This window comes from Clupea harengus, chromosome 22 (assembly GCF_900700415.2).
Source record: "Clupea harengus chromosome 22, Ch_v2.0.2, whole genome shotgun sequence".
NCBI lineage: Eukaryota > Metazoa > Chordata > Actinopteri > Clupeiformes > Clupeidae > Clupea > Clupea harengus.
The window spans coordinates 17515399-17584420 of record NC_045173.1 but is presented as its reverse complement, the minus strand read 5'-3'; the positions used below and the strand labels follow the sequence as shown (position 1 = coordinate 17584420).

The following is a 69022-nucleotide window of genomic DNA, read 5'->3' as shown; positions in this document are numbered from 1 at the left end:
TTCCTCCTCCTTCCTCCTGCTGCTGCTCTTACTGCTGCTTGTTTTGTGAGTCAAAGTGGACTCCCCCTGGCATGCACTCCTCCTGCACCTCCGACGACAATGCCGCAGTGCTGGGATCAGGATCTGGCTGCGTGCTCCACCACCCTGCTGCTGCTACTCAGCACTACGGTCACCTCTGCGCCCACGATGGGCCCTCGCCCGCCAACGGTGCCCCTGTGCCCGAGGGCCGCTACGGGCCCCGCTCACGGGCCTTGCCGGAGGAAGAGGAGGGAGGTGCAGTGCTGGAGGGGCCCCGAGCCAGACGGCCATTCACCTCGCTGATGAGAAGGGGAAGTGGGGAGGAAGAACTAGAGAGAAACGGCGGCGGCGGCGGCGGCGGCGGCGGCCATGTTATGCCCAGGAACACGCAAAGGAGGGTGGATTTTTACTTAGGGCCGAACCACTGCGCTGTGTTGGGGGACTGCACACCACGCTTCCCGCAGGAGTGGGATCCATGTTACATCCCCCCTCCGAGATGGAACTGGCCGGCAGTGGAGCCCTGCTGGGAGCACTGTGCGTGCAGTAGGGATGTCCGGCCAGAGCGGGAGAGGACGCCTCCTCTGCCACCGCTGCCACCGCTGCCACCGCTGCCATCACCTCCGTGCTGCTACTCGCCCGAGAGACGACCTCTCAGTGCCAGCCATGCACCACACCAGCCTCCCCCAGAGTTCAGGGGTCATCCGAGACGCAGGGAGGTCGTCCACAGTGGCATGAAGGAACCCTGCTGGGAGTGTGTGCGAGCCCACTATTGGAGGGACAGACATAGGCCTGACCTCATAGCTGTAGACCCTGTTTGTGGATACAACGGCCAGTACCAACAAGCGCTCAGTCCTGTGCTCTCATATGGCCATGAACATACTTACGAGCACCAAAGACTTAGCAGGCAGACGAGCCCTGAGCATGGGACTTGTAATGGGCCAACACTGGGCCAAAGAACGTTCTTCCCCACAGAGGTTCCCCCGGCAAAGTTACGAGGCCCTGAGGAGTCCGGTTTCTGTCGGCCCAAGAGTGTGCGCGGACTGCGGAGGAGGGAACACGAGTCGGAGGGACAGAAGGAGAAGGAAAGTAAGTCTGGAGCAGTGAATCAACAGAAGAGTCAGGGTTCCGTGAGAGAACAGATCCGGAGGGTGATGGGTGACCTGGAGGAGGTTCTTGGAGGCCTGAAGCAGGTTCACCTGGAGATGAAGGAGGTGAGAAGGAGGTGGTGGACTTAATACGTGAATGAACAGTAACAGTGTTTGAATACATAGATTTTCCCATTCAAAAACTTGCAGCATTGCCATAACTTAACAAAAGTAAATGCTGTTTCATGAAATTTGATTCCGATTGTTGTTGGTAATGACATGTCTATGCACCTTTGTCTCCAAGTGCTTAGTTTCTAAACTCACTAAATACTGTATTCTCATACTACTCAGGTTTGTAAGTGTGATTATGGACCCAGGATTAGCCTAATTCTCTGTTTTGGTATTAAACCAGAGGTTGATCAAGCAGGTTTTTTTCTTTCTGGAGGTCATCCAAGGCTCACATCATCATTTTTTTTCGTGATGAAATAGGGAAAAATGCACATAACAGTCAGGTATTGGATTGACATTGACTGCAAGCATATTTTCGCCCCGGGTTAGCTCTCAGCAGGAGCAGTGATGTAATCCCCTAAAAACTGCAACTTTCATCTTCAGGGAAGAAGTGTTATACAATATGCCAAACACAGAAACGGCGCTTTGTTTATCAACACACACTCTGAAAAACACAAAACATAAAGACGTATTTGCATCTCTCTTTCTCTTTCTGCTCAGGTTGTGCAACAAATTGACGTCTTGACCACTAACATTGACCTTGGCGGAGACGAGTTGAGCAGTCGGACTTCCCATGAACCTCTGCTTCAACAACAGGCTCTCTGCCACGAGGTCAAGGCACTCGTCCACATGCCAGCCGACACTCACCCCCCCCAGGAGCCGCAGCCACAGCAGCAGCCACACGGCATCAATGGTCACCCCACCCCCAAACTCTCCACCTGTCACCCCTCCATAACACGGCGAGGGCACACTCCCACCGGCGACTCACACCGGGTCAGGGCCCTAATCTCGGGCCATGAGGCCACGAAGAACAGGAGCAAAATGAACGGCAACTGCGTGGCTCCTCGCCCGCCTCGGGACCGGGTCAAAGACGCCCAGAGACGAAGGATAGAGCTTGCCTCTCTGCCCAGCTCGCTCCCCGCCAATGGCAGCACCACGTCCGTCAAGAACCACAAGCCTCAATCCTACCCCAACCACAACGGGCGGGCGGAGCTCCTCCATAAGGACTTGGATGCGTCCGTGAGTGCCGTGCGGACTGCTGCCCACCAGGGGAAGGGCGGGCAGCTCTCCACGGCCGTGTGAGGTGAGGGGTGGGTGGGGCTCGGTGGAGGGAACACTCCGAATGGAGACAGAGTCTCCCACCTTGTTGCCATGGACATGGCTGTGCGGCTTACCTGGAGAGGAACGACTCTGGAGGTCCTGTGTCTGGGTTACTCAGGGTGAGTAGAGGGGAGGGAGAGTGGCTCGTTAAAGGCAATGTGTTGATTGGATGGAATTGTATATGGCTCAGTGCGAGCCACGATGTTTGTTTCCTATTTACAGAGCCAGGGCCTTGTATATATATCAGAGTTCTTTTGTGTGCAATTAGCTGAATTTGGCAAAAAGCGTATTGGATTAGAATCGCGGACTGCACCTTTAAAAGAATAGAAGGTCATATTACGCCTTTGTGCTAGAAGAATAGGATATTGTATTCACATTACTCTCAGGCCTCTTCAAATCCTCTTACGTACCTCTACACTGAGAATAGAGGAATGTTGCAATCTTACTTCTAATGAGCTTTTTAAATACATGTTGTGACACATGGAAATGACTTTCAAGTGGTTTCACTTGTGCAATTGTACTTTCCGGTTGAGAAAAAAAAAACACTCAAGTCATTACCTTAAAGAAGTTCAAAAAAGTGTTTTTGTCCAACTTGGTATGGAGCTTCTCAGTGGAGATATTCAAAACACATTTTATTTCAGGACTTTTTCAGTCACACTTCATTTGTCAGATGTGCTCTGCATTGATGTGCCAGTCAACTCGTGGTGAGTTAGTCATGGGGCACCGAGACCCTGGGGTTTCCCCTCTCCCCAGCTCCAGAGAGAGAGCCTGTCTCTGGGACACATATGGCCCTGATCGGGAATCCACAGGACCAGCACCAGGCCTGGGCCCTTACTCCCTTGCCAGAGTGCTTGTCTGCTCCCTGGGAAGAGCTGCAGATTTGGCTGAAGCCGGAGATCAGGAGCATCTGATGAGCTCTAATCAGATTAGGCCTGGAATGAGAGCCTGTGGGAGACTGGATATCTAGCAGGAGGGACTGGGTACCTCTACAATGCCTCTTATTGACTAGTCCGGCCGGAGGGGAGGATGGGAAGCCCTCAGTGTGATCACACGTGTTCTGTGCATCTTATGAGACAAATTAACCGCGAAGTGGCTGCGCTCTAGGTTGTGTCACACCTGATAGCAGGAGACTTTGATATGGACTTAAACTTGACCAGACCTTGAGCCTGGAGTCATGCTCCGGTCTGATCCTTTATCCTGCTCATAAGTGGAGTCTGACTCCACGCTAGTTGGCTTTTGCATCACACCATGATGCTGTCTCTAAAGTGTCATTATGGCCGTGCTAGTGAAGTGTAATTAAATGTCTGTGTGCTGATGCAAACACTTGCGGCACAGTTTATGTATCTTATCATTCAGCGACAGGCACCCATGTAAATACCCATTCGCCCTATGCCAAAGTCTCATTTGGTTTGCATAACAGAACACTGGTTAGATTAGAAAACTCCTGAAGGCAAATTCACGAACGTGTGTATCACTGTAATGGAGTTGTTGTAGCAGTGGTATGCGTAGGGGCAGATCAGGGTGGCTAGATTTGATTGAGGTTTGTGTGGGTGTGAGGGTATGTGTTTGGGTTGAAAGGGAGGGAACAACCACATATGTTACAATAACAGGTCCTGTTTTGAAACACCAAAACACAACATTGCTGCTCGCTGCTAATTCTGGGAAATTGTGAAGAGGGGTGGGGATGAATCATGTTTCGGGAAATGAGAAAATGTGAGACTGCACTCCGGCCAAAGGTATTGTGCTCTAACACAGGGACTCCTTCAGCAGCACTTGCCCTGGATAGGAGCATTCTCAAGAACAAGTCCCATGACTCACTCTCTTAGTCACCCGCAAGATGTTAGGAGCCCGCCGTGTTCATATCTCAACTGTGTCAATCTGTGATTATTTTCTCATTATAGATATGTTTTGCTGAATGACAACAACAGACATAATAACTTGATTTGTTTGAACAAAAACAACACAAACGGCAAGAACAATCGTCACAGCACAACTGGTGTAACAATAGCCACCTCTTCCTTCTGTAGTGGAGGTTCATATTGAGAGAGTTGGTTGAATGGCCCTCTGGTGGAGACTATTTGGAAGTGCGGTCTATTTTTCTTCCCGGGGCCAAGTGCTCAGTATGGTTTTAATTATAAACTTCTCGGCGGAATGCCAGACTGAACAAGGCCAGCTCATATTGTATTTGTAATGGTCGCTTAAAAACATAAGCACTCGCGCTGATTATTTCAAGAGCAGAGAAAGGCAAACGGCATCAACCTGATTCAAGAAGAGAAACCACAGTGAGAGAGAGATAGAGATGGAAGGACAAGTGATTCCAGAATGATTCTAACTACACCAACATGTGTGCAAAAAAATTGTCTTTATCAGCCTTACAGCCAAAGAGTGTTTGGATGATGGCCATGTTTACACATTAATCTCCTGTGTTAGAGATGGGAAGGGTGCTGTGATTGCTGTGATGGCTACGATGGCCATGATGGCGGCCGAGGCCTGTTCGTGTGGTGGCTGGCATCCACGGTGACGCCTTAATTATTATGCTTGTGCCACTCGTTTGGCAGGTGCCAGCCAGATTCATTGAGAGTTCCCACACAATGACACCCATGTCTGTCACAGGGCTGTGCAAAGCTAAAGACAGATGAAAGAAAAGAAGGAAGGAAGGAAGGAAGGAAGGAAGAAGGGAAGGAGGGAGTCAGAGGAAGCGTTCAGAGAATTTAGAGGGGCGTGTTAGGGTGCCTGTGACATTTTTGGATTTTGGAATGAGCATTGTTCAGATATTTGAACATTGTTGCTTCCTTGCAGTTTGGGCTGTTCTGTATATATTCGGAATGTTATTGTTCTTCAGTGTGCTCAGAATATGAGGTTGAGTGTGTTTATAGTGTGTTATTAAGGGGCGTAGCCACTTGAGGGGGTGGACGGGGTCATCCCCCTATTCCCCCCCCCCCCCCCATCCCCCCCAGTCTGTGGATTCTTTCCCCAAACTGCCAAAAGCTCTCCATCTCCCTGTGCATAACATAAAAGTCCCCTTTTGGGAAATAATGCCCCATCCCCCCTAGTAGGCTGTCTCTGTTTTTGCAATCTGAAGCCTACCGCAAGGTTAGCAGTGCATTAGGGGTAAGGGGCAGTGTGTGTGTGTGTGTGTGTGTGCTGGGGTGTGTGTGGGGTCAAGGGTTCATCCAAGAGTGCCATTCTTCCCCTGCATGGAGCTTCAGATAGGATTCAGGTCAGGGCCGAATGCATTCCAACTCAGCTGCTGTAGCTAATCTGAACATCTTCTGTCTGAAAGCACATGATGAAGCTAGTGCTATCTGCCCAAGAACCACAGGATATGACTGCTGAGCCTTTTGTCAGCCTCACTTAAGATGAGTCCTCTGTAGCCAACCCAGGTGCACCAATAAAATCTCCAGCCTCTCCCTCTCTGAGAGATGTCTGCAAGATTGAAGTTTTCCCCTCTGAACAAACAACCTCATTCAACCCAAATGCAGAGGTGTAGGTTTATTTTTTACTGATTTTACAGGTTTTTTATAAAAACATTTTACAGGAGGGTGAAGATGTACTTACAGGAGTATGTAAGTGTGAATGTAAGTGAAAATCCAATTCCCTCTCTGGATCTGAAGTATGAAGTTTGACTGCGCACCAGAGGAGTTTCCCTGCCACAGCTGATTCATCTTCATAAAATGCTTTTTTAACCATGTGCGTCTATCATGGAGCCATTTTGGATTGGGGTCCTCTGTATTTGTGATTGTACTCTTATTTGTGAACCCTGTTACACTTGAAAAGCATATATTACAAGTATCACTGGTGTTAGTAACACTGGGAAAAATGAATATTATTGAATAATATATTACAGCTGTACACACAATTATTAATGTGAATGCTTCTTCAAAGGCAGAGTTATGCTCACAAAGTCATTACTGGAAAATGTCTGTTTTGTAACAGGTACTGAAGCCAAAGAGGGGCAGAGAGTGGGAGACGTGAAGAGAGACAGAGGCAGAGGGAGTGTTGGCTTCTGGGAGGAGGCTCGCTGCCTGAAGGGGGAGGCATTTCCAAAGGAAAGGAAAGCTCTGGATCATCCTGTCACGCTCTGGCAGACTCCAGCTCTCCCCAGCATTCATTCAGTCAAGCTCAACTACCTTCCTCAAGGGGACACTTACTGAACACAGGCGCTTGTCCTGTTTTGTATGTGTGTACGTGAACGTATACATGTACGTGTACGTGTATGTGTACGTGTACATGTGTATGTGTGTGTGTGTGTGTGTGTGTGTGTGTGTGTTTGTGTGTGTGTGTGTGTGTGCACGTGTGTATTTGTGCGTGTGCGCATTTGTGTGTGTGTGTGTGTTTTTAGTTACCTCAGACTGAGGATGGACATGCAAATATTACCAAAGATACATCTGAGAACTCTCTGAGTTTCGTGATAAAAAAAAAAACTCTGTTAGGCACAAAGTAATCCTCTAATGGTGAAAAAGTGTCTGTATTTTTGCTGCTCTAATATTTTGAAATAAGCTCTGCTATGCTTGGCCAGTGTCTCCCTGGCTATTGTCACCCTATCTGGTGTGAGTGCACGCCTCGTACTCTTTTGAGGGGATTTGTAAACTGTGAGGATTGGCTATACCCTCCCCACTTTTGGAGTAGTGTTTTCATATGAAAGCTATTGCACAAATTATGTGTTGGAACCGTAGCCAAAGCACCTAATCCTGCGATAAAGGAGTTGTAACTGGTCTTCCTGTTATTTCAATGTCTCATTAATTTCTGCATTGCCACCACAAGAGGGCAGTGTTGTATCCACCAGAGCCAAATGTAGTAATCCTGGACAAATGGATGTCTGAAGACTTTTATTGTTTTTGGGGGAGAGAGCGAGAGAAGAAATGTGGAACAGTTAGGATAAGATTAAGTTGTCTGAGTAGAGTAATTTGATGCTGAGAACAAATAAATGAATCAACTTTGATCAGTTACTCTCAGATTCAGCATACACTAAAAAAAGCATAAAGTATAAAGACTGTTAGTCTGATCTAAGACAAAGAATTCATTCAAGGGAAAAAAGGATGGTGTTTTCTTGGAAGTTATTCTCCTAATAGCTTCAAGATGAGGACAGGATGCAGTCCGCCTTGATACATTTCTGAAGCTACCACAACACATAAAATCAAATCAACCGCTCTTCGTGATTTCAATAAAACTTCTTTGCTAGCTTTGCAAAAATGTATAAAGATAACATTTACTAAATTAGTGCATTATTGCTGTTATTAAACCGTCTAATTTGTCTACACATTCACTTGTCATTTAATGCAGTCAAATGAGAACACTTAACTGTACTGAATGGCAAGTGAGTTCACAGATAGAGTTTGGTCGCCAAGGTGGTGTGTGTCTCTCTCCCTCCCATACAGTCACGTTTGTTCATATGTATCCCAGAACCCCCCCCCCTTCCTCATCGCCCCCTGCCCTGCTGTGACCCATCATGCCTCTGGCCCCACTGCGTGCAGTGTCTGCGTCTCTGTTTATTTAAGTCTTGTCTGAGATATTCCCCACTGCTCTCTCAGCAGCCCCCTAGCCCGCTCCCCCCACCACACACACACACATGCAAATCCCACACACATACACACACATGCACAAATTGCATACACACACACAAATTCCATCACGTCCCATCATGCACCTCTCTATCCAGTCGCCCTCTCTCTCTCTCTCTCTCTCTCTCTCTCTCTCTTCTCTCTCTCTCTCTCTCTCTCTCTCTCTCTCTCTCCACGGCCCAGCAGTAGTGTGATTCCAGTGGCCATATAACGGTCTGGGGGAACTCAGGTTCTGGATGCTGATCCAGGTTGTGGGGTGGTTTTACACTGTAAGTGGAATACCTAAGGTAAGCTGTCTTAACCACATGATACTTGTATTTCCCATTTGGAAATATCCTTCAGGTGATAATGTTGATGGGGCAGTATAATATGTTAATTAGAGCTTTTGTACAGGACAGAGGGACAGGCACCTACAGTGATGAAGTCTTGTGTTGCATAACCTCCTCCTTGCAGTTCATAAAACTTGCAAACTAGGCTTGCAAATTCTAACTAAATATTACCAGCTAGCCTAGCAGTAGCCTGAAGACCTTGGTCACACTGCTCCAGGTCATGTTCAGGGACTGAAAAACGAGGTGGGGATCAGTTTATAGCAGGTTATAAGCAACTGCTCAGCATCTTAGCCCAGGTCCGGTCTGAAGCTGACCTCTGACCTTTAAGAAGACGTAATGTCCCAGTTATGAGCCAACACACTCACGCAGCACTGAGAGTGATGTTACAAATAAAAGATGTGTGGAGTGTGTCCAGTGCAGCATGATACTCTAACCAAGTCCAGAAGGGTGTTGCACATATTTGCCTGACACGACTGACTTCTCATTGCCAAGAAGTTACAGTGTTATAAAACCAGCACAATCATTAACACATATCAATTTACAGAAATTGCCGTTGAGTTATACACTGAAAGAGTTATTATCCAATGGCCAACGTCAATGTTATGTCAAGGCAATTTAAGTCTACTGTCGGTATTTAAACTTAAACAAATACTTTAATTAACAGGTATGTCTGCACAGCAGAACTCTATTTAGTTATATTTATCAGGTTAATGACTTCACCGAACTGGAACTCTGGCTGGCCCTCAGGTCGAGCACGTCTGAAAAGCATTAGCCAAAGAGTGACTCATATGTTACAGTAAGCGGCCAAATGACAAAAACACTTGATTTAGTTATGGCAGACGGTATGGTTTACAGTGCTGTTGTGGTAACAGACACTAAGGGCTCTTGTGTTACCATAGTGTTCCGAGCTTTCTTCCTAAAGGACCAAGATGCTAATGATGCCAAGGTAAAGGGTTTGATACCCAGGGAACACACATACCAATAAGAAAGCACACCCTCCCTGTTCTGTAAGTCAGTCTGAACTGTCAGGTGTGCTAAAATGCAGAACACTGTGTATACACACGTCACCTTGTCTACCTAATGACTAAATGTAAACGTCAATGTTGGCACTGGGTGTGTGTTTCTGCAGCTCAACTGATGTATGTTTTAGAGCCAGAGGGCACACAGATTGTTCAAAATGTATGCCTGTACAACATCGCACCGTCTCTTGGATAAAAGCATCTGCTTTCAAGGGACTTACTCTGCACTGTGGGGAATAAGGGAATGAGCCGGTGCTGGATACAGGTTTGACGGATATACAGTATATTTCTTTTGCACCAAATAATATAAAATAATATGATTAGGTGCAAACTAATAATATTATATTATTTATATGAATAATATAAAATAAAGTAATATGAACGTTTATTTCATAGAATGGTGGAATTTTCAAAGGCATTTTCACTCACACTTTCTTTCTGTCTCTTTCTTTCTCTCTTTTTGTCCATCTCTTTCTCATCCCTCTCTGTATGTTTTCCTGTGTCTAGACCGACAGATTGCTCTCCTCTTGCCTGCCCCACCCTTAGTAAAGGCAAGAACGGGTGGTGATGGTATGTCAGACAGAAACAGAACCAAAAACAACAGGACACTTTTATTTTAACACGTACAACGTCCCTCCCACCCCACCCTGCTCTGTGTGTGTGTGAGTGTGTGTGTCGTCCTTCCAATGCACAGAAAGAGCAGGATTTTACCTTTTTTTCTACTATCTTTCTCGCTCTCTCTCTCTCTCTCCCTCTCTTCCCTCACTTGTTCCGTGCCATTACCTTTCCACATTTTGGCTAAGAATAGGTGCGTGTCTATTATCCTAGAAGAGAGGATGTGGGTAGACTGCTGTGCTGTTTGTGATGGAGGGAGGGCGGGGAGAGAATGAAGGATGAAGGAGGGGTGGAGGGGAAAAGTACAGAGCTCCAAGTATTGACTGCCCCTCCAAACCCCCCTGCCCTGCCAACATCCCACCCCTGACCGCTCCCTTGTTGAATGACAAGGGTGTGTTAAGAGTTACACAGCCAGCCTATGCTGAAGCCTCCCTGAACATGGGGCTTCAAGGATCAATCCACAAAGAGACCCAGACAGCCTCTTTTTCCCTCCCCCTCACCTCCTACCCCCCCCCCCCCCCCCCCCCCCCCATCCCCCCATCCCCATACCACCACCACCAAACCAAAGCACAGGGCTGTACAAGTTGTTTATGTGTTTTAATGTGCCGTTGACTTTAGCCGGAAAAATACTCACTGGGATTCACCCGGTGTTCTCACCAGGAATTTACCCCAAATAAACAAAATAAACACCCACAAACCACAAGGGCGGGCATGCACACAAACACATGCACACATAGCCACAAATGCACACACTCACAAAAAACTCCAATTGAGCTGATGGATGTGCTGTGGTCCCTTGACACAAATAGCTACTATGACACACAGCCATGGCCCCAGTGATCCAGTTGTGTCTTTGCGCCACAGAAGGAGAAGGCAATGGCATATTTGTTTTCTCCAGCTGATGTCATTCTCACTCGCACTAAATATTTTCACTCTGTCATGCGAGTGACAGGGGAAGGCAGGTAAACATCCTCCCCGGGCTGGGGCTGTGATGGCCGCCCAGCGCCCTGCCAAACCTCGCCATCCCCCGACGGCGGGCCACAGCGCGTCAGTGGCCACATCAGAGCGGCGGCCACGCATACCATCCAGGGTGCTGCACGGCACGATTTACGACACTGGGAAGAGAGTGAGAGTGAGGCATGCATAGTTGTCTGCCTTGTGCAAAGCACAGGGTTTATGGACTGGAGGAAGCACAGGACGTCAGGAGCTGAAATGATGATCAGTCAGTTCTTTTTCTTTCACTGACATAACAAATGCAATTCAGGATAAGAAAAAAGGCTGGTTGCATGAAGACTTATCTGTATGATGAACTTCAAGCAGTCTACAGAGAACTTTAAGCAATCATTACAAGATGTAGTTACATTAGTGAGGCTATGGATTGGAGGGAGCACAGAAAGTCAGTAGTTGAATTGATAACAAGTCAGTTCTTCTTCTTTCCCTGGCAATGCAATTGGAAAATGGAAGCGGGTTTAAGATTTAGAAGAAAAGGTTGTTTGCATGAGCAATCCTTTAATAAGACTGACAGTTATCTGTACAATTAACTTCAAGTAATCTACAGAGAACTTGTTCAAGCATATGTAAATCATTATGTAGATACAGTTACATTACTTAGTTATCAATGTGTGACCGTGTGTACTTATACTAGGCGTACACTGCAAAAACCTTAATCAATGGATAACGTGACATTGTAACTGAGGACATTTCAAATAAGGTGGTTGATTCTTCATCTTCATTTTGATCAAAACATAACAAAATGATAAAGAATCTTGCATGTAAATGTAACTTTTTATCTGCTCAGAGTGTAATGTGTTTCTCAGTGTTTATAGCCACTGTGACTCTTCATAATCATTCGGACCTACATATTTCAGGGCATGAAGTTGATGCCCATTTTACTGTAAGCAAAGTTAGCTTACACAGCAACGCTAACCATGAAGCAATGCATGGACCATTTCCAGGAAGAGCATAGGACATGGCCATGGATTGTGCTGTTTATATACATTCAGTAGATTTGATTTCTCCCACGGGGGCAGTGTTTATACTGTGCTGTATGTTAGCAGAGGTGTCTGTGTTTTTTTTTACAAATCTATTTTTCAGCAGAGGTGTCTGAAAGTGTTTATGCTGGCCATTATATGACAGTCCATGTGGGGTGTCTGTGAGTGTTTAAGCTGGACTGTATATTAGCAGATGTGTCTGCAGTGGGGTCGGGGTAGGGGGTGGCTGGCATACTGTCTGTGTGCTTTAGTTCTCTTTTACTGTCTATGGCTATAGCTGAACCCAGTGCCTCTCTTAATTCCTGCGCTGTGACACAACGCCTGTGGAATTTCTCCGGTCCCTGCCTAAATCGACCAGCCAAGTGCAGCCCTTGGCTCCACTGCACGTTTTTAGCCGTGCAGCGAGCGTCTCTTAAACAAATGAAAGCTCTCTCCAACAGGCCTCCTGTAACCTCACTGCTTCATGGCACACACACACATACACACACACACACATACACACACACACACACACACACACACACACACACACACACACACACACACACACACATACACACACACACATATGTATACAGGCACTCACACACACACACACACACACACACACACACACACACACACACACACACACACACACACACACACACACACACACACACACACACACACACATACACACACACACATATGTATGCAGGCACTCACACACACACACACACACACACACACACACACACACACACACACACACACACACACACACACACACACACACACACACACACGCACACACGCATACACACACACTCATGAAGCTAAACTGTCCAAAGAAACTGGGTGAATGGTCCAAACAGGTCACTTTGCACTGGAGCTCTGTGCTGCCAGGACACTCTTTTCCGTGCCACGTGAAAGTGAAAGCTCCAGTTGTAGGAGTCAAAGCATCCAGGCTGAGTGGCTCAGTCCAACTGTGGCTAGACATGACAGCTCTGTTACTCTTGTTGTCCTGGATTCAGACATATAAATCATATAGACTGAAGTCTAGAGTAGGATTCAGACATCCCTGAATGCCATAGACAATGTAACTGATGTTAATGTAAGTGATGTAAGTGATGTTATGATGTAAGTGCTGTAAGTGTACACAGCACATGCATCACTTGTGGTCAGTCTCCATCAATCACACTGGTGTGCTTGCTGCTTACTGTAATCACAATGACTGAGGCTGTGATGGATGTTATAAATTGTCTAAAGTGATTAGTGTAATTCACTGCCTGGTGCATGGGTGTTCTCTGTCCCTTTGTGACTTCTCAAAGACAGTAACAAGCCAGATCCCTAAGACAGACTTGATTTACATTCTCCCCAGCTGAACAAACAGTGACCTCTCTCCAACGTGTGACGTTTGGTGCGTGCCTGTGTGTGTGTGTGTGTGTGTGTGTGTGTGTGTGTGTGTGTGTGTGTGTGTGACAGCACTGTCCAAAAAGGCAAAGCATTCCCCCCCTCCCCCCCCACCCACCCTTTTCTGCCTTTAAGAAAAATGTCCTGGGCTTGTGCTGGTCAGGCCAAAGTCATGTAATGTCATTGGGCATTTCTAGGAAGATTGTGTCTGTTGACCCCCCCTGCCTGCCGGGGAGACAGTGAATTAGCTCTTGGCTGCGGAGGGACACATTTCCCATAAACACCTCAGAGGGAGAAGGACCTTCTGCTGGGACCGTCACCGGGGTAAATATTAGAGCGAAATTCCGAGACAGACAAGAATGAAGCTGAGTGGAGTGGAGAGGAGAGGAAGGGGATTTTCCAGACACTTTCAACAACACGCTGAATCTACTCTGGCATGGGCACACCTTCACAGAGTCCAGTATAAACTGTTTGGATTTACGTTTGACACTCATTTTCACCTCTCATCAACTGCTTGGCTGCCCCCCCCCCCCCCCCCCCCCCCCCTGGTTTCGACTTCTTCTCTTCTCTTTGGGTAGGTTGGCCAGCCAACAGAGTCAAATACTTAACATGTTAATCATGAGGAACAACAATGTTATTCTGTATCCACTGTTTTCGAAAAGGGGGTTCAGATTGACGTCGAGCCCAAAAATACAGGGTCAGAACTTCATGAGCTACTTGTAAAGTTGTACGGGCAAATATTTAGCAAAGATGAAGAATTGTCCCACTTTTTTTTCAGTTTTTTATTCGGTGGATGAAACAATGCAGCCCAGTTATACAGGTGCATAAAAGGCCCTCTCTTCTTCTTCTCTCTCTCTCTCTGTCTATTTGTCTGTCCCTGAACAGGCGGATGTGTTTCCTGCTAACTAAACCACAGAGAGAGAAGGGGAGAGAGAGAGAGAAGGGGAGAGAGAAAGAGCGAAAGAGAGGGCCAAAAAGGAAGAAAGAGAGAGGGAATGAGAGAGAGGGAGAGGGACTGTGAAAGACAGAGAAATAGAGAGAGAAAAGAGAGAGCGGGAGAGAGAGAGAGAGAGAGAGAGAGAAATAGAAAGAGAAGGAGCTTATTCATGTGCCCCCGCGGCTGGCTGGCTCCAAGGCAGACACACACACACACACACACACACACACACACACACACACACACACACACACACACATACACACACACAGTGCAGGGAGGCTCATTGAGAGTCCCTAGTGCTCTCCTCTTCACAGGGCCGTGTCAGCAAACACGTCGGCTGCGCTGCTGCTCCTTTATGTGCCGTGACTGAAAGGAAGCCTCAGGAGCCCAGACAGTGGCTCCTCCTCACAGCCTCCTCCTAGCTCAGCTCACTGGCCACAGGACGCAAACGCTCAGTACATGCTGAATGTATGGAATGGGATGTTTGGGATTATAGCCATGATTGTGTTTGTCTCTCTCTCTCTCTGTGTGTGTAGTCTGTGTGTTTGTGTATGTCTGTGTTTGTGTGTGTGTGTGTGTGCGTGTGTGTCTGTGTGTGTCTCTGTGTGTGTGTGTGTGTGTGTGTGTGTGTGTGTGTGTGTGTGTGTGTGTGTGTGTGTATGTGTGTGCTTGTGTGTGTGTATCTGCATGTGCGTGTGTGTGTGTGCTTGTGTTGAGTTCGTTTCTGATGTATTTATGACTAGCTGCAAATTCACTGCCATGTCTTTATCATATAGTTAAACACTCATTGACTGTTCTGTAATGTCAATTGTATTGCTTTCTCGTTGCCCGGTGCAATGTATAGGTCTTTTAGCTAATGATAGATTACTGTCTAGACTCTAGAGCCTCCTGTCTTGGATAATTGAGAAAAGGCAGATTAACATTGCTCTCTAACGTGCCCACTTGTGTAATGATTAGAACGGAACTATTACACAATGAAAGGATTCAAATCTCTCCTCTCAGTTGCAGTTGGGTGCAGTCAAGCTGAACTGACCCTGATTTTACAAGACAAGTGAGCACCACATCTGAGGACAACTTTGGCATCTTTGGCTGCACTGCGCCTGCTCTGTGTCCATTTGCACTCGACTCATTCTACTGAGCAGGCACCTCTAGGAGCACAGCAAAGCTGTGGATCCTGGAGAGGTACAGCGATAGAAAAGTCTGGAAAAATATAGTGTTACAAAATGACATATGAGATTTCTTGTAATAATGTAACCCTCATATAGTGTTTATTGTTTGCAAGCAAAACAAGATATAACATAAGACAAATTATCCAGTGAGAATCCAGAGCCTCAGAACATTACAGTACATAGACAATCTCAAAATGCATTATTACATTTGTTTTATATAATTACATGATATGGGACTATGGTAATGAATGGAACATATTGTGTGTGTTTATGTGTTTATTATCAGCAAGTGGTTTATAGGGAAATATGAAACTGACTTAATATTAACTCGGTTCATACCAAATGAAACATTTGAGACTGTCATTATATTATCTCATATATAAATTAAAAAAGTATTCGTTCTGTATTACAAAATACGTGACAAGAGAAATAAATACATTTTCAAGCAATTACTGGCAATTAACAAATAACAAACAAGCTTATTAGCTAACACATAACATTTGCACCTTCATCTAAGGACATCCTTGTTATAAAAGCAAATCATATTTAATCATTTTATTTCTTTCTTTGTCAGGAAAATGACAGAATATATGCTGCACTGCAGTTACCAATGGTACAAAAAATGATTTAAGGGAAAAGTTTTGTTCATAGTCATAATTCAGGTTGAGAGCACTCCTATTAAAAACACTAAGACAAATGGTGGTGCCTCAAAATTGGCAGCGAGTCCTTTGGAAAAAATCAAAACAGGAACTAAATCAATATATATACCTCACCAGCAAAGCCTTAAGGAACTGTTTGGTTCCCAGTAGCTGATATCAGCTCACTTCTCCAGACTGTCTAGTTCCTGTGAGAGGGACAGAAGTTAAATAAGTCATGATGAGGAGGAGACTGCTGTTTCCTCATAGTCAGCATGTTCAGTAATGTCAGTGCTGGTCTTACCTGGTAATTCGGCAGTTCCGTGTCTGTACGTGAGAGCCGGAATATATAATATCACACCTCACCACGTTGTTGGAAAAATCTAACTCCTGCACTAGAAAATTGGGGTTGACTGTGACCTACAAACAAAGAATATGTGTGTGATATATACTATTGAGCCCACATGCAGAAGAAAAAGACATTGGAAATATGCCCAGAGCACATGTTAAGCATTCATGTTCTTTTAAAAAAAAATCACTGCCATTCACAACCCTACAAATACAAAGCCTGATGTTCCATCATGTAAGTGTACATTATCTCTATCAACATCTACATCTTCTGACAATGGACACAGAACACAGATGATTGTGTTACCTTGAGAATGTAGCTCCCCGGTGGAACGTCAGTGATATCAATCCACTGGCAGTCAATGTTAGCAGCGTAGGTGTCATAGCAGCCTGGACTTAAGCCCTATGCCAGACAGAACAAACAGCCTGAGTCATTTGGCGTTTGGTTCTCAAAGCATTTATCAGCGTTTCGTTTTCCTGTAGCTCAAATGGTAGAGCAAAGTGGCAACACACCAGGAGGTTCTGATCTCCAGGGAGCACACAGATAAGTTGTGAACGTTGCTTTGGATCACAGATCACATCTGATAAATGAAAAACTGTAAGATGAAATAAATGAAATAAATGAATCAGTCTCATTAAGTTTTATCTGGATGAGGGTATCCAGATCGAGTGGCTATCCACATCTTTCTTTCAGACAGCAGCTATTGTATCTGTGTATGATTGTTTGAGTGTGTGTGTGTGTTACCTGTGTGTGTGTCGTACAGGCGAACCGCCGGCGGAAGCCAGTGTCACAGCCCGTATCCTCCAGACAGAAGCTGGCTTTGTGTCCCTCAGCCACTTTCCTGCCCTGCGCATCCAAGAGGTCATAGTTACTGAAGGCATCCATGCTATGATAGTGTCTGGAGAGAGAGAGAGAGAGAGAGTGTGTGATTAGAATGGGTTAGTGTGCAATTGTGTGTGTGTGTGTGAGAGAGACAGTGATTAGAATTGGTTAGTGTGCAATTGTGTGTGTGTGTGTGTGTGTGTGTGTGTGTGTGTGTGTGTGTGTGTGTGTGAGAGAGAGAGAGAGAGAGAGAGAGAGAGAGAGAAAGGTGGGTGGGATGAGAAAGGGTTCAGAGAGACAGAGAGAAAGAACAGACACCCATACACTCAGACAGAAAGACAAAATTAGTTTTTAAACTTGTTTGTTTCTCATAGGTCAACACATGTATTGCTCACTTTATACGATGAAAATAGGATTGTTTCATTATTATTAATTCTCACTCTTTTCAACGTCAACTACATACATCAGTCTCAGTATTAATGTCGTCCGCTCAGCATCTGTGTGCACTACCTCAGTGTTGGTTAAGTGGTGATTTGAGGAAACCCACAGAGGAAGCTGTTATTACTCACTGATGGCAGCTGTGCCATTCCCACTGGTGTCTGGGCTTCACCGGCAGGAAATCTGCTGTTCCCTGGTTTCTCACTCGCTGTGGGAAGCGCAGCAGCACCCTGTAGTCTATGTCCCTCACGCTCGGTCTATATGCTGACCTGGAGAGGGGGCATCACAGACACTTTTAGTCTTAAAGGTAATCACCATCATCATCATTAACATCACCATCATCATCATCATCATCATCACCACCACCATTGTCATCATCAGCACCACCACCACAATCATCACATCAAACTATTCAATAGATTACAGTACAGAGACTCAAAAAAGAAGAACAAACATATATGATTTTGACTTTTCATGCGTAAAAGTCAGCGCGTTTGTTTAGAAGTGTGTCGGGAAATGTTGGATGAAGTCCAAGTAAATGTTAGTTAGAAAGAAAACGTTAGTTGAATGTAGGCTGTTGGTTAAAAAAAAACTAAGTTAAAGTTAAAGAAAAACTCTTACCGTGACAAGCAGCTCTCCTCTGCGGCGCAGCGCAGCGCATACATCTGTACACGTTGAATATATGTACCTGCCTGGATGGAGTACGGGTCAGGAACTAGGTCCGGAAGACCTAAGGATATAACACATTAACTTGCCATAGGTTATACCATATCGTCTATGTACTTGATCACGCATACAATATATATCATATTGGAAAGGGGTTGGGTGTTCAAGCGCAGGCCTACCGTTGTGGAAATATCTGGTGCCGTACCCCGTCCCAGGAGGAGGACGACGCGTTCGGGGGTTTGATCTGGAAGGGTAGGCATTGTAGAAAACATTATTTCTATGGTTTTTCTGAGGGTTCCGGGGGTCATCATTAGCCATTTGATCGATGATAGTCGTGTCATCGACGGGCACATCCTCCCTGTTCGCATTGGGCCCCGGGCCGCCTACAGCAGTGGATTGACTTGGTAATCTCTGGGGGCCAGAGTCTGGGATTGTGAAAGAGTTTGGATCCTCCAAGGCAACAGGCGCAGATTCTGCGGGAAGGAATGCATTGCCCTGATTATAGACACCGGCTGAATGAGGTGTCCCTCTCGCACTGTTGTCTTCGACGGCGGGGTTGCCTCCTCGTCTGGGCACCCCGCTACCTGAAAATTCAGGCAGTGTCCCATGGGTGCTGAAATTTGTCCTGTGCGTGTATTCTGGCACGTAACGGCGCGCTCCCGGAGGACCCGTGAGCGCCTGACGTTGAGACGGCACCGTCTGAATTCTGGCTCCTGGTACACGGCTGTTCGCTGCAACAATGTTTTGCCTGTTTTCTCTCCCCAGAACATTAGCTCCTTGGCTGGACTCATAGTTCGCCTGTTCTCTAGTTTGTCGCCCAGCGCTTGATGCTCCTGTGGCTATCTGTGCCCTCCCTGACGAAGCATCGGTACGGGAGCTCAGGAACACCCTGGACTGCGCCCTTGATTGCACAGGTGGTTGGTACTCGGAACCGGTGCTAAATAAACTATATAACTGCCCATTGTTCTGCCACCGAATCCTCTGCCTCCACTGACCTGGTCTATCCCGCGACTGCTGCTGTTGTGCAACGATACACTGAACCAAACCGTGCAGAATGTACAAAAGCAACGTTGCGAACTTTGCCATCTTGGAGAGAACTGATAAAAGAAAAAGTAATATTAACTATGAGACTATATTACGATCATTCTGTAGAATAAAACCTTCTGTCAGGGAGAGATTGCGACGTACTCTATCAGTCTGCTTCCTTGCTTAGGCAGCATAACCCCCTGTAACTCTGACAACGTGAAAGGAGGGAGAGCCGTCCCGTGCGTAAATTTATCAAAATGAGCCAGTTTACTTACGCATGCACAGAACGAGGCTAAACTCATTGGTCATTTCAGCCTTACACAAGGTGTTACAAAACGTAAAATTGGTTTGAATTATATAATAGAAACTTTCGAGCAGTCTAACAAAACGAAAGACATTTAAAAGTTTTTCCTGACGGTTTAGTTATTCAGCAACTAAATGTAAACCGTGCATGGGTTAAATGATCAGTAAAAGCTACCACACACATTGGTGTTCAACAGATTAACTGTTGAATAGGTACACAATGTTATCTGAAGCTGTTTACAGAAATGTAAAACACTGAAAACACTGCTTAATGTCATTCTGTTTTATAGGGAGTGTAAAGATGAAAACTACCTGCAGTTTTGGAAATTGTCTGTGATGTTTTTTCAACTTTTAGTATTCTAAGATTGCATGAGGGGACAGACTCTGTTGCAGCTGTGAGATGATGTGAGTTGTAATATGTAAAGAGGAATGAAAAGCTATCAAGAAGAAACCACCAACAATTACCACAGTCAGTCATCTGCTAAACCATTATTGTCATCCCATGCGTTCAGACAGGTATTTTGTCAGATCTGATGGGGCTATTCAAGTCAATTGCTTTAATCAGATATTCCCAGATCAGATTTAGTTTAGATGAATGTAGTGAAACACAGAAATTGTCTGTACATATTATCTGTATGCCTATCAGGGCTCAAGATATGTATTTATGCGTTTATTTGAAAAGGGACAGTGTACATTGATAAACATTTCCAATTTTTCGGAATTAGCTAGGTTAGCTAGTTTTCATCCGTTGTCCCGTGGCAGGACATGACAGAGAGAGAGACAGAAATAAAAGAAAGAAATAATAATACAAAATGATATAATTAAAAGAAATAATAATAAAAAAGAAAAGTTAAGCAACAGTTTGACAAAACAGTGCAGTTAAGATAACAAATTGTAAAAACCAGACAGACATACATGGTAAACAACAGTGTGACAAAACAGTGCAGTTAAAATAACAAATTGTATAAACCAGACAGACAGACATACAAGGTGTTAGACATAAAAATAAGTTATCTCTTCAGAATATCAGAATGTGGTGACATTTTGGCACTAACAAAGGAGAAACATCTTTAGCTGACCTCAATGTAACTCATAAAAAGTTCCCTAAAATGTATGAGATGCCGTGTGTTCACAATGGAAACAAGAACTACTTTCTTCTTCCAGCTCTCAGACTGTAAGGCTTCCAAGAGTTTATTTCTCAGCTGGTCCAGTTTTTCAAAAGAGGATTTGGTGAACTGTGTCTGTTTGTTTAGCTTGATGGAAATGAGGGTCCCTCAGTCTGCTGAGATGTCGGGATAACCATCAAAACAAGAACTCTCACAAACTGATCTGGGTCTTCCAAGCACACATTGATGTTACATGAGAAGCACGTCTCACACTGCGACTCTCAGGGTGAACTGGAACAGACTGGAAGAGGGGAGTATCCTCTTGAGAGAGTCTCTGTTTCACCGTCTGACACATCACCTTATGTGATCAGACAGAGTGCAGCATGTTTCCTTCATTGTTGAAGGGGGATGTGGAGGATGCTCTTCCAATTGGACACTGTTATTGTCTATGCTAACATTTTTCTCTTGTTCATCAGATTGACTTTCTATCTTGTGGTGGGCCAACATGAAAGAGCCACAAGAGGTGGAGCGGATGGAAGAGCCGGATGGCAGGAAAACAGCTCCTCAGGTTTACCTTTGCGGTCTTCCACCAAGCATTTCTGGTTCGTCTGACAACCTTTGAGAGGCACCAGCGACTGGGTGCTCGGGCCCTGACCCAGGAGGGGGAGCCGTGAGCCAAACCTCAAGGAAGTAGAGGTTTGCTTGTGCTGGCAACAGGGGGGGGGACTTGCTTTAAATCAGACTGAAGACTGATATAGACAGGCTGTGCCAGGGAATCCAGTAGAGGGAACTGTTCCCTCACTCTTGAAAAATTCCTTTTGAGTGAGAGAGGTTTCCTTTTGCCTGATCGCCAGACACAGTTTTAAAAGAGTCAGTTTCCTGTTGTAACATACTTTGCATAGTTTTTAAGAGGTAGTGACTGACCTTTAGCAAAGTTCAAGAGGTCAACATAGATTTGCCTCAGTGCACTCACATACAGTTGCGGTTCTCAGTTGGTGTCATGGGCAAACATGTATACGGCATCCCTTCAGTAAACAAATGCTTTCTCAGTGTGTGTGTGTGTATGTGTGTGTGTGTGTGTATGGACAGGGGTCTCCCATACGTTACACATCTTTGTGCCACTATACACGTTGGCAATTGCCTCTGTTGTCTACAACAGAACTGGCCAAGGTTAAAGTAACTTATTTAACCTAGCCATCTGACCTTCCAAATGAAGAAAAAGTGAGTCTTAATGTCGGTCTCAAACTTGAACACCGAAAAACTGATGTTGATGTTGCTCCTGTCTCTGCTCCTTTCCCCTAAAAAGTATAATTCTTTACCTCCTGCCTAACAGGATTATGCCTTTAGTCAGCCAGAAGGTGGCACTGTCCAGCCATTCTGCTTTTACATATAGACTTTTCAATGCGTTGATTTAATTATGGATATCAAAATGTTGGCAATCAGTAAAAGATATAATTGAAATAAATGGTGGATAAATGTGGAGGAAACTGTACATTTTCATACCTCTGCAAACCATAGTTCAGTTTGGTAAGGCTCTCTGAGGTTTTGTCCACTGTATGTCAGTGCTCTATGATTTAATAAGCACCTTAGTGGTTTGCAGGTGGGAGATATGTTTTCAGACTGAGCTGAGTCATGACCTGGACAGACATTTGAGAATGTTAACAACTTACAGTGTAGGAGTTATAATCTCCTACAGTGTAGGAGAATAAATTCCCAGCACAGTCAGACATTCAGCATTTTGGTCCATCGATAATCCCTCAACCCTCACTGCTTCATCTTTTTGTCTGTTCAACACAACTGCTTTCATTCAAAATCTCTATCTGTCCCACTCCAAGCCCCCACACTCACTTGATTTAACACTAATGTTTCAGAATTATCCCCCCAGCCAAAATCATTGTGCCATCATATCACAGCCAAATTTAGCCAATCAAGAATAACGAATGCCTGCTCCTTGTTTTAATACAACAGTTTATTAATTATTTGCGAGTGTAAGTCGTCAGCAAGCAGCTTCGACGTGGATCAAATGTGTCACGGGATACAGAACACCTGACCGCGAGCTCGGTTAAGCATTTCTCACTCACTCAAGTCCAGCGCGTCGCGTCTGAGAAATGTCTGGACGAACATGCAAGCCAAATAGGGCAAGACCACAGTCACTGACAGCAACTATTATTATCCAGAAACTCGAGTCTCTCCGAGATTAGCAATAGCCACGCCCCTTTGACTAGTCTCTATAAAAGCGAAGAAAACCCTGAGACGTGTTTGGCACAAGACACTACCCCTGAGCAGGATACTAAGACACAAAGTTTAGTCAACAGTAAGTATGAATGTTGCATTGAGTATTTACTTGTGTGTCTGAAGTATAAATACATCAGTAAAAACACAACCAAAAGTGTTGCCACAAAGTTTGAACGTACAATAGGTATAAATGCTTTATGTCGGTTATTTGGGAAATTGCTTGAAATAAAAATCACATTTGCTTGACACTCCTGGATGTTTCGGAAAAAGGTTGATGAATAAAATCTTCCCCTTGTTTTGCTCCCGACATCAAACTAATGTTTCTACCGCTCTGAATATTCATTTCATAAATCTAGGTATCCCAGGCTGCACTGATCTTTGCCTCTTGTGTGATAAAACGAAGATCGTCTTTATTGGTTTTACTACAAGAAACCACAACCGGAATATACCTTCCTCTCTCTTGTTACTACCGAAGCCAAGTACACTTTACCCTACAAAGGAATACCCAACCTTATGATATGTCCCGAGGTCTGAAGGTCACCTTACAACCACATAACTACTGATCATGGGGGAACAATTTGCCAGGTGAGAAATGAACACTGTTAAAATGATCACCACACTCTTTGAAAGTCTGCCATAAGGAACTGTATGGAGATGTAACTCAAGCAGGTGGAAAAGAACGAAAGGGTCGGTTTCTTTCTGTGAATGAATAGCCCATTAGAACCTTAGGGGGCATTACAGATCAAATCGAGACTTGCACTCGTGATTTTTGGAAACACGTTTTGGCAAGACGCGTCTGCTGTAAGTGAGCATAGATGTGTTACATAAAGTGCCTTGGGGTAAAATGTAGGCTATTTGCCATGTGTGTCGTCTGTCTGTTTGCCTACCCGCGACAGACTACCATTTTAACCAAATTAAGTTTCGTTTAAATGTTGCCTAATCTATTTTCACTAACACGAAAAAATGGCTACCCTGTTAATGTGTCACTGGCTCTGTATTAACTCTGTCATTCAGCAGTTCAATTTCAACCACAGCTCTGACATTCATTTAGTAGATTGTCAGGTTTTATGATTGCCGTGCTGATATCAGAAGCACACGTGTCGACCTTCCAAGTGTCCAACACTAAATGTGACCTATACACTGTATTTAATGAGCGTTTAATGCATTACGCTTGGCCTGAATCTGTCACCCATTTAATTAAAGACACTTCACCTATCACGTCCTTAAAAGAGTAAACAGAAATCTATTGATACAGCTTCAGATGACCTCAAATGTATCATCATGGTAGACAACAGACACTGTTTTTTTGTCGGCTTTGTGTGGGGAAAAGTAAATTGACTGACTATTGAGCTGATGCTGAGTCTTCATATTCTGGTACATTGCAACTGTTCAGAGCGGCATCTGTTAATCAAAAGTGTAATACAAATGAAACCTATGAAACATAGCATATGGCAAAAGTAAGGTGAATAATAATTAAAAACTATATTTTATCAGTTTAGATTAGTTAATTTGGGAGCATGATCTTTCATAACTCTACTGTGAATGGAAAGCCCCCAGTACCCCAGCTGCCATCCAACAAATGTTAAATAGATTTGAAACATTTACAGCTGTCCATGGCAACATACTGCCTGGCTGTGAACCAATCTGAGTTATGAGTGTCAGTGACAAGCTGCCTCTGTATTAAGTTGCTTTGCACATGAGGATCGCTGTATAGAACTCAGGAGGGGAAGCACTGCCGTCTACACAGCACAGTTATTAAATAAACTGCCCCAGTGGATGACCCCGTCACATTCCTTTCAGGTGCAGTGATTTACTGAGATCATGTGGTTGAATGACTGGTCACTTAAAAATGGCCATACGTTTTTGAAGAATGGCTTTATTCAGACATATGAAGATGTTGCTTCATTACGCATGATAAAGATGTGTTTATCCGTTTCATTTTTTTATTATATATGTTTTGCATGATTTATTTTAGCAGTTTGAACACTGCCATCATGTACTTAAGGTCTGTATATTTGGCATTGCAGTATTAGCTGAAGGCTGAGGTCCAGACTATTATAGGTAGCCAAGTCCAGCTGTACCATCCCCTAGTACGTTACCTCTATTTTTAAAAAAATGCACATGGTTAGAGACGTCTCCTCTATCCAGGCTTCCTTATGACCAAACATGGGAGAAACATGATTACATATGGTGACTTTTCCACTGCCACTCAGCTATGACGTGGCACATGCCAGGCAGCCTCTCACCTTTCCCCCTGGCGAGGCACTTGTAAATGGTGGCAATTGGCCTCTGAGTCCATGGTGAGAGTGGGCACTAGTCAGGACACGTCAAGATCAGAAACATCCCCCTCTATTTAGAGCCCCCACTTTACCCTCTTGACACCGTAGGCATCTGGCCTATATATAATCCACCCACTCCAACACCCAGCAGCCGGCCAAGAGTGGGCATTCTGTGCCTCCCAACAATGTATCACAAGATACTGCCGTGGTGACCATTACTTTCTGTATGCATAACATTACTGTGAAAAGTTTGCTTTTTACATTTACACACCTTGTGCTTTGATGTCTTACTAGAGAGCTTATGTGACTCTTGACACAATAACCCAAACTTTTATATCCTGTTACCAAAGCTGAGAATGCCAGCCTAATGCAAATGATGGTCAAGCAGTAACATTTGAGTATTAATGTTAATAACTTACAAGTGTATACTACTACGGGACTATATTGAGGTAAAGATTATGACTTTAGTGTTTCCCTCCATTTGGGTACATGTTTTATAGCACTTGACATTCTAGTGAAATAAATTAAAGAGAATGTATTTAATTTATGGGGCTAGTCATTCATTTTAAGAAAGACAATAAATTGCATCACAGCATACCAGGTATTTAATGGATTATTTTTTTTATCAGAAGTAGTTTGCTGGACTGTTTAAATTAGATGATGTCTCTCTGTTTTGATAGTGATTTTTCATTGAGAATGACTGCTCTTTCACCCATGTTGTGACTAATCAGTTTTTACATTTGAAAAAAAAAAAGATTATACTTTGCATGATTCAACTGTATGATTTCTAATCATGTTGTGGTGTTGTTGAAATAAAAACCAGAACAGCAAATCGATTCAAATGTCTCTTTGTATGAGGACAGTAATACTTCAAGCAAAGGTTAACATTTGGGTGAAAACAAAAGTCAGCCTTTGTGCCAGCTGCAGTACAGCATTTGGCAAAGCCTGAGGTAATTCAAATAAAAAAGGTTCACAATATGTAACAATACAAAATCCCTAGCTTCTGTCTTTAGTTACAGTGAATAAGTTAGCTTTCATTGTATAATGTACAGTACAGAGGTTCAATTAGATGTAGACATTTTGTTTTGTTAACTGAAGTAAGATATTTACAATTCTATACACAAAGTCTTCGGCCCACTGGTCCCACTGCAAACAGAAAGAAAGACAACAAGAACTTAGAAATCTTGATAGGTAAAAATGTGGATAAAGGTAAGATTGTTATGTCAAGATGTGGCATTTACCTATTAGCTATTCAACAAGGTATTTTGAATGTCTCCAAACACCAAGCTGTAGATCTCATCTTTTGATTTCAAGCCATCCATATATACTAGAGGAAAAAAATGAATGTGATTTATTATTATTATTATTTAATTAGCAGTAGTAATAGTATTCACAATTAATATCAATGATCAATGAACAGCTAAAACAATGATAATTTGCTTCCTTACCAATAGCATTACAGTTGTTGTCCATCTCTTTTCGGTGTTTCAAGTACATGGGCCAAACATGGGCGTCAAACAGACCAGGTGGGTCGGGGACTGTGTACGTCCTTGAGCTATAGCAAGAGGAGATCAAATGTGTTTGTAAACATACAAACAGAAAATGCTCCTGTACACACAAAGTTCCACCTCATTGCTCTGCTGAGACAGTGGCTGACTATGAAACACTTCCGGCTCTGACCAGAGGCAGATTTGCACCAGATCAGGACAGGACTTGTTGTGTGTAAATGTACTGTATGTTTACAAATGTGTCTACTGTAAACTAAAGTGACACCTCACCTTCTTCTCCTCTTGCACTCCTCGTATGGAATGGTGATGTAGTAGGACTTGTCATAGATTTCAACCAAAGGCCTGGGATAGAGCACAATTACACAGTTACCGTCATAATATAGAGAAAAGTATGTATGAGGAATACTCGAGTGACATGAATGTGGACTAGGTGGTGACTGGGAATCCAGAGTTTTCAGATGGACCTACTTGTAGTTGTAGATTAGGAATCCCTCGACGATGAGTATGTGCGTGTCCCTCTCGGGGTCCTCGGCAAAAGGTGACACAGTCACACCGTGAGAGCGGGCAAACTTCACCGGGTTCTCCAGCCAGCCCTTCACTGTGTTAACCATTGCCTCCATGTCCAAGGAGGTGATGACTGAAGAGAAAAGAGAGCGAAAACCGACATGCTTTAGATGCATGGACCTCAAAGACATGGAATATACATCTTTTTTTGGTTTTGTTTGTTTGTTTTTCTCTAGGTAATGACATAGTTATGTCAAATTTAAGAGAAAAATGCTGTACGTTACTGTTTCTCTACAGCGAAATCCAATCTTACCATCCCATTGCCTAAAGCCGTCTTCCCCGACCTCTATATGATCTTGGGTCTGAAATTACAGTGACCAATAAAACATTGCTGCATCGTGTATCAGACAGTGCTGATCACACCTGGACATGGATAGCCAAGCACCACCAAACACCTGGCAAGGCCATTGGCTCAAAAGGAGCCAAGGCCTCCATAACAGCATGTATGCTGTTATATAGTACTGTATTCTTGACTGGCTTGAGTTGATATCAGTGGTGTCATAGCTGACATTGTCAACACAAGGTGACTGTTGAGCGCTTGAGGGTATTTATTTGAAGCATTGACACCATTAAAATAATTAGAGAATATACTCAAAACATATATCATTGAGAGGATTGAGAGTAAAAAAAAACTTGAAGCTCATTACAAAATCATAGTTCTTGACTCTGGATTTGTCCAATGTTGAGTCTGGAGTTGTCCAATAAAGTTTATGTTTACATTTGTGTTTGGCTGTCCAGGAATTAATCAGCATATTGGTTTAGTTACTGCATGCCAAATACAGAATGATCACTATAAACATGAACAAAGTCCTTCTCAAAGCTGTTGTTAAGTAAGGACATGTTTCTTTAATGAAGTATCCCCCTTCAAATAATGTACTTTTCAACCAATTAGGTGATAAATATGAAAGAAGCCTAAGTGAAGATCTGAAACAGAAATAATTAAAAAATGGCTGTCACATTTAATGAACAAACCTTGAACTTCATCCTCTGACTAATATACCTTCATACAGGAACAATACATTTCAGAGAAAAAAAAACAGTGTTTACCTTGAAAAAGTCGTCTTGATGTATTACACAGCAATTAGGCAATGTTTTCAGCAATCCATTCGTCAACGTGGTTTTGCCACCGTTGGTCACGCTAGAAAATTGAAACACATCGTTAATTTAAGTTAATCAAAGACCAAAATAACAGGTAAATGTCATAACTGTAAAGTGCAGTAAGTTGTACTTACCCGCCGATACCAATGATGTATTTCATTTTGAAATTATGATTTGTCTTGGTCTATGAAGTGCGGATAAAGCCGACGAGGTCTTAGAGAGCCTAACGCACGCTAACACTTCAGAAGGCTTAGGAATGCTTTTCTCCTTTCTTTCTATTCCTCCAGAATCTCCTTACTACTTCATTGATAGAATAGAGTTCCCTCTTCAATATATAGCCTATGTGTCCTTGCGTCACGGAGAGCTAACGAGTCACGAACTTCGCACTCCAATGGGTCTGTTGCCATGCAGCCAATCAGAAAATCCAGCCTACTACTGTAGTCCAATCAACGACTGCAAAGTCTGTGCTGAATTTGCATGACGACCACGTTCCAACTTTGCACCTGTTGCATTTTGTCCTTCATCAAATACAGATGGGTACTAGACCGTCAATCATAGACAGCTCCAATACCATGGTTGAGGTTCTCAAATAATGTAACAGATAACCATTCCATAGAATCTCTGAATCTTTGACATTTATTGTTAGCTTGCTGTAACTTAAGTAGAGTGAAAATTATGACTTAATTTAAACAATTTTAGAAAACATCTGTTGCCAACTCATTATCACAACATGAACTGATCATGAAGGAGTATGCTATGAACATGAAACCTACCAATACATTTAAAGATTTAAAGCTCTCCTTTAAAGATACATATTGTTATCATATCACATTGCTACGTGTGATTACAATCTAATCATTATACCAATCTCCTTCAGTAATGAGTAGAGTTATGAAAACGTTGAAAGCTATCCCTTGGGTTTGGAAGTCTAGATGCCTAATGCACGACACATAATAGTAGGTAAATGCAAATGCTATACCTGTTCAGTCCATGCATATATATATATATATATATATATATATGGGAATATTCAAATGATTATATTTAAATGTAAATGAAACATTTACACACACACACACATACATAACTTGTACATTTAATTATATATGATCAGTTTCATGATCAGTTTTAAGCTATATGATCAGAGTACAATGCTAACCTACTAAGTTCTCTCCAGATTTGGCAGAGACCAATTTAGTTCACAATAATTCTATGTTTCACAGGGATAATTCAAAATTATAACATAAAGCCAATATTCAGTTCTGCCTCTGGTGGATGCGATACAGGCACGACATGAAATGCAGGCAGCTGGTTATATAATAGTTGGCCATGTGAGAGCTTGGAATTTCAGTGAAGGACTTTTGTATGTCTAGCCCTCTCTTAAGCAGCCATATCTTTGACAACAAGGGAGGAATTCCGGCCAAAGAACCTGAGAAATTTGACTACTTCCCAGGCTGAGACTCTGCTCCTTCATTAAACGTTCACTGTTTACGTGGCCTCAGCAAATGAACATTTTCCTAGAAGCTAAACAAGAATGTCCACACTTCAACCTTCTCTCTAGATGAGAGGAACAATGCTATATTTAGCACAGTGAGCGTGTATGAGCGTGGCTGATCACAGCGTCACACGTCCGCCTGATGCAACCGGTAGGAATACTAGCCTGCCTTCCGGAACCTGTGACCATATCAGTCAGGTCAACAGGCAGTCAGAAGCGGAAATTATAAGTTTCAACATTATGACCACAGGAAAAACTGAATCATCGTTAACTTTGTGTGGGTATGTATATGAGGGTCTATCTATGTGTGCCTATGTATGTCTGTGCACATGTATGCCTGTGTGTTTTCCCTCCAAAGCCCTAGGCTGTTGACCATGCACACGAGATGACTATATTCAAAGCTCTTTCGGTAGCTTTGTTGCTCTGACTCAGAGAGATTTATTTGCCTTTATACACACCGCTGCTCACACTATCCTCATCCGCCTGCTATTTATAATCAGTCATAGTGAGATTTTAGGAGATGAACTTTGGAACCTGATAAGAAGAGCAAGTCTTGTGCTTCTCATCTAACTGTGTGTCCAAGTGAAGGTGCCCATGTGTCCTGTGAATTGACTAAAAAAAAAATGTCGTATGCATGTTTTAGACATCTGCAGCCAGCACAATATGATCTGATTTGGCCCACAGCCCAGGGAGGGGGAAAAGATAGGTGACATCAAATGTGTTTAAATTACTTTTATGGCTACTGCAACTAAATCTTGTTAACCTTGATATATTTAATTTCCTTATGGGGTAAGGGGATTTCACTTTCACCACCGCATTGCCATCTTTTGGAAGATTGCAGGAATGAAATCAGATGAAAAATTGAATAGACATGACATACATGGGAGGGTTGCTAGAAGGAAGCCTCTGCTCTCAAGAAAGAACAAAGCTGCCTGTTTCAACTTTTTCCAGAGAGCACTTGGACAAACCAGAGGCCTTCTGGAAGTCCATTCTCTGGACAGATGAGTCCAAGATACCCCAGATGCTGCCAGAGAGGTACGCAACTCTTTAGAGGTGATGTGTGGGGTGGCCTTTACCTGATTTATTATTCTTCAGGTGCTTCTTGGTGATGGTCTTGATGGACGTCCACTTCTAGGCAGAGTTGCGATCATGTTGAATGCCCTCCATTTGTAAATTATTTGTCTTACAGTGGATGGATGGAGCTATAAACTTTTGTAGATGGTCTTATAGCTTTACTCAGACTGATGGGCTGTCAGCTCCTTCTTCCTGATGTCCTCACATATCTCCTTTCCTCTCTGCATTGTTGATCTGTGTGGGTGCACTACAGTAGTTTGGTTGGTTTCCTCTCTCTTTTAATTTGTGTTGCCCAACCCTTTTCCTAAGATGTCTCATTTGATTGGTTTGCTTAATTGACTAATTAAGCACCCAAATGTGTTTCACCGAATCTGTTACCTACTTGACTTCACTTTACCAATGCAGCTGGGGGTTCACTTACTTTTGCACATACACTAATTCCATGTTTCATGTAGTTTTTTGACTTCTCACACAATTCCCTCTAAACAAGTACATGCAATTGATAAACATAAACCTGACATTTCATATATGGAAAACTGGTGATGATAAAATAGGAAAGTCATGGTAAAACAACAGATAACTCTAAACTGCTCAAGGGGTTCACATACTTTCAAGCAGCACTGTATATATATTTTTAATTTTGAGATCGTCAAATTCACACCTAACAACCTATTCAGTGAACTTATTTTGTTTAATTTTTAGTTAGAAATAAAATAGTCTCGAGTAGCACAGGAACCCCACCTGTTTGAGACTGGTGGCAAGCGCATGGCTCTGTTTGGTCGTGAGTGAGTGAGTGAGCCTCACGAGCGTGCAGACAGACAGACGGTGATAACGTCTAGTAAACAGACTTGGAGCGACTGTCCGACCCACCTGGTGAAAGCTGCCATAATCAGCTGCTGGATATAAAGGTATAGCACATAAAGTTTAAAATAGTAAAAGAAACGACATGGGTAAATCACGAGTTAATTATAGATGTGGTGGCTCTTATTTATCATGCCGGTTCATTGGTCCTGTGGGTATGCTACCCTACTCAGTAGCTCCGCCAGCTATAACTAGCTAGTGAACTCTAGCCTACAACGTTAACCTACTCACTTGAGCTGCAAATCCCTACCATGCTACCATGCTTAAGCACCTATCTCAGCAGATGTCTTCAATATGTTTATTGTTGTGCTATATTTTAAATCTAAATTTGTTAATTTCTCTTCCTAAAACCCACTTAGTTAATACTAATTAGTAGACTTTCTAGCTGGAGCAGAAGCCAACCATTTAAACAAGAATTTGTTACCCAGGGAATGGATACAATTGTTAATGATCCTAATAGAAGCAGACAGCAGAGTGAAATACAGCAGATAACATACATTTTTATGTCTGTTATTTTCATTTAATGGTTTTAAAAGGCCACTTCACGTGGTCAAAGCATTTGTTAAAATAATAAAAAATAATTAAGAAGTTAATTTTCACATGGCAATGGTCTTAAAGTTTACATACACTGTATATACAGAACCGCATGTCACAGAACACCCACCTCGCCCCACACCCTCCATTAAGCCAGAATACATATTTTGTTATTATTCAACCACAGAACAAGTTAAGTTAACTTATAAATGAACCGCATCATTACAGACACTGAGCCACAACTCTGTTGTTAGTTTGGGTATGTAATATTCCCTTGATGCTGCCTGCACAGGCCTTCTGGTCACTCTCTCCTCATGAAGTGGATCAGTCATTGGATTCTGCAGTGTATAAGACACCACGGACTTCAGAGTCATGCAGCAACATGACAATGAACAGAATTAATTTTTCATTCCATTAATTTTCACCACGAATGTTACATTATGGACATGTATAGCACTGTACACTATGTTACAACAACTTTAACATTGATCCCAGCTGTCTCATAGAAACGTCTTAACACAACCAGTTGGGAACATAATCCGGCAAGATCTAAAACAGACGCACAAAAATGAACTGAACTCTGAAATCTCCCACTCGGTTTGGAACAGGATGTTCAGTTCTACAGTCTGGAAAGTTGTGTCTTGGCAGTCTGTGGCCATGTGCCTTCCTTGTGCTCTTAATGTGTGTGCATTTGACATTCACTGCTGGTAACTGCTCAGAGAACTTGAAGACATTGAGAAGAGGAGAAGTTTGTAGAAGAAGAAGGACATTTCGAAAGTCATTGTCCTCCACTGGGGATTGATCTGGATCTGCTCCTGAAGACCGTGTGCTACGGAAAATGCCATAGTCAGTGTCAGTGTCTTGCTAGGTCAGTGTGACACATAACTGCAGAAAAGCGCTGGTATGGGAGAGGCTGTCTAGGCCACGTGGGTCTTTTGGCAGTGAAGAGAAGAATGATGATAGATTTATATTGTCCCTCTCCATTCCATTGTACATACCCCTGTGTTAAGAAAAGAAAAAAGCATAGAAAATGGATCGGATTAACAAAGCAACAACTCAATGTGTGTTTATATCAATGAGTAAAACAGTAGTGTTCATTAATATGATGCAAATCATGAGGTGCTGTCCACTCATTACAGGAGCCCTTATTTCTATTGGCACTGATAACGAGCCTCACGTGCAATCCAAGATGGCTCTCCATTTCTTTCCTTCTCTCTCCATACAGTGATTAATTATCCAGTCAAGAAGCATGTATTGGCCAGAGCCAGGGCCCAATGGCCCTTACATGCAGGACTATTTATGTGGGGTAGTATTATGTCTGGAACATGGACCTCCACTATTACCATGACTCTAGCTAAATGTGATATCAAAGGGCGAAGGGGTAAATTATACAGGGTAGGGGGTATCTAGAAGTGTTCAGTAGCAAAATGCATGGGTCAATATTGTATTATAACATTGTTGCATAATTTAAAATGTAATGTTACCAGGTTAGTGAATTCTCAGTTATCTCGTAATGTTTATCAATTTCCAACCAGGGAAGACATGCTGAGTATATATGCTGAGAAAGAGGCTGAATGTTTACCCAGTACAAAACTTACATTTGAGCAGGGCAGCCAGTCAAGCTTTGAAAGAAAGAGCGGAGAGTGCTGAGAACTGACATACTGAACATCTCAATAGAGTTCATTTATATCATCATATTATAAATTCTATATACTGTATACATATGTACATACTAAGTACTAATGTTTATGTACATCAAGTTTTAAATATACACTTTTAGAAGCAGATACTTGCTACTGGATGTTAATGGACTGACATTTTTAACCTCATCTCCCTACTTAACCTCATAATTTAACAGATTATTCCAAAGCGCACATGGACACCACCTGAGAAATATCTGACATTTTGGCCCTCTCTGGCATGGATTTGAGATCAAAGAAAAGTGGGAATGGACCCCCCCAGGAGGGGAACATTGTACACGTTGTGCAAGTCCCATGAGCACAAGGGCTAAGTGACACCCCCGTGATGTATGACCCCACGTCCTACAAGAACAGTGCGTGACAGCATGGTATGGCATTCTAAAATAAATCTCCCCATCCCTGGTGTGTGTGTGTGCGTCTGTGTGTGACAGAGAGGGTGCTAGTGCATCACCAGGTCCCATAAAAATAGAATTGATCAGCAGTGGAGCGGGAGGTTGTGTTGATGGTGGGGTTTGTGTGTGTGTGTGTGCGTGTGTGTGTGTGTGTGTGTGGGGGGGGGGGGGGGGGTACAACCTCTCAGTGCTAAATAGCCCAGCAGATGTAAGTTTATGTAACAGGGCTGAGAAAGAGAGGGGTGAGAGAGAGAGAGAGCTCTAAAAAAAAAGATAAAATAGATTCCGTGTCATGAGGGAGGTGAGCTGCCCAGCCCTCGCTCATTTCAGGCAGGAACATTCCTAATATGGCAAACCGCTCCAGGGGTGGCCGTTAAACTGTCGATCGGGCATCTACTGTTACCGCACCACCAGGATGGCGATGCCAACCTCGTCACATGCCCCACACCGATCCCTCTGCTCACCTTCCCCGAGATGTCAGGGCGCTGCCTCCTCTGCCATCGAGAGTGGACTGAAAAGAGTAAATATATAAATATAAACAAACACAGCAGGTGCAATGCATATGGGCTTCTCAGCTAACACGACAGAGCGTATGTATGTGTACAACCAAACAGCACAGCACACTCTGTTTTCAACTGGGGTTGTGTGTGTGTGTTTGGGTGTGTGTGTGTGGAGCACAGTCCACATGTGCTCACCTCTCTTTAGAGGCGGACGCCTCTGGCTGCTGACGCTCCCGCTCTAGACTGCGACTTAGAAAAAAAAAAAAATGTACATTGTGATGTATAACTGTATAACTGCTGTATAACATTTCATTAAATGTAATGTTTCTGTTTCCTCTCCTAATGTATTTGTTTTGGACATTACTTATATGATAGGCTTTGATACAACATGTGAATGATTTAAAAGATTGGAAATAACAATTATGCCCACAACAAAACCGTACAGTAGAATATAATACCGTAGAATATTATCAGTGTCCAGTGTCCAGTGTGCAGTAACTGATCTGGCCTGAATGTGGCCAGTATGTCTGTGCCAGGTCATGGCCACATCTGGTACAGGATCAGGTGCCATAAGGGCATACAAGGGCTGACAAGGCTGGAACATGTCTGAATGCTGCTTGCATGTAATTGCAGAAGAAATAAAAAAAAAAACGTTGCTACTAAAGGATATCAACTAAAAATGTGTAATTGGTAAAACCATCTTATTACCTTTCTCTCTGAGCCTTCATTCTCTCCTCATCATACCTGCAAGCAATTAAAAAAGTCGTAAAACCAGATGCAGTGTCTGACCTTATCATGTGTCCAAGGCTTGCCTGACACTCAACCCGATATTCCTGACATACTGTCCTCGCCTAACTCTTTTCTATCTCAATTTCCCCTATAAGTCAACAGAAGGCAACCCAGTGCCCCCCCCTCACATGTCCTTCTTAGCCACTTTGAATATGTCCCCGTAGGCCATCAAACAGATCATTATGAATATAATGTTGCTGAGTATTGTAGTACTTCTACTAGAAAGGTACTGAGACATGCTCCAAATTATTATTATCAGATTTCTTGGCCAAGTATGTGATCACACACAAAGAAATTTGCATTTAACCCAGCGTGAGCATGGAACAGACACACTAGGAGCAATGAACACATACACACACACACACACACTCACACACACACATTAGGAGCAGTGAGCACACACAAGCCCCGGAGCAGTGGGCAGCCCGCAGCCCCCAGGGGACAGTTGTAGGTTAGGTGCTTTGCTCAAGGGCACTTCAGCTGTGGATGTTGAGAGTGGGGAACACATTTCTTTCCTGCTGGTTCAGGGAATATTTTGGGCCACAACTGCCCCAGTGTCCACCAGTGTGTCATTAAAATGATTAATTATGGATTAAAGCGTCTGGGTTTTGCAAGACGAGAGGCCCGCTGCCAACCTGGAACATAGACCTGGAGCAGAATGTGATGTGGGCTTACAACCAAACACTTCATTGCTTACAGACACACGGTTTTGATTTGTTTGTCAATACAGTGCCCCCTGATGGCCGTATGTACTCACTGCAGCACACACTCCGGGATCTGCACGTGGTCCATGGGCACCATCTGCGCAAGCTCCTCCAGGCTCTGGACGTAGCGGATCTTTTCCATGAACTTCACGCTGCAGAAGCGATGACAACAACAATGAGCTGTCGGCCGTGACTCACGAGAGACATGCCGACGGCATGAGAATACCAAGCAGTTTTACTGATACATAATAATATCACAGAAATAAAACAATCAGCAATTAATACATTTGTATGCCATGCTGCAAAAAAGAATGGATTTTCTTCCCTGTCTTTAGAATGTGTTCTGGGCAATATATCTTTCTGTTGTCAGTGTCCACCAAAGAAGAAAAAGGACAAAAAGTTGATAAGCAGACCTGAGGAAAGGCCTTGAGATGGCCAGCACAGTCCGAATGAACCAGGAAGGGTGAGCAATAATCAGACATTTCAGATTCTTCCGTAACCTGAGGGCAACACACAAGGAGCTAATTAAATACCCTCTGACATGCAGGCCTACAACACTCACTGACATACAACAACTAGCATTTATAAAAATATGAACTTAGCCACAGACATCAGTGATGTGTGTCCATGAACAGCAGCTGTTCCACAGAACCTCCACTGTACCTCCTGTCAATCATTTGATAACACCTCTTCAGCCAATTGATGCCAGGCATCTTCCTGCGGGGAGTGGCTCCGTTCAGGCAAATGATCATGTAGTCCTCCGCCACCAGCAGTTCCAGGCTGCTGATAACATACCTGAAAAGTACACCACTCAAGGTCAAAACCCACGCAATAAATGATCCCTCCATAGCACAGCAGCAAAGGATGGAAACAGTCTTAACTATGTTATGCATGTATGTATATACTAACTAATGCATTTGCAGCATGGTAAATACATCTCACTCTATCAGTCGAGCCTCAGGAACACCTTCTAGGTATGAATACTGTACTGGTTTTGACAGGGTGCCTTACAGGAAGAGGTTCTCCATGATGTAGTGATAATCCGTACAGCTGCTGTCAGGGAGATGGCAGGCTGCGAACACGACGATGGCATTCAGGCCTTCGCCGTAGTAACCTGAGCGGGAGGAGAAATAAGATGATGCACACACACTGAGAGCTTAGGGTTCCACACTGGACAGGAAAAGTTTAAGGAATAGCCATCTGATCTTTAGATGGACGCAGTCGCTAAATAGGACTACTTGACATGTGAGTGACATGTTTCTGAAAGCTTAGTTTGGAGGGCCAGGGCAGACCTAGTTTAGGACCAGGTCACGGGCAGGTCGGGGCAAGCCTAGGGCCAAGGTCTGCTGTGACGTGGACATATGGGAAGCTGATGATGATGGTCAATTTAAAGCCAGTGTGTGGTGAATCAGGTGAGGGTTCTGCTTGTGCAGGTAAAGGTGTTTAGTGCAGTCGCTCTATAGCGAATGCAGAAGGCTGATCATTCATGAGGTGTAGCTGCAACTCAGCACTGATCTGAGAGCATTATGAAAAGCTCATCCTAAAAACTGCACCACTGCCACACCGACAATACAGCATTATATGTGCCCCTTCACCCAGCATGGCTTTCTCAGCCTTCCTCTCACAGACTGACCTCCGTGGGTGACAACGCGCAGGTATGGCCGGATAGCCTGCATGTCGATGCGTTGCTCCTGCTCTCCGATGATCACCGTCCTCCACAGGCGGTTGGCCCCATCGCTCTCTTCTCCCCCCTGCCCCGCGCCATTGCCCGGGGGACCCTTCGCCGAGGCAACAGGGGTGTCATCTGTCAGAGGAGAGTTAGCATGGCTTACATCAGCTCTGTGGCATCCTCTCTATGTGAGACTGCCACACAGTCTGATTTTCTCCGTAAACAAAGATGACGGCACCAGCATTTTGAGATGCTTCAGACCCCCCTTCAGAAATACCTGAAGTTTGGATTTGATTTATTCTGTTCTTTTAGATATAATCTTCATTTAGAGTCCTTGCTTGTATGTTTTTGTCCCCTGTTTTACACTCTTTAGAAATTTGAGTTGCATTTTTGCTTGAAAGGTGCTATGAATTTTAGTTTGTTATTACAGTTATTATGCCATGAAATACACGCACCATATAGACATTATATGGTTTAATTTGGACATCAAATGTAAACACTGTTAATTCCTCTACAATGTGTATCACAAATGTGAAAATGTCCTTTCCATTTACACAGCTTAATTAATCTTAATTTATCAAATATCCTTATAGAAGTGTAATGAAACTTACTAATGAAACTCTTACACAATCCTGTTTATGTCCTTGTGTGGTAACACACGTAACAGGAATTTGTCCCAGTAACCATACCCTGAGGCACCCTGAGCTTACCTTCCCATTCCAGCTCGGTGCCGTTGGTGATGAACTCCAAAGAGTCTGTCTCGTCTGGAGTATCAATGTCGTCCACGTTGATGTCCAGGTCATCAGGTGTCTCCAGGAAGTCGTCGGACAGGATGGAACCTTCGCTCTGGTCCAGAGATAGATTCATGTCTGGGGCGACCAGAGTCCGTCGTTTCCTGCGAGAGGAGGAAACCATGTCCTCTCCTACATGTAGGGGGCCGGGAGGAGCTGAAAAGCAACAACAATCGAGGGATACACAAGGTATTTTTCTACATTATTATGTTTTTCAGTGATGACAGAACTTTTGTTACATAGTGGCACTACATGTTAAAAGTTCATATTTATATGCATCACCTGGAATTATCCATGACTTAGGTTTTGTAAAAACAAATAAAATGTCAGAGTAAATGTTTTGAAGCTTTCTGCATTATTTTAGTCTTAAATATATTTCCTGAGGACAATTTCAGGCATCCTGTTGTTGACGGATTACCAAAACAACAAACAGTCCGGTAACAAAACCAGAGACCATCGATGTTTACACTCGCAGTGTCTAAAATTGAAAATTAATTTAAACAAATGCCTTGTGGCTGTCTGAGGGCCACGTCCTACTTACAGGTTGTGTTGTCCGTCAGGCCACATGACTCTCCATCCTCAGGCAGAGGCCTATAGGGAAGGGCAAAGGGAAGAGATAGATGACAAAAACCCTGCTACCATCACACAGAGGGTAGAGAGAAAATAGCGGAAACAACCACAATCACTGCAGCCACTGCAAACGACAGGAATATTACAACAACAACCACCATCATGTCTACAGCTAGAAAGAAGACAGACCACAACAACAATCAGCTTGGCAACCATTGCACAAGGCCAAGGACACACACACTCTAACCTGTGAGGATGACACTGTACTGAAATACTGAGAGGCTGTGCTGTGGTGTTCTAAGTTGGACCTGCCTTTAATATAGATTCAAGTCAGACAGTTCTTCTGGACCCATAGGCACATTAAGCAAACTAAATGACATATTTAATTTAATTACAGGTCAATTTTATTTTTAAAGCACAATGGTTCTCAGACAATGTCAGCCTGGTCCCTAAGAGCAAGCTCAATGTCAACATAGCCACAAAGCAAAAATCTCTGAGAGAGAGGGAGACACCGTCTCTGGTTAGCTAAGGAGTTTACACTGGTTATAATTGAAAGCGATATACATGCTTGAGAAATAGAGGGAGAGAGAGAGAGCAAGCAGATGTGAAAACTATTATTGAAGAGAGGAGGGCACAATGTTTGAATCTGGTTCATGCTTCTCTGCCACTGAAGGAACAATAACTAGTCTAGAGCATGCTGAAGACAACAGTAATTACGCATACACCCAAGGGCTTTTCTCACAACAGAGCCTGTCAGCATGTTTCGGGAGAGACAAGAGGGGCGTAAAGCACAGTGACATTTTAAATATCAGCCTTCTTCCCAAACACACACATCACATCCACCGCTGACTACAGGCTCAGAGACTTGGAAGTAAGAGTGGAAAGGATTCGGTGACAACCCGACAGTTGGATCTGAGGAGGAGGATTAAAGGAGTTGAACTGGACCAGTTTCAAAACATCGTTTTTGTTCAGAACAAGTTAACTCCAGCTTTTCAAGAGAAACCTTTGTGATAAATCCGCCTCCCCCCAAATGACAGACACCGTCAGACCTGTTAGCTCTGTTGTTGGAGCCTCAAGTGGCTCCCTCAGGGGTGCATGTGTGTCTGTAGAGATCACCTGCATAGCTGATTAATCCTGACCTACATGTGCGCTGGCTGTGCGGCGCAGCGGGAACGCATGCTAAGCAGGAGTCCAGAAACGGGAGAGTGGTCTTCTAATGAGCAGTTTATCACAGTCCCCAATTACGCTACAATTCAGCACGGATTGAAAAGTACAAATTTTCTAATCCTCCCATGCTTCACCCTCTTTCATTTGTTTCAAGTCAATTAAAATGTGCTTCATTGGCTTGGCAAAGTATAGCCTACACTGCATTCCCAAAGCAATTCACAAGAACAGCAGAACATTATATTTATGTACAGTCATTTCTCTTACTGGCTTTTACGGTGGCCCTGAAAGCTCAACGCACTGCAATTTAAGAAAATACATGCAAAGAGACAAAACAAGCGAATTAAGAAAACATCTTAATTAATTTAACAACACATGCGCAACATTTTGTACAATTTAGTATAATACAACACATTTCAGAAACGTGCTGCAATTACAACAAACGACGACTGAAATGTTTAAAAGTGATGAATACATCTGGATTGTGAAACACGCTATGCTGGCTATAACATTAATTGTTAACGTTAAAAAGGGGACACGCAATTTAAACTATCGGTAGGTTTTGCTCACATGACTATTAAAATAAAGCCTATGATTTTGAAATATTTTTCAATCAGTCAGCCTTAGTAACTAAAAGTAACTTAAAGTAACTAATCCCCAATTGGAGGATACCAACACTGGTAAGATAACTTTGCCTATGGAGATATAAAGGAAGAATTTGCTAACTGATTAAAAAAAAAATTGCAAAATGAAAGTAACTAAAAGTGGGCTAACTATTACTGCTACAGGCAGCTAACATAGCATAGCCTTTTTCATAACCCAGATGTGTTTTTCTAAATTCTGCAGATGCATGTGTTGTCAGTTTAATGATTTAAGTTTTAATTGGCTTAGGTTTTGTCTGTTTGCATGTGTTTTCTTAAGTTGCAGTGCGCCTTCCTCCAAGATGTGCCTCTGCCAGAAATGAACACCAGAGAAAAGCTCACTTGTGTTTGTGTTGTCACAGATGGGCAGGTATCCCTGGCTTATTTTTCTGACGTTGAATCACAGGCACCTCTTTTGGCTCTACGGTATGCTTGATTACAAATGGGTGTGAGTTCATAGGATTGTAATTCTCCGGTGATTCCCTTTGGCCATAATTATCAGTGTTATTTTAACTCCCTTCATTCTGAATGATGTTCTGTCAGTGTCAGGATCTCTTAAGTGCACTGAACAAACACTCATTTGACTCCCAATTTAGTATTATGTAAACAGTTTAATACCTTCCTCTCAGACTGCATTCATTTTATTGATGCTGTTTTGGCTCCTGGCACTATGCAACCTGGAGAGAACCCAAATCGCTGTTCACACCCAGAGAAGGGGTTCATAATCACTTTGAGTATATAACTGCATTCAGACATGATCCTGGATCATTCTGGGCGCACCATCTGTTATCATTAATGGTGTTAATGGTGGTAGGGTCTCTTCTGTTCTTGCGTCTGCCTGTGTGTCGTCACCCTTGCCAATTGCCGAACGGGACCTATTCCAAATAATCAAAGTTGACTGTGTTTGTTGGCGTTCTCTGATTTTAAACTAACTTTGAGGACTTCTCCTATTTCCTAAGAGTTTGCTTTGCCTCCCACATGGTCCTTTTATCACCACCACTCCTCCTTTTTTATGACCCACTCCTGTCTTTCATCTCAGTCCATCCCGTGAAGGTTTTGGCCATCAGTCGCTTCCTCAGAGGTGTTGTAAAATGTGCTACTACTGAAACAGACAACACATCACGTGCTACAGGAGTAACAAACCAGTGGCACCATCTAGAACCCGTCTGCCTCAAGCATGGAGTATAATATAAACAGAACATGTCTTATTGGTGACTTGCACCAAGCTGAATCATTGTGACTGTAGAGTTTGTGCACAACTTTGTGCACAACTGCTGTATACGTTTCCTCCCTTATATCCACACACACACACACACACACACATTGGCACACAGCACGGGGATGGGGCGTCTCATTGGCCTACCGGGGGAAGTCCTCGTCCTGCCACTCATCCTTGACCTCCATGTTCTCCATGCGTAGGGTGGCCTCCGCAGTGCCCATCCTCCCCAGAGGAGGCCAGGGCTGAGGGAGAGGGAGGGAGAGAGAGAAAGAGAGAGAGGGCGAAAGAGAGAGATGGTCATTAACAGCACTAATGGCATCAAAGCAAGGATCTGAAGACACAGACTGAGGTGTTGTAAACGACTAAGGACTATTTTGTATCTAAAATACACAGTCAATATCAAATGTGGTATATATCAGATTTTCTGTGAGTGCTGCACAGAATGATTTATTCAACCAGAAACAAATGTAAAAACAGTGCTTTGCACCAATGCTTCATTTGCTGTGGTATATCTGACAGTTACAGTCCTATTCTCATGTTCTGCATAGACGTGAAACTAAATGCATTAGGAGCAGAGCAGTGAGCACTCAGCTCTAGTGAGACTCGGCCTTGCTGGCAGGGGAGTAAGTGCTTCAGACAATGGATCAATCCCTGCTGCTGAGTGGCCACTAGGCTTGGCTGGCTCTGATTGTGTGTGATTGCTGCGTGAGTTTGGCCATGTGGAAAACCAACAAATGCTGACTAAAATGCACAGCCTTGGGGAGCTCCCTGTCTGACACGTGGAGTGGGCAAACAAAAACATGCCATGTGCCTCAACTGAGATAAAAGTCACAGCTTGAAATAGTGCCTAACAATAACAACAACAACAACAACAACAATGATTGTGTTTCCTGTCATAACATTACAGTTACACTGAACAATACACAGAAAAATTATGAATGCATTCATCCTTTAAGTAGCACAGTAACAGCACATCATGAAATGGGACCTTTCTGTTATATCTTGTCTGTTATATTCTATGGTCATTCTGATATACAAGTGCCTAGAAAATCCCTGAGATGTGTCGAGTCGAGTCACGCATATGTCAGTATGTGAAGCATGAATGCTATGTTCTATATATGGTGAGGTTAGCATGACATCAGTAGATTAGTGGAGCTGTGGTTGCCTGCCTGTGCAGATGTCAGATGTCAGAGGTCTTCAGGGCAGCTGTTCATCTAAGTCTCACACTGCGCAGCACATGCTCACCGCCATGCAGATGGCTTGCCCCCCACATGCATAAACACACACCCTCTTTCTGCCTCTCTCCCAGACACAATAACACACACATACAGGCACACAACTATAAACACACGGACACAGACATATGCAAACACGCCACACACAGAAATAAACATACGTTAACACTCGCAAGCACACAACTCTCACACACAGTCCCACACATACACGCACAATTTCATACTGCTCATAAAAAACACCATTTCGTGGTGGAAAATACCGAGGGGACACTCCCCTAACTATGCCTAACAGCTAGCCAGTTGGTGAGGAATGAAAAGAACAACAGCAGGGACATCATAGTATTTTCTTTGAATGCGAGACTGAGCGCAGAGGTGTGCCCTCACTAGCAACATTGTGGGCAAGGGATGAAATTGAAGAAGCCATGTAGTCAAACATGGATATAGAAAGAGAGAGAGAGAGAGAGAGAGAGAGAGAGAGAGAGAGAGAGGGAGAGAGAGAGAGAGGGAAGCCAGTGGGCATGAGAAAATGGCAGATCCATATCTCCTGATGGATAGAACCAGACATCTGGCTGTGCTATTTAACCCTGAATGAGGCGTGAAATTGGGATCTGCACAGAGAGGGCACGCAGGGCTCAGAGAGGGTTCTAATGTGCTAGGGCTACATCCCCATGTTAATCAGCCTGGGATCTGCGCCACACTTTTCAGTCATTTATTGACAGAGAAACAAAAACATTACATCATCGCACCCAATTAGTGGGATTAACTCGCAACCCGCTTTCCTCTCTCCTTACCTCCGTTTTTCCCTCGCTTTTTCATGTCCTCCCCTCCTTCTCTCTCTCGCTCTCACTCTCTCATTCAGTGATGTTGAGTTTGTGTCATCTTTTCCTGCATAGCCCATACATCCAGTCGCTTGTATACAATGACAATACTAACCTCAGCTTCAAGCTCTACGTCTCTCTCTGCGTCTCTGGAGCAGCTGGTAACAGGAAGAACCCTCTGTGCCTGGTTGCCCGCCCGTGCTGAGAAAAAAAAGGGCAGCCCTCTGGCTGGAACCAGTAGGTCGGTGGGTGGCTGGCTGGAACCGGTAGGTTGGTGGATGGCTGGCTGGCTGGAGTTTGGATAGGACCAAGTCTACTCAGGTCTGTATGCCTGGTTCAGCTCCCTCCTCACCACGGATGCCCATCCTCAGCCTGTGGCCATGATGATGCGCTGCCCAATCTGATGTTTCCTAGACTGCTTACCCGTCCGCCTGCGGTCCTCCATCTCTAAAGAAGGGGAAGTGGGTGGAGGTGGTGGGGGGAGTCCGTCGTGCGTGTTGATCCTCTGAGCTGCTATGGTGATGGAGGAGACGGTAATCCCAGAGAGGCTGGGCAGTGTGGTGAACACTACGCTGTGCTGAGCTGCGATTATGCAATCCCCACCTGAGGTATCCGCAGGGTTCACTTCCTACCCACTCCCTCTCTTTTTACCCCTCTCCTTCTCAACCCCTTTTCCCTCTCTCTTTCTCCCTCACGGTTAAAATTATATAAACCCCACAGCTTAACCGTATGTTTTTATTTCCTTCTTTAGCCAACATAAGCCGTCATGTTTGTAATGGTCTGTTGGTCTGTCTCTGTCTCTAATTTGCTCACACATATAGTGTGAATGATGGGCAATTCATCATTTTCCCTGTTCCCTGGCAACAGCATCTCTCTGTGGCACACAAGCTCTCTCCCAGCCTCATAAGCTCCTCCTTTATTTAGTTCCCATCAGTCCACCCCCCCCCCCCCCCACACACACACACACAGCTGCCTGGCGCTCTGCACAGTGGCAGCACACAGAGGGACTCAGGGCTCAGCCCAGCAAGCCCTCTGATTGGCCCGAGCATTCAATATGCCTGCACCTCATTGGCTGAAGCATTGTGTGTGGGGTCTCCACTGAGAATGATGTCATCCTTTTAGCGCTCTTAATACTGCTACTACATAATGTGAATCCATATGACACTCAATGCTTAGTGCTTGCAAAATCCAGTGGTGAGATGTGGACAATGCTTTCGCTAAGAATAGCTCTTTCGCCTCATTGAGTGTTTCACACGAAATGAAGCTGAGCAGTGAAAGATATAAGATGTAAATGGTGAAAGATGTAAATACTTTAAAATGATGCTGCCATGTCATATCTGAAATTACATGTTTTTTAAAAGAGAATAAGGAAAGAGAAGGGCAGGGCAAGAGAGAGAGAAAGAGAGCGACTGCAAGATGAAGGGACAGTGAGAATCCTTATTATGATGAAAAAGAACCGAGAACTAGACGAGTCACATCGAGTCACATCTAATGGATAGTAATATAAAACGGCTGTGGACTCCATGCAGACATAAAAGCACCACTGTGCCTTTTGGCTGGTCATGAACTCAAATGACTGGTGCTGCTGAGTGCTTTTACATTCATGGAGACAGATCCTCATCCCCACTCATCTGAGGAAGCCGTGTAGAGTAGAGGCGCCCTGACCAGTGTCTTATGGAATGATATAACCCAACCAAAGAACATAGGGAAATACTATACCTGGGAATAGACCTGGAATGTTCAGACTTTTTGTTTTTTGTTTACAGATGTTTGCTGTTTTAATTCTCCACCAATACTGAACAAGTATATCACAGGTCAAATAAAATGTTTTTCTTCCCAGTATTAATGGGGGGAATTAGGGGACTTTAGATCCTCTCCTTGCCATGAGTAAATTTGAGCACAGAATGTGGAGACTCTCTGGTCCTACAAAATAAGTTGATATTAAAGCATAATGATAAAGAGTTTAAAGCTAGTAGAAATTCCAGATTGGTAAACAATACTTACAGTGGTCCACTGCAGAAACTGCCTAGAGACAGATACTGACCTATGTCTGGTACCTAAGTTTATTGTTCTGTAATCAAACATGGTTTAGTATAAAAACATCAATGTTTCTTAATTGTATTACTTAAACTAACCATTATTCTGACATAGTAATGAATATAAATTGTAGTGCATGTCCAAGTTACATCACTGTACAATCAGGGAAACTAAGCTATATTTATTTATTTTACTGCACAATGAGCATCACTAGTATACTTTTGCTTCTGTTTGCCACAAGGTGGCAGTAGTGCCCGCCTCATCCCTTGGCAGCATTGCACACTGTAGATGCTGAGGAAACAAGACTACCATGATGAAATACATCCCCTTTCTCCCTGTTGGGGGCAGTGCAACCAGGTGTAAAGCCAACAGATCTGAGTGTTATGGTCCTCTGTGTCCGAACAGGCCATTTAAGAGGTGTATGGGCATCATTAGCTCACTGTGAACTCAGAGAAGTGGCCCAACACTTGTGTTTGTCTCTATTCTTGTCGCTCTCACTGTTCTTGATCCATCCATCCATGCTGCTCTCACATATGTGTGATGGTTTTGAGATGTGTTTGTGCATAGATCACAGATTAAATGGCATCATTTAATTCATCTGTTTATTGAAATAAAGGTTTGTCTTCTCAATTGTTCTGTTGGACATCTACATTTCAGGCTGTGTCCTATGAGTTATATTATAAAACAAAGTGGGGGCTCGTCTTGGATTTCGATGACTTGTCTTGGTGACTGGTCTTAAGAGTACTAATGTCTGACTGTGCCATAGTTGTGTTGGTGCCCATGGATTTGGTTTTCTTTTGTTCAGGTACTCCCAATGTTGGGGGCGGGTGCGACTACAGCCCCCTGACAGACTGACATCTCTGACAGGAGCCAGGAGGGCAGCGGGCTTTGGACTGATCTGATGTGTACTACCCCCTCTTATCTGGGTTTCATTCCCAGGGTTCACGCTCTGAGGACACGGGTGGTGCAGGTCTAAGTCAATCTGTTAGTCTATTTAGGGGAGGTGTCTGTAAGCGCAAGTAGCTTTAAACCAATGAGCACTCTTTGTGAACCGGGAGATGGGGGTGCCTCTGCTTTGTTAATTTCTCTAGCTATGTTAGATCAAGCAAGTGGCTCATGGTCAAATTACAAACTTGGGTTTCAAATGGTGTATTATTCAAATGATGTTGGACTTCCACCCTGCATATCCGCTAACTATAGCATCTCACTTATGAAACACAGGGTTGTTGTTTATACGTAGGAGTTGTACACATTGACCCATAAGATCATGTACAGAATAAGATTCCTCTAAGGTGATAATACGGTCTGCTTTGGTAGGCGGGCAATTCGCCAATGCGCAAATTCTGCCGCAGGAGGCTTTAAGCCTGATCTCGTTATGACACTAAGAGCATTGCACAGTCAAATATAGAGACAGGTCCCATCCTCCACCTTTAGCCAGATTTGCCACAGTGGGACACTACTCTTCCCTTTGTCAGGGTTCAAAGGTCATGGATCTGGGATGAGAAAGAGGGGTCAGTGGGTTGAACAAGGCATCCACCCACCCAAAAGGAAGTGGACAGACTTCAGACAGTTTGGCGCTAGTATTGTTATGAAATCTTTTCATCTGCTCATCAAATGCTAATTGCGCTGTTGAGACTTACATGGCAGTGGCTGTCAAGGACCTTAAATATCTATCAAAGGACAAGTAACCCTTTTCAAGACTGAGTATAAAAACCCTCACGCAAGAACTGAAACAAACAAGAACTGAAACAAACAAGAACTGAAACTACAGAATTCAATTCAACCAAGTCTGAGTAATGCTGAAGGCCTCGAATTCAATTAAATTCAATGTTAGTACATAGCGCCAATAAGAACTGAAATTGTTTCAAGGAGCTTTACAGAGCCCAGAGCCAAACCCTTGAACATTTTTGAAAAACACATTTTAAACCTCACCATTTATTGGACTGCTGCCACACCATAGAGCACAGGAGTAATGGGTTAACCTTAATGCCTGTTAGTTAATGATCTGAGTAATTATAGTCAACCCTCCACCCATCTGACATGGGCATCCGTCATCTGGGAATCCTTCATCTGAAAAACAAAAAGTAAACTTTTTAAAACCTTAAAGAGTTTATTTATTTGAAAACTGGATTGAGCATCTATGTTTTCAAAAGTAAAGCCACAGCAAAATTGCAGTGCTGAGTGGGTGGTTTCACAGCAAACAAAAAGATGACAGAAACCTTTTCACTGGAGAACATGATAAACCCCTAATTTGTCAGTGTAATTGTTGATGACTTTATAATGTTACACCAACAAAGTATGCTCATACTCACGTAAGCTGACTACTAATATCAGTTTCGCGCAGGGTCGATTAACCCCGGGGCTAAAGGTACCTAAAGCCCCAGGGCCGGCAGGCAGGGAAGGGCCTGGTTGACAGAAGAAGTACGCTTACATCGGATCGGTGTACATTTTTAGCCCTTCCCTTGTTCATGCGACAAGTAGGCTACGCATGTCTGGGTACTCCATTTTATAATGGATATGAATAGGAACAAGTGCAGCCCATTTTGGGGCATTTTGATTACCATAGATAAAACACCCTAAAATCCTCGATTCTCAAAATTTCAGGGCATTTATAATGTGCTTTTGGTAACATAAAACTGACTTTCTTTGACTAAAATGGAAAGTATATAAATCTGAAAAAAGATGGGAAATCCTACTCACTCATTTTGATTTAGAGAAGACAAGTAGGCTCTAGGCTATCAATAAGATGACATATCCATGTGAAAACTACAAAGGCTTTGTCTAAAGAGGTCACGGTGGATTTGAAGTTTAGTTTTTCTCCACTTATGCACTAGTACTGTCATTTATGTACCTTTTCTTAATAGAAACAGAACCTTTTTGAACAGAGTATTCCGAAAGTCAAACAAGATACAGTAATGATCAGAATGGGCCAAGTCCTTAACCATAATGGAAGGGATGTCGAGACCTTTAGAAATAACCAGATCCAAAGTGTGGCCTCGATGCATAGGCATGTGCATAAGCTCTTTCATGTGCTGTGAGAGATCAAAAGTGTCAGGTTCTTTGGCAGTATTGTCCATGTTAGCATCTATGTGGATGTTAAAATCAATGGAGATAAATGAGACAGAGAGGGTGGAGCAGATGGGTGGCGAAGAGGACAAAAAAATGGTATGTGCCCTCAGAATAGATTCAAATTGCCAATACAATTCATCATAACCTAGACCTGTTGCTGCTGCTTCTGCCTCCGTCTACTGGAATGCCAGCGTGTACTAACATGGACTCTGAAATCACGTACTTGAACCCTGTACCCTGTTAAATTGACTAGTGAGCAGGTTAAAGAGATCAGTGCAAACCTCTCTCAGTCTATTAGTATAACATATTGTCAAACATATTGAATACTGGCCAGTCAGGTTCACCAGCTCTTTTTGTTAACCATTCCCAGAGGAGTGGTACTTTTATTGTTCTTCCAAATTTAATTTTGTCCTAAGATCTGAGAAGAAGGGGCCACCTTCCTTTAGAGGTGATGACACTGAAAAGTACTCTTTGTGTGAGTGGGAAGGATTAATGAGAGGGTATCTAGATACGAGGAGCAACAGTGGGAGGGAACGTGCAGATGAGTTGGGTAGCAGTCTGATGGGCCCTGCCAGGGATATAATTAGGATCTGGCTCTGCAATAATCTCTAGGTGTCTGATTCAGGTGATGCTGTCTTTTGTATCCTCAGGCAACCTTTTTACAGTGCCGTGTATTCCAGTATGCCTCTAGAGGACTTTCACTCTGACTACCCTATTTGTCAGTGAGCCTCCTCTTCACCACTGTATCGTGTTGAAGAAGGCAGTGGAGGTAGTTGAACAGTCCCTGAAGAATAAAATTAGGGAAATGCGGCTGCAGATTGTAGAAGTCGCTACAATGTTTATCAGGCATTGCCCTGACAGAGATCTTCCCTTGATGATCTCCACTGTGGGATGCTGCTGCAGTCTGCTTGCAGAACCTGAGACTAGGGCCCCTCTTCTCTCTAGTGCTACCTCAGCTCCTTTAGAATTAGTCTGCATTGATTTCTGGTCAGCAGAAGATTCTAATAACAAGTCGATTGAGTCTGAGTTTAAGCTGGGAGGTGCTTATCCCTGCCCTAATCAGTCCTAATCTAGGTCTGTAGCTCAGGTTATTTGAAATAATTTCTTATGTGTGTATGGTTTTCCTTCATGTATACATTCTGATCAATAGGATCAAAGGCCAAGTGGCCTTAGATGCTGAACAGTCTAACTTAACAGTGTAACAATTGCACTGTACACAAGACCACAGGTTTTCCTCCCTTCTTTCTAATGTATGGCCGCACTCCCAGGTTGTCTGTTGACTTGATGTTTAAAAGTATTCTTCTGGATGGACAGTAGACATAGACACATATGTGGTATTTTTGGGGAGGGACCTATAGACCTCAGTCTAACGCTGAGAAACAGCAGCTAAGACAGACAGAGCTGCATAACAGGGAAGCAAAGGGACAACCTGTTAATGTTGGTGACAGAGTCCTGCTGGCTAATAGGTGAATAAGGTGAAAGAGGGAAGAAGAAACTAGCAGATAGGTGGGAAGACACAATTGACACTGTTATTTCTAGGAATGACACCATTCATATTTATAAAATAAGTCCATTAGGCAGTGTAAAAACCTCAACATGCCATGCCATGTCAACGTTTTGCCACTTTTGTGAGCTAAACTGACATCACCTATAAAAGCAGCAAGACCCAGGCTGGATGTGCCATCTGGCTTATACTCTCATATAGCTTGGTTCTGTTCACCGGTTTTGACTGAGCTCTGTCATGCTTTGGGAAATCTGTTGAACCCTCTAGCCTTGGCTTAGCTTGTTGTGCTGTGTTAGTGTTAGCTTTTGTTGTCTTACTCTTGAGTGCTCGTGGACTAATGCTGGAACCATTTCTCCCATCCTCTCTTGGTCTGTGTTCTGGTAGAAGGGTGAGCAGGAGTCTGTAGAAGTTGGAGCAACGCAGACAGTCCACTGTAGTAGGAGGGGCCATGGCAGTCTTGAGTCCTGTCGTTCTGATGGTTGGTGGACAAATCAATGTGGTCCTCACTGCAGTCCATGAGATCCAGGTGGTGGATCCTACTGCACTTTAATTGGCTGATCCAACTCCTTCCACTGCATTTCGATTGGTCATCAGGTTCCAGTGGCAGTTTTGCCACAAGACATGTGATATTTACTCATTTTGCTGCCCTTCTGTTTCCTGGTTGTGAACAGTCATAATAAAGTAAGTATACCTTTAGATACAAAAACAAACTTTAAAATATACAACGCTGAAAACAAACATAATCATTTAATTATGTTTTAAATGATCAGGGCACAAACTGGTGTTGGTGTTTGGTTGTCAAGTTAGTGATGCTCACATTAATCACATTTAGCCTTCTGAAGCCTGGCTAGTGGGTAACGTGTTAGGTAGCGAGGGAGCTACCTGACTGACTGACTGACTGAGTTTGTAATAGAGGGCAGGACTTCCAGTTACAAATTAGATTCCCCCTGATTCCCCATTCATTTTCCCATCAGTGATTCTTCTCCCTCATAACATCTCTGCTTACATCAACATAATTGTAGCAGTTGACCTTGACCAGCTAATCACAAGTTCCGCTCGATCATGGACTGCAACTTTACAAATATGCTGGTCAATCTGGTGATGCCGAGTATATACAGTGGGCAGAACAGGATCTGGATCTAACCTCGCCCCCCTGGATTTCATGGTTTGCAGTGAGGACCATCTAGACAAAATCCAGTTTTATATAATTTTGTGCCTCTCCAGCCTCTATTGTTAGAACTACCTCAGTGACTGAGAGGCAAGCGGAGAGCAGAAAGAAGGAGGAAGCAGGAAGCATAACATACAGATCTGACACAGGTGAAGGTCCCCTTATGGCCCAAAAGGGAATTACACCCTCCAGAATCCTAACAATAAGAGCCACCCATTGGAATAAAGAGGTCATGGAGAACAGTAACATTCTGCAAAAAATCTAAATCTAAGACCAGGCAGTCACTGGACCGTACCCACATGTTTATTCAGTGAATGATTGCTTCAGGATGGCATAGAAGTGCTTATGTGCAAACCTATGCTATTGGAGGCACCCAAGCCGAAGCATAACAGCAGAAATGAAACAGACAAGCAAGGAGAAGAGTGACAGAGATTAATATATCCATTTATTTATTTAATGTTGAGGTAATTCAGATTTGCCCTTCTTTTCACAATATTTCAATAAAGTGGACATAGCATTATCATCTGCTTTATTTGAAATACATTACAGTGGTCACAATGAAATAATAATAAAAAAATAACTTTACATGACAACTGAAAACTGTGATGAGTGTAAATCATATCTGTTTTTTTATGTGACCACAGTAAAATGGTTGAGCAGGAATGTACCTGACTAACACAGCAGCATGCTAGGGATTAGCTTGAGAAGGACACGAAGGGAAATTTGGACAAAGGGTTCATCCGAGGCTGCACACCAGGTAATCTGGATAAGGAGCTGTGTATCCGTGTGCGTATGTGTAGGGGGGGGGGGGGGGGGGAGACACTACAGAAGAAGTAGGTGAGTTTGACTGACTGAGTTCCAGAACTGTTCGGAAGATTACTTGTGGCGCTGAAGTGCGTCAGCGTCAGCTCCGGGGTTGATCCTCCTAAACAGCTCCCACGTTACTTCCGATGCCCTGACTGATCAGAGTAGGTGTTTAATGAGATTTCCAGACAACTCAAAAGTAACTGTCTCAAACGTGCAATCCTTTAACCATTTTCACAGTTATGTTGACCCAGCAGAATACTGTGTGTGTTGGCCACACAGACCTCAGCATGCACACTTTATAAGGTCACCAAGAGAAGTGGTTATTTGTTTTGTGAAAATATTAGCCTTAGAAAATGTACCTATATGCAAATGATATTGGCTGATTTTTGTGTTTCCTCCACTTATTCAATTGATGCAGTCGTAAAATACCTTAAGTTGCATAAATGTGGTCGTATTTCTGAGATCCAGGTAACTAAATGGAATATTAACGAGCAACAGAAGATTCACTACTGAACTAGTGATTCAACTACTGGATGGCACTCTGTTGAATGGCACTCTCTGCGTTGAGGCTTGTGGGTATTTCGGTACTGAGAACTGCTTGTGATGTTTCATCCTAGTTTGACACCTGCACTAGTGCCACACTCCATTACTGCCAATATTGTGGCCTAGCGTAGTGTAACTGATAGTAGCCATTTAGCCCATCAGCAGAAATTAGTTAGGCTGAAGTGTTGTTTAATTTGATTTTCTGCCACAACAAGATTAGTTGGTGTTTTGCTCTTCCACTCAGAACTAAAGGACAACAGCAAATGGTAGTTAATGATACTAAGCACCGATCAAGTGGGCTCACCTTAAGAGATGGAGGTTCAGCTCGTCAGCTCAAGCGCCTTGAGACAATTGTATTGTTTTGGCGCTAAAAAAATACAATTTAATTGAATCAGATGAGTATGGCCTACTGCCCCCAGCAGAGGCTTGTGATTTATAGAATTAGAATGAGTAGAAAGAATGGCAAACAATATTTCTGACAGTGTTGGACCTTCTCTTTTGTTTTATGTAAATTTGAATATATATATTGAATTTTATTTTATTTATTTATTTTTTCAATAAAAAGTAACAGTTCTTCCTTAACCTGTCTGTGTCTCTCTCTTGCTTGTGTGTGTTCATTTCTGACACTATTCTTTTTTTTCATCTTGATGATTAAGGATTTCAATATCTCAGTCTCAATATCCATCTATCACAAACAAACTTTATCTCCTCTCTCTTTTGCCCATTTCCCTCTATCGCTTTTCTTTGCTCTCGTCCTCCTCCTTTCATATCTTCATCCCTTCCCCCCTCATTGCTAAGCTGACCCAGCTGCTTTGTACCCAATAGGATTATAATGGCTTAAATTGTCATCTGATAAAACTAAGTAGCTTGCCAACTACCCAGTACCCTCTTAACCAATTTGCTCTCAATTAGGATAATGAGAAAACAAGCAAATAAGGACAGCCTTAATATTTTAAAGTGATAAAACGATGATTAGCCCTCTCATTGATGCTAACGCAATGTCTCACCCAGATGAGGAGAGCTCAATTTGTCATTTCAGAAGATTATTGAGGCCTCCTCTGAGGGAAGACGCAGGGGGTGGGGAGCTTTCTCCAGCTCAGTTTGCTTCTAGCTGAACTTAATTTGAGCGGGAGTTATGCTTTACTTTACTTGTTCTATGAAAATAAATTAATGAAGCTTAGATTTTTTATAGGTTACTTTCTTTTTTGTTTTTCTATGGGTATTAACAGCCAGGGTGACCATCTTGCATCTCAGAGGGTTTGACATTTATACAGAAATCGAATCATGAGTAACATCTCGTTTTTTCTCCTAACTGTTCTTTCATTTATCACTTGTCTTAATCATCCCTGCCTCACTCAGTAGATTGTGATAAACCATGGCTCTCCGTCATTCCCTGCAAGATGTTACATAGGTGACTGTAAGACTGGTGAAGTCGCTGCATGCTTAGCTACAAGCGGGGGATGGTGACTAAAAATCGAATACTTGGTATAAAATTAGTATACAAATTCATGAGACATACACGTGACACACCAGTGCCTGAAAGAGCAGGAGTCTTGATGGTCTGGCACAAAAGGCATAAACTGTAGTTATACGGGTATTGCAAGGGGCTAAATGCCAAAGTCACAGTCACAGATTTTCATTCGACTTTGGGTAAAAGCATCTGCTAAATGAATAAATGCAGTGAAGAGGCATGCAATGCAATGGACTACTGCAAATAAAAAGATAAGTTGTACCAAAATAGTGGTATTCTTGAGTGGTATGAGGGTATACTTAATGAACTAGCCGGGGACTGATGATGGGGGTTATAGGATGGCATAGAGATTTAACAGTCCCTTATTGAGTAGGCAGGCATTAGGGAGCTTTCACTCTACCAGATGGTAAGCCTACCTCGCTTTAAGCCTATCTGAGGGCTTGCTGTCCAAGTCAGTCAGTTTTTTTTTCCTTGGTCACTGTCAAGACCCAGGCAAACACTGTAATTGGCTTGGATCTTCATCTTCATCTGGACTTTCATGGAAAACGGTTCTCCCTCTCTCCTCCTCCACATTTTTTTTTTTACTTTTGCCTTTCAGTATATATAGTTATCACGGAAAACTGACAGATGCATATTGTGCCAAAACAGTGAAACCATAACTTTAAACTTCCATCAGACTAACCCCACCCCCCCTCGCGCCAACATCTCTTTATAATATGTCTGCTACCTAACCGAGGACATCTTATTAGCTAGCTCTGTGAGGAGGCTCCTGGAGGCATCACTTTACTAAGGCAATTAGAAAAGAGACACCATTCCTGCATGTCGCAGTCACCTGTGTGGCAATGACAAAGGTGGTCTGTCAGTGGTTAGAGTGAAGTATTTAGTTTGCCTTGAATTACAAAGTTGACAGAAAAAAAACACTTGGTATGAAGGTTTTTTTATTTACAGTTCTACCATGCACAAAAGCCTAACAGTAAGCCAATACAACTGATAATTGAGTCAGGTCCAGCAGTTCTACATTTAAAAATGGTTTTGATTGTCTGTGTGGGGGGGTTCATTGGTTAATTGCTTGTATTGCACCACACTTGAGTCACCTTGTTTATAAGCATCTGTCAAATAACTTAATGTAAAGTTGTTCTAGTTTCAAGCAGTCCATGCATAACACTTCTATTGTTAAACAGTACTTGCCAATTCAACCTCAACAACATGTTTAAACTCAGTAAATGGACAGGCAAATCCCCACTGTAAATGGGGTAGAGTTGACTTAACAGCCCTGGGGTCCTTGGATGGAGATATTGAGGTCAGAGGCAATCCGAGGAGAACTCCTTAGGCTTCCTACTTAACTGGTTGATCTCTGTAAAAGTTGCCCTAGGAGTTTTAGTGTCATTTGCCAGCTGGTCTAGAACAAGCCTTTACCTCATAGCATCATAATGAGTCAAAAGAATAAGACTGGTTGCTTATTGGACGAAAGGATGAGACTGATTGGTGTCTCAGACTCTCCTGGTTCTCTCAGTATTATGTACCAGCGCACAAATTGGAGCTTTTGTGGACACATAATAAACACATAATAAAACACACACCTGTGCCTTACACATCAGCGCTTGTGGTTGAAATACTGTAGAAGAGCAGCCATGCAAGTCACTGAAGACTTTAATGTTTATATGCAAAATGTGTTCAATAAGAATAAAACATGATCTACATGATCAACCCAACTGAATGGGCTGTCATAGTTTCCAAAGGAATGCCTCTTAACAGTTGCTTTTGTGATTGCAAAACTACTCTGTAGTGAATGGAGAAGTATAGTAGCCTGATGGTAAGGCTATGAGCTCAATGAGATTATAGCACATCAGAAAGTATTTAGGCAAAGCTGGGTGTTTTTGCTTTGCTTAGATCTAGTGTCATACATACATTATACATTTTGAACACACCTTGTAAAAGCATTTACGACTATTGAATCAACGACGAGTGTGTCGTTACAGAGGAGAGGTGAGAGGATCTTTTTATTGGGCCAAAAATATGTGTGTAGCTATTCAACAAAGTGTTCAAACTATACTTTTCAACTATGACTTACTAAACTGCCAAGGAATGGACTCTCACCATAAGCTTCATGCTATTCTTCATCCCAGACAAACTTTAACCATAACCTATACTTTTATTACTATCAACATAAAACTAGATCTCAGTCTGCTTTTATTGTCATTGTTAGCAAAATAGAGAATATTATAGGGTAAAACGTCACTACTGTTAGTGTATTTTTTGAAGACACAGACCATGAACTTAGACCAGTTTCCTCCAAACCAGTCTTTAGAAGGTTCGGTATCTTGTAGCTCTATATCGATTGAAGTATTCAGATAGAGACTGACTCTGGAGTTCATCTGGCATTGAAGGATGGACCTGGTATCTGTGTTTCCATTAAAGTATATGGGCTTGGAGAACTTCACTCCTCTCTTACCTTCCGGCCAGAGGAGGACCAAGACTTCATGCCAGACACAAGACGCAGCAGATGTGTATTAAAAAGAAAACAAACACAAAGCTAATCGACACAATTACAGTAGTCCAGTAAATAAAAGGGTAATGAGGGATGGGGGTTTCTTACTTCATACTTTTTAGCCACTAAATGCTCCCCAATTACGTATATACTAATATAATGACTAAAACTGCTGGCTAGAGGATTGTCAACTACAAAAAACTAAAATTATGTTTTGCATGCAAGTTGTTTATACATTTTTCTTTATAACATCACACTCTTCAACTTTCTAATTACATGTTTCCTATCTGAAAGTATGTGAGCCAAATTCCAATACTTTAAAACTTTACTTATTGCACAAGTACAGTCCTGTAACACTTTAAATGTACAAAAGCTACAGATGTTTTTTATGCTTATGTCCAGACTGAATTATGAATTCCAGCCAGTGCAACTTTGTGTCCTCTCATGAACAATATGTATTAGGACCTACTTTCAGTACAAACCTCCATTATCATTTGAACAAAAGACTTTCAGAGGAGAAAAAAAGTTTTTTTTAATTAGTCACTCTCTCACTGTGTGTGTGTGTGTGTGTGTGTGTGTGTGTGTGTGTAAGAGAGAGAGAGACTCCAGCAATTACTTGACCACAACCCAACTGCCATTCATCCTTAAAGGGGCAGGATCCCTAATGAACAAATCTCCTAAACCCTTACGAAGCGTGTCCATTCTGGCCATCGTGCTCCCCCGATGGCACACTGTCACCAAGACCTCCTTACAACTGACTCTGTGGATGCCTGAGGCTATAATCAATATTCGTTTAATTTGTTCTTTCAGAATTACTTTTTGAATTTAATGACCTTTTTGTGGTCTTTTTGAAAGAATTTCAGAATCAGATTACATTTTATCTTTGTATTTTTTCTTTAACTTTTTATCATTCATTGGAGGCAGCACTGAAGCCATAACATCTGAAGGAGAAACAGGTATGTGTTGATGTTTACTGTAATGCCATGCTTATTATGCCACATCCCTACCTACAATCACACCTAGATATTCTTGTCTTGCAGGCCTTGTGTTAAATTACCAGATTATGTTTTTTTTTGTTACTGACATGATTGTAGGGAAATTATATGGAAAATTACATGCACTTTAATTACACAAACAGAACTCTAATAAAATATTAAAGTCTATACCTGTTAGAATTATAACAGTATATAATGAATATATCACTTTATGCATGCTTGAACCAACACAAGTTGTAATTGTTTTATGTGAGTCGATATAGTGTATGAGAACATACAAGATTACAATAGAGAGAAAAAAGAACAATGAATTCTGTGTGTCCAGAGATTCAGGGAAATGTAATTATCATCCTACACATACGTCTGTCCTCTCATAGCCAAGGTTTGGCATATGGACCTGGACAATGCGCTGAAAAACTCAGTGTCCCAGTTGTCTTTTAGTGGAATCAGTGAGCCATGAAAAATGAACAGGGTCAAAGTTGTCTGCACCCATTTACTGAAAGAGCTCTTGTGGAAAGAAAATGTTCTGACTGGGATTGACAGCTACTTAGTAGTGTTGTAGAGTACCGTCCATGGTGAAAATTTGCACAGCAAACTAGAAAAATTACACACATATTACATGCTAACCCTGTAGGTGGTGGATCACCTCTTCAAATTAAGTCTAATGTAGTTGAACATAAACTCTGTAGTTTGGTTTTTAGTATCAAATTTTAAGGAATCATTTATAGAAAGTCATATATATAAATAATCTGCCAATTACACTTGAAAACAAGTCCTTTAAAATGTACAGAGGTAAATCTTAGCCTTGAAAGTTAGGCTGACCATCATTAATGATAATAATCTAGAATCACATTCTTATTTTTCAGGTTGTCAGGGCAAAGTTTGGTAGTTTTCCATTTATTTTTTGCCACTTCTGGCCAAAACCCATCCGGGCCATAGGGGGACACATGTGAAGACGCCCAACTCTCTCAGCTGCCTTCCTCTGCTTGAGGTCCCGCCGCCGGCACAGCCGAGGAGGGGCCCCTGGAAGCAAAGCGTTTGGATGCATCTCTCACTGGACGCCACAACGATCATGGTGGATGATGGTTGCCTCACGTCAGACAACTACCACGACTTTGTGAAGGTTGGCGGCTCTAACGTAGGAGGTCGAGTGCACAGTATTGACGTTATCCTGGGGTTCAGTAAAGATCAGGACCCCTTGCTCAACCCAGTCGGTGCCAACAGCGCCCGGAAAATGGACCCAGAAGACATGCTGCAGGGCAAGCAGGTCCCCCCTGACTCGTACGGACACCTGCCTGGACTAACGGAGGGCCAGCAGCACGCATCTTATCAGGGTGAGTCCTCAGCGGGCAACACTGTCTCACTACAAGTTTTGGATGTTATTAAGTAATTAATAGCACAATTTTCTGATTAATCATGATACATTGCTTTTTTTCTTGTTAAGACTGAAGGTTGTAATAATGGATATTTAAATGTAAAATCACAGAAGTACATTTAAATTCAAATACTATAAAAAAATGTAAAACTTTGAACACAGATTTTGTCCTGTGAACTTCCAATAAATTCATCAAGGCCATCAAAGGCCATGGACTGTCAGCTTGAAAGGCATATTTGTTATGTGTGTGGCACGTAAAGTTAATGTTACAGCCTCAGTTTATTCTTCTTCTTAAGTTGTATTATGTGATTGTTCTTCTGAAGTGTTACTGTTCCGAACATTGTTGGCGCCATTGTTTCAACTCCCACGTTTTTCAGATATCGATTCCATCGCAGCGCTTACAGGTCCATTGTAATGCGTTGTAGTGTGCATGTATTCAGCTAATTTCTAGGTCCACTCGTTTTGTTTTAATTGACGGTTTTAAGTGCTTATTTTCCCATTGAAAATGAACAGGGACATGTTATATGTCTTCACTGGTTTGCCGAGGTACTGCATTTTGTTGGATTTAATGTTCTTAGATTGCCACAGGGTGGTGGAACATGGCTGTCTTTTCATAAACATAAAATAGGCGTCCACTGAAGTCACAAGGTAACAAGCTAACTCAGTAACTGCTAAACTAAGTTAGCCAGTTGAATATATTTTGTTACAGCACAAGCTGATGATTACTTGACCCACCATTAGACAAGAGAGCTATTCATATGATAACAGTATGGTAAATCAGTGGTCATTAGTGGGTCATTAAAAATGCCCAATGTGACTCCTATAAACAAAAGCACACATTTGGTTTGTTTACACTGACCATGGAGAAGACGGCACACTCACTCCTCTCAGCTGCTGATCTGCATTGCCCAGGTTGTAACGTTAACTTTTGTCAGATGAAAGTGTGAGGACAGTGAGGAAGAACATTGCCTTTTTGGACTTCAATTCAATCCAATTGAGCATGCTGTTTATAGCTAGTAAGTGTGATTTGTTACCATACAAATGTTGCAGTGAATAGTTTTGATAGTGGCTGGTGCTATGCTGTTGATTAATCCATAGATAGGTTAGGCAAAGTAGATAGTTTATCTTGGCTCTGCAACTTATATGACTGGTACACACAGGCTAAAGTAAAAAAAAAAAAAAAACCTTTTTATCCTCTCCAAAGTGTTACAGTGCATACTGTGCAGTACATGTTGAGAGTCTGGATTATTTTAGCATGGTCAACTTAATATAGGCTAGAGAATAGTTTTAGCTTTGTCAACTATGGTAGCCTATGTTATCTGTTTGTAAAATTGTAAACATTTCGTAGCATACCATATTAGAGCCTGCTGAATCGAACAAAGCAACTCATTTTCTACATTTCTAACTTCTTTAAAAATATATATATATATTATTCATAATTATATTATTACAGGAATGCAATGTGTTTTCATCCAATGTTTGGATTAGGACTATAGCATTTTCAATTAACTGTAAATGCATTTATGTAGCGCTCTACTCATAGAGCAGTCAAAGTACTTTACAGATTAATACCTCATTTCCTTTCCTTTGCTTAAAATTCACACTGACTTTGTGTAGGGGGCAGAGAGGTCCATGATGACATTCCAGATTGATGACATTCCTATGCTGTAGGCTGATGCACACCTCTCCATTAATGACCACTACTAGTTTTTTTCAAACTAGTGTAACCAGTGAATGTGTTTGTGTCTATAGATATAAATGCGTATAAAAATATATAAAAAGGTCAAGGCATGTCAAACTATTTCATAGGTGCCTTATAGGCCTCCATTGGGTTTAAACACTTTGTGAACCTCTTTGAATGTTACCATGCTTCCATGGCTGACACTTGATCAGATAGCACCACGTAGGTCATTCCACCACTGAGGTACCACTCCTGATCTTGTTGTGTTAGAATCCATGTAATTGCATTGGTTGCGGTTTGCAATGGTCGAACTGCTGCTGAGGCTGAATCACATTCACATTTTCTTGTGGAAGTGCATCTGTAGTTTACATAAGTAGCCTGGGTTTAAAGCACTGGGGGCTTGTTCCTGGCAATAAATTAGCTTTAATGATCATCCAATCTGAATTTTATGCCAATTAAACATCCAAACATATTGTGTTCATTTGAGTCAGCAATGTTTTGTATGGAGATACATTGAGATTTGATCTACGGGTGTTGTGGACCATGACATGCACCCTGTCTATAGCCTGCTTGCATCATGTTTGTAACACAGGGCAAATTCACTTTTTAAAAGTTGTAACAGACTTTGGTTGTAATTGATGTGCACCCTGGTAGTGTATGTGACACCCAACAAAAGTATTACAATCGTGTTGGTTGTTCTCCCCTATTTGATCAATCTGCCACTGAACATTTTTATTAACCCAAATATTATCCGAAGCCCTGATTTAGCATGCTGAACAGCTCTAAGGATTCTCCATTTTTATTATCTGTTCAGGCTATTTGGTACCATGTGGATTATTTGATGGCGACTAGTCATATTGTTGCTGCTGAACCTCTCTTACCTGACTCTGCTAACCCTAAGGGTAGGTTGACCTCAGGTCTCCCCACTGGAAGCCTGAGGTAGGGGGAATCTATCAAATAGCATACCTCAAACTTTGTACAGTACTAATGCAATTAGTAAAATCAGTCACACTACAAAATGCTACCAATTAAACCATGCTGGGGGGGGTCACCCAGGACGCCATACAAACTAGAACCACCACTCGCACACACACTCACTCCCACCTGCCCAAACACACTCAGAGACGTGCACAGACACACAGACACAAACACACACACACACACACACACACACACACACACACACACACACACACAAACACACCCACATGCAACAACAACCATGATTCTAATGTTTTGATCAGCCTCTGTGCGCTGACCTAATGGCCATTAAGTCTGCTCTAATTAGATCAATATAGCTCATTCTTTCTGCCATAGCAACACGTGCAGAACAGAGGGCTTCTCTGTGTTTCTCAGAAAAGGGGATCTTTCCCTGCCTCTCCTGCTGTCAGGACAGGGACATCTCCATCTCTCTCCCTCCCTCTCTCTCTCTCTCTCTCTCTCTCTCTCTCTCTCTCTCCCTCCCTCTCTCTCTCTCTGCCTGAGGCTCTTAGCAGGATTACAGTCAAGGGTGCCTGAGGTTTATAGAAGACGGCACAGATCTGTGCAGGTTGCATCTGTTGCTCCGCTAAGCAGTAGGGCTTTCAGCGTGACATGGCTGCTGCCATACAAATTCATGTCATTCCATACAATAACTTTCTGTTTGAAGCTGGCTTCACAGCTCAACACTATCTATTCTGTACAAGGAGATAACTGTGCTAAAATGCAGCGTGAATATGATCCTCTGGTCTATGTAGTAGAAAACAGTGCAACATTTTAGGATTTGAGATCCTTGTAGTGGTCTTTCCTTTCCTTCTTTTGTTCTCACACATACACACACACACACACACACATACATATTCACATATGAATTTCTATGTTTTCCATTTTCACCACAGACTCAGGACTCTTCTCCAGTAATGGCAGTAACAGTAAGTGCGATGCGGAGCTGGGCGACCTCCAGAAAGGCGTGGACACCGACAGCAGGTCCCCAGAGCCCCACGAGGAGGACACGCCCAAAAAGAAGCACCGCCGCAACCGTACCACCTTCACCACCTACCAGCTCCACGAGCTTGAGCGTGCCTTTGAGAAGTCCCACTACCCAGACGTGTACAGCCGTGAAGAGCTCGCCATGAAGGTCAACCTGCCTGAAGTCCGAGTTCAGGTCAGTGTTGGTGCAGCCCTGCCTGCAGTGGTATGGCCTCTAGTAACTCTAGTACAGATCTGATGTTTTGGAACCTCTAGTACAGATATATCTGGATTCTCCTTTGATGCTCTTATTTAATTAAATTCTCTCTGTGTTTTGGAACATGTAGAACTTTAATATGTACATTTATTTTATGTATTTAAAATGTTTTTATTTACTGAAGTTCTCTCTCTCTCACACACACACACACACGCACATATTAGGTTTGGTTCCAGAACCGCCGTGCGAAATGGAGACGCCAGGAGAAGATGGACACCAGCACCATGAAGCTGCACGACTCACCCATGCTCTCCTTCAACCGGCCGCCCATGCCCACCAACATGGGGCCCATGACCAACTCCCTGCCCCTGGACCCGTGGCTCACCTCCCCCCTGGCCAGCGCCACCCCCATGCACAGCATCTCAGGCTTCATGGGCCCCACGCAGAGCCTGCAGCCTGGGTACCCCTCGCATCCCGGCTACCTCAACACCTCCCCGGGCATGGTGCAGAGCATGCAGACCATGCAGAGCATGCAGACCATGCAGACCATGCAGACCATGCAGCCTCCACCCTACCAGTGTCCTCCCTCGTTCAATGACAAGTATCCACTGGAGGACGTGAACCAGCGCAGTTCTAGTATTGCTGCACTCAGGATGAAGGCCAAGGAGCACATCCAGTCTATGGACAAAACTTGGATGCCCATGTGACTGGAAGAGTGTGGACAGGGAGACAGTAATGCATAAGAGTGCAGCTTCTGTGTAGCTGTTCAATTTGTGTTTTTTTTTGGTGATTTGTTTGTTTGTTTATTTTTTATGTAAGTGTATGTACATTGTGGTAGCCCATGGAAATCTGTTTTCGTATTATTTTGTCAGCACTGAATTGTTCTCTGGCGTTCTGGGATAGTGGAGCTGCTGTGGCCAGTACAGTGTTTTTTTTCCTTCTTCTTTTTTTCTATTTACATCTGAAGACTTTTATCTTTGGTGACTGTAAGGACTTTTCCGAGACTTTTGTGAAGTTTCTCAGTTTGATGACCAAAGCAAACCTCACAAGATGAGGTGTTTGTAGAACTGCTTGTGCAGATGAATGCCTGCAAGGCCATTGTGTGACAGTCTTATAAGCTGCTAGGTTTTGATTGGTGACTGCAACATGAGGCATTATGACATCAATGTTTCATGGAACAGTGGGTTCTTTTTCTTCTTCCCAAACTTGAACGGCATCAATGACAACACCACTGTCAAACCTGGATGGTTCCCAACCTTGAACTACATCAATGACAACACCACTGTCAAACCTGGATGGTTCCCAACCTTGAACTTCATCAATGACAACACCACTGTCAAACCTGGATGGTTCCCAACCTTGAACTACATCAATGACAACACCACTGTCAAACCTGGATGGTTCTCAACCTTGCCCACTCTAACCTAATGTCTGCTTGTATGTCTTCCTTAAGGACAGGTCGCAATAACGTTCTCACTTACACATGTAACAAATAGAAAAGGATTCAACACACCTCTGTTTAGGTGCAGAATCAGTTCCTATGCAAGCAGGTAGAGGTTACTCTTAACACTCCTAACCTGCACACTACAGATGAAGAGCAGAGGCTTCAACTGATTTTTTAACAGAATTTTGTTTAGGTGCTGAACTAAGCCCTATGCCGACATGATGGAGGTCATTCTGAACTCAATCCAAGGCCCTTTTGATTGCCCTTTGAAAGCAATCATTGAGCTCACTCCGACTCAGTGCTTGAGCCGTTTAGAAATCATCTTAGTTCTCCCTTTCAAGAAAAGGATCTTCTAGGAATCAGGTGTTGCAGTCTGTCGGTGGTTAATCAATTAGTGGAGACATGGAGCTCTAAGTATCCATCTAACTGCTTTTAGTTTGTAATCTTCATCCATACTTAACGGACAGCTGGCCAACTGAGTCAGCACACAGGTGCTTGCACACACAGGTCAGGGTAGGACAGGATAGCATCAAACCTACAAAAAGGTAAACTTTTCACAATATTTGAAGTAATATATAATTTGGTGAGAGGTTTACTGAGCTCCTTCCTGTATGCAGGGAAAATGGTCCTTTTGGAAACTAAAAGTGCAGAACAAATACTGTATATATATATATATATATATATATATATATATATACAGTATACAACATGATTCCATTATTCGGTACTCTGATATGATCTGTCTGAGGCAGCACGGATCATATGATCAGATCCAGGTTGATGTTTTGAAACACAAGTGCATCTTACCATAGTACTCTTTCTTGTGATTATGAACACATTGAAAAGGGCACTTTGTTGATCATTCATAAAAGTAGCGCAGTAGGAGTCCAGGAGCAATCATTGTGTCATAAAGGAAAACAAACTGTGATATTTGTTATTACTGAATGTAAGATTTTTACTGAATTTCTATTAATGGAAAACAAACATTTGCTACATGTTTTTGAGAACTCATACATATCATAGATGGTAAACATGCTGTATTTAGCTGAAATACTGTGGTCTAAGGAAATAATCACATTCTGACTGTCACAGGTGTGTTGTGACGGTCACAATATTTTAGAATGTTGGTGTAGTTTTAACATTTTACCTCACTCTCAATATGAGAGTCAGGGTAGCTCTCAGTCTAAGTACTGATATGCAAGTCACACATGGGGCTACACTTCCCTGGTAAAGTGAAAAAATAGTCAGTCGTAAATAGTTTTTAAGTGTCTTTCTTTTTAAATAATGGATGTGAGCGTGAGTATAGTTTTTTTCTTTTTCATTCAGCATGTAACGGGTTAAAGGTCTGAATGGGTTTTGTCTAAACATGCTGTTTTGGAACACTTTGCAGAAGTTTAATGTTATGTTAGTAATGAACCATGAAAAGCCAAAGAATATAGTTTTCTTTTTTATATATATATATATAAATAATTATGGAAAATATTGAGAAGATTTAGCAATGCACTCTGAGAATGTTGTATGGTCAAGAACAGGATAAAAACTAACAACATTGTGGCATGTCTATGCAGTCTTTTGAGTACTTACCCCTTTCACTTAAATGTGTTTTTGTTGAATGTGTTATCTGTAGAATATGAACAATGTACATGTGAATATTTTGCACTAACAATTGCAAGACAATAAAAAAGTCAAATTATTTATACAGCTTTTTTCTCATATGGCTCTACCTGTTTACACAGCATTCATCATACCCCTTCGCCACAAGAGGAAATATGTCCTTTATTATGCCAAATGATTTCAACAAACAACTAGTAAAAGCTGGCAATCTAAGGTTGCGTGGAAGTGATCAGTTGTCACTCATGCAATCATTTCCATAGCACTGTACAACATGTTTTTTCCAAAACGTCTGGGGTGGGTCTGGATCAATTTCCCAGTCTTTAGGTGGATTGGCATGGAATGGCCCATTATTCCAAATCATGAGTTACAAAAAAGTCAAAAGAATGCCAGATGGCAGAGCAATTAGTATTGCCTTATAGGATGTGCCCTTTACTGCCATGCCATCATGAGCCATAGTGCTCTGACCTACCATCTAACAACAAGGCACAAGACTGAGGCAATTCTCTTCTTACTGTGTCATGTTACTTAACTAAGACTCAAGTTTGTCATGTTGACATGCCAAAGAGTTTTAGTAATTGTACTGAGAAGAAAACACAGGTGGTGGCATATAGCATTTTTGGAGAAGCAAGCTCTTGCTCATTCTTCAGTGGAATACATGAATAGATTCCTGAATGTCTGTCAGATAAATCTACTAGACTGTTTTCAACAGCCTCCTCATTATTTGTTCATTGCAGATATGAGCCACGTTCATTGATACAAATCTTGTTAACTGAAGGTAAACTTCCTTTGTTTCTAGTGAATGAACATTTATTACATAGAAACCCTCCCCCTTGAAAAAACCCTCCCTATGAATAGTCTTTTGGTTTTACTACTGGGGTGCCCTTCCTGAGGGTCTAACACTAACTACTAACACAGTGTTTTTGTCTGCAGCAGCACAGTGGCTCACAGCCAGACTGTTAGAAAGATGAGGCTCCAATCAATCAAATCTCTTTTGGCTGGGCTTTCTTAGCACCTCCCTCCCCTTACCCCTCCCACTGCTGATCCACATTTTCCAGTACTGCAGCCTTAATTATCCCTGGAAGCAACTAATTCCTCGGTAGCAAACTGCTAGAGTCCCCAACAGGTGAAGCACAGCCTGCTTTCCCTCACAAAACAATCTGGCTCAGAGTTACAGTAAGCGTTCCTCTACTCACGGCAGCAGCTAAGGTGCTTATAGACAGAGATGAAGGGTCTTTGAATAACCTCTGCTTGAACTTTGGTTCAGAACGTTGTGTATAAGGCTGGGTTCTTAAGGCCAAATTAAGGACCTTCAGTTTCGCAAAGCGAAATGAAGTAGATGATGTGCACTAGGGTAGACTAAGGTTTTTCAAGAGAAAATGCACCACAGATTTCTCCCAATGAAATATGTCCTGAATTAATCAGTATTGACAAATGAAAAATGCTGTATCCTTGAGGACGAGGGGATAAGGATGCTGTATGATCCGCCTATGAAAAAGTGGGCTAGTAGCAATGTGCATGGACACAAAGAGTATGCCTATCAGTCAGCGCTTGCTAAGCCTGGTGTTGTGCCGTTTACTGCCTAAGGTGCATCTGCAGCACAGGAAAAGTTCCTGGAGTATGATGTCTATAACCTCTCAAACAATCGCCCCATTTCCAGACCTCCCCTTCAGAGTTCACATCCTTCAGTGCATGGTGTGACATCTCCAAGGGTACAATTCTAAGCACAACCTTTTGTAAGCTTTTCTGACCTTTTGTAGAGCCAGAGTATAGAAACTGCTCTAGTAAGAGTTATAGGCTGCTGCTGCTGCTCACTACTATATATTACTGATGACTAAGGAACAGCCCATGTCTGAGTCCCTGTTCATCTCAATAGAATGGTCCAATTTAGTCATCATATATCACATTGAAAAACAACAGGAGTTGTACCAAAGTGCTTGCCAGTTGAGATGAATCAATTGACAATACAAATAATCAAGATCAAAGTTCCTCATAGTAAAGCGCACACTTTGACCCCCTGGCCAATAGC

General features: G+C 42.8%; 5 protein-coding genes and 2 long non-coding RNA genes across 9 annotated transcripts in view; 3 read left to right on the top strand and 4 right to left on the bottom strand.

Moving 5' to 3' along the window:
- The window catches only part of LOC116218455, a 7349-nt gene extending 201 nt beyond the window's left edge, over positions 1-7148 (top strand). The window contains exons 1-3 of the mRNA XM_031560259.2: positions 1-1229; positions 1833-2551; positions 6369-7148. The exon at positions 1-1229 is cut by the window's left edge and continues 201 nt beyond it. Of these exons, the coding sequence (XP_031416119.2) occupies positions 72-1229; positions 1833-2414 (1740 nt within the window). The 5' untranslated portion in view covers positions 1-71 and the 3' untranslated portion in view covers positions 2415-2551; positions 6369-7148. The remainder of the gene's footprint in view (positions 1230-1832; positions 2552-6368) is intronic.
- An 8374-nt stretch (positions 7149-15522) lies between these two features.
- On the bottom strand, positions 15523-19779 carry LOC105906924 (protein-lysine 6-oxidase-like). The gene is made up of 7 exons (XM_031559727.2): positions 18541-19779; positions 18317-18425; positions 17827-17964; positions 17180-17333; positions 16742-16837; positions 16391-16506; positions 15523-16295 (listed from the first exon to the last, which is right to left on the bottom strand). The coding sequence occupies exons 1-7, from the start codon at positions 19445-19447 to the stop codon at positions 16289-16291; spliced, it is 1527 nt and encodes a 508-aa protein (XP_031415587.1). The 5' UTR covers positions 19448-19779; the 3' UTR covers positions 15523-16288.
- Positions 19780-26142: 6363 nt separating this feature from the next.
- Positions 26143-28803, bottom strand: LOC105907080 (nicotinamide riboside kinase 2-like). The gene is made up of 8 exons (XM_012835358.3): positions 28615-28803; positions 28430-28520; positions 27636-27684; positions 27287-27455; positions 27089-27160; positions 26759-26865; positions 26552-26637; positions 26143-26456 (listed from the first exon to the last, which is right to left on the bottom strand). Exons 1-7 carry the CDS (start codon positions 28638-28640, stop codon positions 26555-26557), a joined length of 597 nt encoding a protein of 198 aa, XP_012690812.1. The 5' UTR covers positions 28641-28803; the 3' UTR covers positions 26143-26456; positions 26552-26554.
- A 1372-nt stretch (positions 28804-30175) lies between these two features.
- Positions 30176-36697, top strand: LOC116218395. Its single transcript, XR_004162824.2, has 3 exons — positions 30176-30256; positions 30927-31010; positions 36556-36697. It is a non-coding gene; the product is annotated as an uncharacterized LOC116218395 (long non-coding RNA).
- Positions 32386-45565, bottom strand: atcayb (ATCAY kinesin light chain interacting caytaxin b). Of its 3 annotated transcripts, XM_031559970.1 has the most exons (15): positions 44752-45565; positions 42728-42825; positions 40283-40309; positions 39531-39580; positions 38909-39145; positions 38163-38333; positions 37541-37643; positions 37193-37324; positions 36943-37029; positions 36583-36681; positions 35745-35780; positions 35232-35285; positions 35001-35047; positions 34043-34066; positions 32386-33444 (listed from the first exon to the last, which is right to left on the bottom strand). In XM_031559970.1, the coding sequence occupies exons 2-13, from the start codon at positions 42802-42804 to the stop codon at positions 35014-35016; spliced, it is 1107 nt and encodes a 368-aa protein (XP_031415830.1). In that variant the 5' UTR covers positions 42805-42825; positions 44752-45565; the 3' UTR covers positions 32386-33444; positions 34043-34066; positions 35001-35013. The 3 variants fall into 3 exon arrangements, with proteins under 3 accessions (XP_031415830.1, XP_031415829.1, XP_031415831.1); XM_031559969.1 differs by lacking the exon at positions 34043-34066; XM_031559971.1 differs by lacking the exons at positions 34043-34066; positions 40283-40309.
- Positions 45566-58338: 12773 nt separating this feature from the next.
- On the top strand, positions 58339-67083 carry rx2 (retinal homeobox gene 2). The gene is made up of 4 exons (XM_031560224.2): positions 58339-58679; positions 59585-60052; positions 63652-63917; positions 64163-67083. Exons 2-4 carry the CDS (start codon positions 59761-59763, stop codon positions 64643-64645), a joined length of 1041 nt encoding a protein of 346 aa, XP_031416084.1. The 5' UTR covers positions 58339-58679; positions 59585-59760; the 3' UTR covers positions 64646-67083.
- LOC122128648 lies at positions 64893-67722 on the bottom strand. Its single transcript, XR_006151540.1, has 2 exons — positions 65348-67722; positions 64893-65296 (listed from the first exon to the last, which is right to left on the bottom strand). It is a non-coding gene; the product is annotated as an uncharacterized LOC122128648 (long non-coding RNA).
- Positions 67723-69022: the final 1300 nt, after the last annotated feature.

What these genes read in the sequence shown, in the direction of transcription:
- LOC105907080 (XM_012835358.3), bottom strand. Translation starts at nt 28,640, where the DNA reads ATGAAATACATCATTGGTATCGGCGG. An exon ending in CGGCTTTAGGCAATGGGATG is followed by an intron (nt 27,456 to 27,635) that starts GTAAGATTGGAT and finishes TTTTCTCTTCAG; the next exon opens with TCATCACCTCCTTGGACATG. An exon ending in CAACAACTGTAATGCTATTG is followed by an intron (nt 26,638 to 26,758) that starts GTAAGGAAGCAA and finishes TTTTTCCTCTAG; the next exon opens with TATATATGGATGGCTTGAAA.
- rx2 (XM_031560224.2), top strand. Translation starts at nt 59,761, where the DNA reads ATGCATCTCTCACTGGACGCCACAACGATCATGGTGGATGATGGTTGC. An exon ending in GCAGCACGCATCTTATCAGG is followed by an intron (nt 60,053 to 63,651) that starts GTGAGTCCTCAG and finishes TTTTCACCACAG; the next exon opens with ACTCAGGACTCTTCTCCAGT. An exon ending in TGCCTGAAGTCCGAGTTCAG is followed by an intron (nt 63,918 to 64,162) that starts GTCAGTGTTGGT and finishes CGCACATATTAG; the next exon opens with GTTTGGTTCCAGAACCGCCG.
- atcayb (XM_031559970.1), bottom strand. Translation starts at nt 42,804, where the DNA reads ATGGGCACTGCGGAGGCCACCCTACGCATGGAGAACATGGAGGTCAAG. An exon ending in TGTGAGAAAAGCCCTTGGGT is followed by an intron (nt 39,581 to 40,282) that starts GTATGCGTAATT and finishes CCTTCCCTATAG; the next exon opens with GCCTCTGCCTGAGGATGGAG. An exon ending in GCGTCCGCCTCTAAAGAGAG is followed by an intron (nt 35,048 to 35,231) that starts GTGAGCACATGT and finishes TACTCTTTTCAG; the next exon opens with TCCACTCTCGATGGCAGAGG.
- LOC105906924 (XM_031559727.2), bottom strand. Translation starts at nt 19,447, where the DNA reads ATGGCAAAGTTCGCAACGTTGCTTTTGTACATTCTGCACGGTTTGGTT. An exon ending in GAGGAGAGCTGCTTGTCACG is followed by an intron (nt 17,965 to 18,316) that starts GTAAGAGTTTTT and finishes CCCCCTCTCCAG; the next exon opens with GTCAGCATATAGACCGAGCG. An exon ending in GAATGGCACAGCTGCCATCA is followed by an intron (nt 17,334 to 17,826) that starts GTGAGTAATAAC and finishes CTCTCTCTCCAG; the next exon opens with ACACTATCATAGCATGGATG.